This window comes from Phaethon aethereus (assembly GCF_964289735.1).
Source record: "Phaethon aethereus genome assembly, chromosome: 5".
Classification (NCBI taxonomy): domain Eukaryota; kingdom Metazoa; phylum Chordata; class Aves; order Phaethontiformes; family Phaethontidae; genus Phaethon; species Phaethon aethereus.
In genome coordinates, this window is record NC_138579.1 from 70,832,527 (window position 1) to 70,903,485 (window position 70,959).

General features: G+C 46.7%; 2 protein-coding genes across 2 annotated transcripts; both read right to left on the reverse strand.

The window, feature by feature from the left end:
* Positions 1–1,501: 1,501 nt before the first annotated feature.
* TALDO1 (transaldolase 1) lies at positions 1,502–9,073 on the reverse strand (the record flags this gene model as incomplete). The annotated part of the gene is made up of 8 exons (XM_081999886.1): positions 1,502–1,738; positions 2,423–2,568; positions 3,648–3,845; positions 3,964–4,139; positions 4,490–4,621; positions 5,281–5,388; positions 5,877–6,000; positions 8,977–9,073. The coding sequence occupies 8 exons, from the start codon at positions 9,071–9,073 to the stop codon at positions 1,706–1,708; spliced, it is 1,014 nt and encodes a 337-aa protein (XP_081856012.1). The 3' UTR covers positions 1,502–1,705.
* Positions 9,074–12,845: 3,772 nt separating this feature from the next.
* EPS8L2 (EPS8 signaling adaptor L2) lies at positions 12,846–56,979 on the reverse strand (the record flags this gene model as incomplete). The annotated part of the gene is made up of 20 exons (XM_082000416.1): positions 12,846–12,917; positions 13,271–13,403; positions 14,299–14,482; positions 17,091–17,232; positions 18,686–18,793; positions 19,870–19,981; positions 23,785–23,900; positions 24,286–24,412; positions 24,595–24,743; positions 25,764–25,838; positions 28,158–28,246; positions 28,605–28,731; positions 29,236–29,315; positions 31,495–31,634; positions 31,775–31,854; positions 31,990–32,139; positions 33,079–33,240; positions 39,512–39,576; positions 55,643–55,698; positions 56,936–56,979. 20 exons carry the CDS (start codon positions 56,977–56,979, stop codon positions 12,846–12,848), a joined length of 2,211 nt encoding a protein of 736 aa, XP_081856542.1.
* Positions 56,980–70,959: the final 13,980 nt, after the last annotated feature.

Below are 70,959 nucleotides of genomic sequence, written 5' to 3' on the forward strand. Positions count from 1 at the left end.
GGTTTGTGAGCATACAGCTGGCTGTCACTTTGGCTGAAACAATGGTTCCCAGGTTGTTAGGCCAATGTCCTGACAACAGCGCTGCTGTGTCACGCTGATGTTAGTGATCGGTTGTTCCCTTGGCATGTTTTTCTTGTATTACTGAAGCTGGATATAGCATGTGTGTTTAAGCATTGAAGCCTCAATGCTGCCTTATTTCTTTCTTTTTTTTTTTAAGGGGTTAAGTTCAGGCAACTTTAACAGGAACCTCTTAGAATCATAAAATCATTTAGGTGAAAAGGACCTTTAAGATTGAGTCCAACCGTTAATCTAGCACTGCCAAGTCCACTAAACCATGGCCCCAAGTGTCACAACTGCACATCTTTTAAATACCTCCACTTCTCTGGGCAGCCTGTTCCAATGCTTGACAACCCTTTCAGTGGAGAAATTTTTCCTAACATCCAATCTAAACCTCCCCTGGTGCAGCTTGAGGCTGTTTCCTCTTGTCCTATCACTTGTTCTTGTCTACTCTTGATAGGACTGGAACTATGTAAACTAATAAGAGATATATTTAATTAGTCTTAGTGAAATACAGTATGAAATGTAATCACATGCATCCCAACTTAATAGAAAGCCCAGTAATTGCTAAGTGTCTAATCAGGATTAGGTCATTTCTGAGGAAGGCTGCCACATAGCTCTTCCTCTTTTGCAAAAGCAGCAGCTTAAGAACAAAGAGGAAGGGAGAGGGTGATAAAACTTAAAAAAAAAAAAACAAAACCCAAACAAAACCACACACACAAAAACCCCCTCATTTGTGGGGTAGCATTGGCAGCAATTCCATGACTATTGCATAAAGAAAAGCAGTAGCTCCTCCAACAATCAATCTTGAGTTGTATCCACATGTTCACTGTCAGCTCAGATTAACCAATTGTCAAGTTATTTATTAACTGCTTGAGAGACTAGTTACTTGATTTTGAAAGTATAGCCTTCAGTAACAGCGTGGTACGTGTAGCTTATGCCTGTGTTGTAACTGCAGTGGCATTTTCAGCTTCAATCAATTCCTTGTTCTTGCTGTTGTTGTGCTTTGGGCTCTTAGGCAAGTGGTAAACAAAACTGCTATTTGACAAAATTCATAAAAATTGCTTGTGATGCAGCTTTTTCCCCCTGTTAAAAAGCCTTGAACTACTACTTATGATGGTGTTCACCAGGTTTCCCAACCAGTAAATCACCACTGCTGCCAGCTTGGCTGTAGAAAGAGGCAAGGAAGGGAGCAGAGCCTGTTTGGATTAGTGTGTGTGTGTGTGTATATATATGTCTCGTAAGATTATTGTGGGCTTTGTATCACAGAGGGCTTTTGAAACCTGTGTCTTCTCTTTAGTGCCAGTAAAATAGCATGAAAGAACTGCTTTCTTAATGTGTTAGGACTGTAGACTTAATTAGGAATTTAATACAAAAAGTTAAAAAATTAAAATACTATGTCAGTTATCTCCTACAGCAGTGAAATGAACACGTTACAAGGAAAGTCTGTGTTAATTTGCATGTATTGACAAAAGTGCCACAAAAATTTGAAATTCTATTTGTCCCTTTGCAAATTGATAAAAAAGCATGATACAGAAATCTATTCATACATAGCGTAAGACTTTTACACGTAAGACATTTGTACATCCATTTAACCTCAGGTGATCCACTCATTCAGCCTTGACCACTCAGGAAAACTCTGGCTTTTCTACTTTCCATTTTCAGCGCTGAACATTCGCTCCTAGAAAGAGAGAAGTCAACAAACAGCAGCTGAGTAAGAATTTGGGAATGGCACTTTAGCAATGCAGGCTTAAGTCACTGTTAAGTAGTTGTCAGTCAACAAGAACAAGTGCCTAGATCAGGTATACTTGGTGAGTATTCCCCCCTTATCACCCCAAAACACACAGTTACAATTAATCCCATTTGGAAGACTCTCCATAATCTGATAGAAGACTTTCATGTGGCCTGGCTATACTCTGTGTATCTGTTCTTAGTGCCTCCTAGTGCCAGGCACAAACATGACTCGCTTCCAGCTTGCTATCAGAAGATTATTTACATGTCTTGTACCACTGCTGACAGCTAACAAGTTTAGAATTAGACTTAAGGGACTTTTCACTTTGACAGTAGTGTTATCTTGATTAGCTGCCAGTCTGAACACTGCCTTGGGCCTCACACAGCAGGTGTGGCTGTATACATCTGGCATGAATTCTTTCTTGAGATGCGGTGAAGTTTACCAAGTTCACTTAATTTAGGGGGCCAGTCTGCTAGCTGGCTGTCCTACGTAACACGTACTGCCTATATAAAGACCTGATCGGACTTGCTTACAGGTTCCTAATCCTTAGCCATACCACAAGGAACTGTGGGTTAGCTGCAGTACTTGAAGGAACATGAGAGGTGACAAGAGGCAGCATGATGTAACATCTACCTTTAACATCCTCTCCAGTTTAATTGCATCTGCAGCAAATTTTCTGATCCCATCAGATAATTTCTCCACAGCCATTTGGTCTTCGTTATGATGCCAGCGGAATGCCTTCTCATCCAGGTGGATCTTTTCAAGCGCACATGCCTGAGCTACCCAAGGGAAATTGAAAGAGAAACAAACCATGTTACCAGGTGGTTGTTATCAAAACCCACAGGCTTCCTAAAACAGTCTCAAGATTCTGACCATCTCCAGCTGTGAAAATGTGAAAAATTTCAAACCCCACTTTCAACATGACTTGCTACATGCACACACTTGCGGATTCAAGACTGAAAATGCTCCTGGATCTGGTTTGGCAGGGGGGAAGGTAGCCTAGATAATCGGTTTCTCTTAAAATACAATGTTTACATGTATGTCATTATCTTGTATCAGCTTCTGAATGGTACCATACTTTCAGGCCTATTATAAAGAATTATGCAACAGTCCTACTGAAGTGAGACATTTTAAACAAATATGTTGAACAATTAGGTCTTTGATTATTTGGCAAGTACCTAACAAAAGCTCAATTGATAACATGCCTACAAGCCAGATAGCACCCTGTAAGCAGCTACCCATGACTACAGCTCTGCAAATCTCATTTTCTGAGTTGCAAAGTAGCATTTTAATAAGGCACAGAAAAGAAGGAGCAGTGCAATGGGAACTTAGGTTCAGAGCCATTGCGGCACAGTATCAGTAGATCAAATCACGTGGTCTTGCATACAGTTAATTTCCAGAGTTTCTGGAGGGAAAACACACCTTTTGGCATGTCTAGAGCCAATTGCATCACTGGTGCAATATTAACGTAAGATTAAACCAGGTTTGGCATCTTTGCTAATATTTAGTAAAATTTCATCCCAAGCATAGGCAGTGTAATGTTCCTTCTCCTGCTCTCCCTGTCCTCCCAGGAGAGGGTGCACAGTATTTAAGCACGCTCAAACCCCTCTGTAATTCTAGTTAGTGTACTCAGTGGGACCCAAGACCTAAAGAAGAGGCTATGTATGTAAGCAACCGTCACAGTACTGTGGTAATGAGGCTACAGTATTTCCTTGAGAGAGGCATCAAGACTTAATCTTTAAAGTAGAGTGGAAGCAAGCACCACATAGCTGAGTGGAACCACATACTCTTAACATTCAAGAAGAAAGGGAGACTGGCCAAGCTCACATTACATAGAAGTGGACTTCTGTGGACTTACCCTCTTTGACGCTGAGTGTGGGAGTTAACTTGACATACTCTTTGCTGAGCTCTGCCAAAAGCTTGGGTGAAATGGTGAGATAGTCACAGCCTGTAAGCGCTTTTATTTCTCCAGTATTTCGAAATGAAGCACCCATCACGATAGTTTTGTAGCCAAACTTTTTGTAGTAGTTATAGATCTTGGTGACACTCTTCACTCCTAAAAATTTAGAACATGCTCAAAAACATTTTTTCATAAGAGGATTTGTACGAGTGAGTTGCAGTTTGATTGAGTAGCTATTGTATTTTTAAAATATACGTTTAAAAGGAAAGCTCACCTGGATCCTCTGAAGGCTCATAGGTTTTCTTATCTCCATTTGCAACGTACCAATCCAGGATACGTCCTACAAATGGGGAAATCAGAGTAACACCAGCTTCAGCACAGGCAACCGCCTGAGCAAAGGAGAACAGCAAGGTCATGTTGCAATGAATCCCATACTCTGCTTCCAGAACCCTGCAGACATAGGAATGTGGTACAGTTTATAAGCTTTAAAGTTTTAAGCTAACAGCAAACGTTTTGCCCTGCCAGACTCTGCTTTATTTAATGTTGTTCCTTGAACCAAATACTTAGCATGATATTTCAGGAAACTCTCTTTGTGGTCTGGCCCTTGTATGAACAAACTTTTCCTATTTCAACAGAAAGCTGTTGTAGAGCACCTTGCTTGCTAGCTGTAGCCCTAGTAACAGACTTCCTGGGGCAGTGCTTTCAAAACAATTCTTTAAGTGCAGAATAAGTTTGTCACGTGCCTGTGAACAGGCAGAAGCATGCTATGAATCAGCATTATCAGGTACAGTAATACTTACTTGCCAGCCTGGATTCCTTCCCATGTTGAAGAGAGCTTTATGAGAATACGATCTTTACCAATTCCTGCTTCCTTATAAAGGTCAATGAGGCGCCTGGCCCTTTGAATCATTCCTTCCTTATCAAAGGACAACCTTTGAAACAAGAGCAAGACTGCTTAAAACTGACTGGTTTTTGTTGGTTTTTTTTTTTTTTAATGCCCCCCCCCCGCATTGAAAAACATTGTCCCGTTTTATCAGCATTTATATGTTTTTGTTGTCAGAGATATTTCTGGGATTGTGAGCCCATCAAGTAGGTGCCATCCTTTGATTCAGAGCTCACAATAGCTTTCCTTGAGAAAGTTACAGACTAAAGCTTTCCTCAAGGTTTTCATAATGAATGCAAAAGCTCAGCATTGGAAGTGAATCGGCAGGGAGCATTAACAGACAAATCCTATGCAAGTCTTGAAAGAAACCATTAAAACAGATCTCTTAGTAAATTGAGAAGACATTATCACACAGAAGAGAATGAGCAGAAGTCTAAGTATACTGGAAACATGAGGTTTTCCTTGCTTAAAAACCAGGAAGATTACAAAAATCCAAGCTCTGTATTACTTATTTCCATAAAGTTTTGTTATCAAGTTATAATCAAGCAACTAAAGAAAAACCATTCTCTAAACAAATATTAACAATATAAACTCTCACTAGTCTTATAACAGTGAGCTGTCTAGTCAAGAACATCTTTCTCCAACTCACATCATGTCTCTTTTTGTATGTACAAATATCCAGGGTAACCCAGAGGAAAAAGAGCCAACCTTGCATCTACTTCTGTGGACACACGGCCAGGTATCCTCTTCAATATTTCAGCTCCAAATAGTACAAAAAGTTTGTCACAAGCATTTTTGATCTGCTCCTCTTCTGACCTGAGAACCACAAAGAGCAAAATCATTTCTATTTTGAGGGGGGAGGGGGGGTACCAGGGAGTGCATCCACACCTTGCCATGGATTTGAAGATCAAATTTCACAGCCCATTTAACATTACATTCCAGAGTTCAAATAGCCACTTCTGCTCTACTCCATGTTTATGTTCTACCCTCTCTGTACCACCATCAGTATTACTCTTTGGACACTATTTCCGGTAATGCTCTCAACTCAAGAGTGGTTTCCTGAGCAGTCCTAGAAGGCCACATGTGAACTGGTAAATGGACATGTACTTCTTCAAAGCACATCTGAAACCAGCATCAGAAATTCTTCTTTTAAGGGTTGAGGATTTTGGGGGCAGGAGATACACCTAGAAGTACATGAGGGGAAAACTGCAGTAGATTGCTGGTAGTACTGAACACTGTTTGTATAAATAAGGCATCTTAAATATATATCTACTGAGATAAAAAAAAAAACCCTCTTTACTTGCCCGCCAAGTTTTCTCCCATAGGCAACAGCATCATCCACAAGTTCCTGGTATGCTGGCATCTGAGCAGCAGCTAGTATCAGAGATGGGTTTGTGGTGGCATCCAGGGGCTTGTACTCATCAATTGCTAGGGAAATAAAAATATCCTGTTTAAAGCAATCAGCAAAGCCTGAGCAATTAAAAGGATTTTTCTCAAATATGTGAGAATGTAAACACTTACGCCTGTAGGATAGTAGCATTCATGATGGAGCAGACTAGTGCGCAATGATATTTAAATACCACTGACTGAAAGCTGGCTTGTGCCACAAGTACCAGAATAGGTTAACAGAGGTACAGTAATAACTACAGCACTACAGCAAAGTTTACTCGCTACTATAGACATTGCCCAAAAGAAATAAACTTGTAGAAGTGACAGATGAAGTGATACTAATCTTCAACTTCTCCCATCTATCCATATCATATTCACCAGCATAGCTGAGTTCCAGGAATCACAGGGGGAAACTAAAGACAAGGGGATCTTTCTTCCCTTCTATCAGTTAGGCATTTGGGGTTTTTTTTGTCTACAAATGTTAGACCTAGAACAGGAGAAACACTCATCTCTTAGGCTCTAGCAACTTTTCTTACTGCATTTTAAAACTTTTTCAAATAGTTGTAGACCAGTTCTTAGTATCCATTCTTGTAATTTCCTTGTACTACGAGGGTTCCTTCCTTACAGAAGATACTTGAACCTTTGGCTTACCTTGAGGCCTGGACTACACCTATTTCAGGTGAGACTAGTTGTTTACCAGCGTAGGCTGTGACCATGCATTGTCTGGCCCTAATCAGAGCTGAGCTGCCTGGCATGCAGAGCCTGACTCAGCAAATGGGCGAGAGCCTCTGCAGGCCCTTCAGTGATTTCTGCTTACAAGCACCCTTGTTAACAGCACTAAATGTCAAAAAAACCCAAAATATTTATTACCAGCTCATTTTCCTCAGCATTTCTGCACAGAGATGAAAATGCAGGTTAGAGAATGCAGCTTTATTTTTTCAGTCATAGAAGAAAATAAATAGTTATTCCATAGCCCCCTCCTAGGCAATGATCACAATCCTGGAGAAAGCACTCCATACAAGCAGGTCCTTCAAAACACACTTCAATTTACATAGATACTGCTTAAAATAAAGCAGTACACCGATGAAACTCAATTCTGAAGCCTACGCACATTTTTAGAGAACTGTATTTTGACAAAGTTTATTACTTCTCTCCAGCCTTGCAGCATTTGAAGACTCTATGGGTCTCTGGCAACATGCATAAATTAATCTTATTAAGTCTGTCTCCCAGTTTTGCTTCAGGTCTCTCCAAAAGCAGTTAGAAGCTTGTCTTTCAGCTGTGCAGTACAAGCTTTCAGTGGGCAGTCCGTGGCTGTTGTGCCACCTTTCCTTGTTGTGAGCACAAAGAAATCTGGGCAAAAGAGTAAGCATATACTGGTCTGGCTTAATTAAAAAGCAAAACAAGTGCAGCTACTAGAGAAGGCACTGCCACTTACTGCAGGTACTTGCTTCAGGAGCTGTTCAAACCAGCATCCTTTCCTGCACAGCACCATACTGACATGTTTATCTATAAATAAAACTGACAACTGCTGTTGGCAACAACGGCACCTTAACCAGCATCAGTGTTTAACTGCAGCAGGGAAGGAGTCGGATGCTGACTGTAACTTTGTTTGGACCGTAAGAAGGATCCGCAGGTGGCAACAGGTGGCCAGAAATCCACTGCAAAACTGTTTCAAGGAGCTTGTTAGAACTTTCCAGTGGGCAGCACCCAGCCTCCTTACAGCCACCCGTACAAGAACACCCTTCGGCCATCCCAAGGAATGACCTTTTTTCATTATGCTTTTTTAAAACTAGGGTAGACAGCGTAACGATTTAAATTCACACAGTTTCAGCACACACTGGGCTTTAGCCAGGCTTGTTCCTGCTCAAAGGTACACAAATCTGACAAGGCTCGAGTTACCTAGTCATCGGTGTTTCCAACTCTCCCAATGCACTGCTCGATAAAGCTGCATCAGCGCTCCATATCTGTCATGGTACGGTGGTTGTCTGTCATGTCAGACTGACTTTTAAAGGCAAGTAACAGTTTCTCCCTGTTTCACGTGCCTGACACTTGGAACCAAGCAATCCAACGCACTTAACAGATACGTGTTACCTAGAGCCAGCGCGAGTACGTAACACGCAGACAGCGTTACGAGGCAGACGTCTGAGCTGTTGCTACCTCTCTGCAGTCTTAACCTTACATTTACTGATCTAAGACGTTTGACAGTCACTATTTAGGATTGTTTATTCATCATCTGTAGGATTAGGTAATCAGGAGAGAGATTACTGCAGGCCTCAGGATTCAAGCGTTGCTCTACGTGACCCAGAAACATTCAGGAGAGGGATTTTTCAGTTCTGATGTACTGAGAAAGGTGCATGCCTGTGCAGGCGCTCGGGCAGTGACAGCTTCAGAACAAGAGCGGAACGCCAACCTCTCTTCCTCAGAAATGAGCGAGCTTGCTCATTGTCATGAGATCAGGAGAACAAAAGCACTCTTGCATTATTTTCTTTGCTTCACAACTGCTTTGCTTCCGCCATTTGGGAAAAAAACAAACAAACAAAAAACCACCACCACCAAAAACCCAAACAAAAAACAAATCTACACTGGTTATTGGGAAAAACCCACGTCGTTAGCCCCACGGAGCTTATCTCGTCGAGTCTGGCACTTGGGAGTAACACACGTGGAGCTGCACCTCGGGGTTTGCGCGCATCGCGGGTCAAACTGCGCCAAAATCACAATCACCGGGGGCTCCCACAAACCTGCTCCGCGGCCGGGCCGGCCCTGCCAGCCGCAGAGGCCCGTCTTCGAAGGAGGCAGTAATCGGCAGACTAGGCCTTTCCCGCACCGCCCCGCGTTCGGTAACGGCGCCTTTCCCAACGCCGGCCTTGCGCAACGCGGCCCCGCCGCCCCCTGGGCGCACGGCGACACACCCCGGGTGGTTCGCTCCCCCTCGGGCGCTCGCCTCTTCGGCCGGGCGCGCCCACTATCCGCGGGGGAGGAAGTGCAGTGACAGGGGTCTCCCCCGCCCCCGCTCACCGTTAAAGTCCCCGGTGTCGGCCACCACGGTGGTGTGGTGCTTGAGCTGGTCCAGCACCGACTCCATCTTCTGCCGCTTCACGGGGGACACCGACATACTCCGTGGGGGAGGGTCTCGCGCCGCCTATAAAGAACCTTGCGTGCCCGGAGGGGAACCGGCCTACGCGCGCACCCGCCGCTCGCTCGCTCCCGACACCGGCCGCCCGCGGGGAGGGGCGCGTCGTCTGCCCGCAGCCAATCCCATCCCAGCAGGGAAGTGGCGAGCCAATCAGGAGCACGGGGGTATGATGGACGCGTCCGGGAGGAGTCGAGGTAGGGCGGGGGGAGGAAGGAAGTTTCTGATTGGGTGGTTTGGCGGCTGGGGGGGCGGCCTTGGTTGAGGGGGTTGCCGTTCTGTTTGGGATTGATGTGACGGGGAGGGCAGCGCGGCTCTCGGGGTAGCCGCTGTCCCGGACGGCTGGGGGTGAGGGGCTCTTCTGTGTCCAGGCGCTCCAACGGGGTCTCCTCACGGCTGGGCATGGCGCCCTAGCCGCCCCTTAGGCACCCATCCCTCTTGGGCCCATGGGGCCTCTTCGGAACAGGGCTCTGCTGGTGACACAAGATGGCGGCTGGAGGGTTGGTGAGGGTGAGGCTTTGAGGAAAGACTAGCAGCCGTGCCTCGCCTGTGTTAACCCGTTGCAGGAGCCAAGTGGAGTGTTTCCTTCCTTGCTGTTGTGGAAAGGCTCAACATAGCTTGTTAGCCAGGGCCTCAGCCTGTCCTGCCATGCCAGAGGGAGCCCCCCCTAACCCAGTGAGGCTCGCGTTCTTGGGCACCTATGGCTGGTCGTTTGCCTAAGCTTCTTTTGAGCTCTAGAGAACGTGACCTGTTCACATGGTTGTGCTTCTGAAATGGGGAATGGGACTTGGCTGGAAATGTTGCAGAATCCATCACTTGGCCTTTCAAGAGGCTCTTTGGATCATGCTGTTCCCCTCATTTTGTCTTGTTTCAGTTGTGGAAGCTGCCACAGTAACTTCCCTTCCTGATGTACAAGAATATGCTTTTGTACAACCTTCTCATGCTTTGTCCAACTCAAAGAGAAGGTAATGGAAAGATGTGTTGGCTTTAAGTCCTGTTTGAATTCCATAACTATGTAGGAAATGTGTTCTCATTGTCTCCAGAGTCCTTTGCCAAGGAATAAGGGAGCCTCCCTTGTATATCCCTTCCCTCCTCTTTGTTCTCAGCCCTGCATTAGCTGGCATTGACCAGGGTTGGGTGTTTTTAGCGTTGCCAGTGCACAATGTAGTCTTAGGCAGTATCTGTGTGTGTAAATGCTGGTGTGTTGATTCACTTGCATGTTCCAGAGGAAAGAGAAATTTGTTCTTCAAGATGACGAGGAAGGGGATATTTTGGATTCGATTTTCACCTACCCCTGTTTTTAGACACGAATGATTATCAAGCCATAGTATCCTTTCTCTTGAATGGTAGTCCCCATCATGTTTCAGATACTCTGCTGTGTATCTCAGCAGACTTACAGTGACAAGTAATTATGAAAAGCCAGCCCTTAGCAACTGTTTTTGTGTCCTGTTGCTTTAATTTATATCCACATGAAAGAGACAGATGGAGTTATAAGTATAACTTAACTATTTTAATAAATCTTATACAGTGCATGGTTATATCATTTTATCCTTCGTTCAATTACATTAATGTACAATACATTATAGCACTATCTGCAGGCAGTACAAATAGATGCACAGCTCAGTCATATGGAAATTTTTAAAAGTGACTTCTGCAATAAGGTCTACCAATATATTTATTTTATGAAATGCTCCTGTGGCTCCCAGCTTTACAGAACTGTCATGTATGCTTCTATTGCAATCCCAAGTAACTATAATTGTGTGATTTGTTTTCCTCTATACCCAAAGATGAGAATGGTGTCATATTCCCTAGCTCACCTTTTGTTTTTATTTTCATTTTAGAAACTATTTAGCCTCCTGTGCTTGTAACACCACTGGTTTGCAAGTGTTCACACCTGCTTCCTCTCTCCACCCTAATCCAGAGCCAGGGCTTCTCAGGAGGATTGTCCTCTTCATCCCTCCCTGACAAGGTGAGTGCCCTTTGCAAACTCTGTGCAAGCCAGCAGGGTTCTGACTAAATCATGATCCTCCTCTGTAAGTTCCTTGCCTGCACCCTAATTCTGCTGGTGCTAACAATGTCCTGTTTCAAGATTAAGAAAATATATCATCCATGAGAAATGCTTTTGGAAGAACAAAGCCAAAATTGAGAGGTGCATCAATATTCTCAGATATAGACACATGTTCCCCAGCTACTGCTTTACAGTTGCACATGCAAGGACAGGCCCAAATTGTGCAAAGACTTAGGCATGTGCTTAACCTTTAAAGGAGGTGGGACCATTCTCAGCACGTAATGGAAAGCACATGTGTAAGTATTTGTGGAGTCTCGGCCTGAATTCCCATTCAACCAAAGTTAAGTGTGAATGGGAGAGAGTCTTCCTGGTCTGTGAGCAGTTCCTGTAGATGTGTTTGCTTTACTGCATTCCTATCAAGTTGGTCTGTAAGTAATATATAGATACAAATACAGCGTGTGGCAAACTTGCTGTGGACAGGAAGTCTACTATATGCTTGCTTGAGCTTTTAAAACTTTGACTAAATTATTGATGCGTAATCACTTAATTATGTCTCTAGAGAAAGGGATTTTTTCCTCATCCCTATTTATAGATGTAAGAGCGAGGGGGTATTTCACTAGATAGATATATACATATGCACATAATGTTACTAAGAAAAACAGGAAGTAAAGAACAACAGCCTCTACTAAATTAGAGATTCTTTTTTTTCTTGTGGCCATCTATTTTGTATTAAAACAGCCTTTCCAAGTGTGTTCTTGCTTCTTAGATATTTAGGAAGCATTTCAGATTGCTCTTTGCAATGAAAATGTGAAGGTGGGGACAAGTGGCAAACACCTTGGGAAGGGCTTTGGGTGTGACTGGATTGTGAGCAAATGGTAGGGGCTTAGTCTCCTTGTTTGAGGCCTGGCTTTGGCAATACTGCAACTTTCTGATGCAGGATCAGTGCTGAGGTGAAGGGCTGCACAGCTGCCCTGAGCCCCAGCCTCTGCGTAAGCAGGGATGATCAGGCTGAGCTCACCTATTTGCAGATTCAAATCACTTCGGTTGTCACTTGGATCCAGCTCGTTATTACGCAATGAAAGCCCATTTCCACGGTTCAAAGAGAGCACTAACTGGTACATGTGTTTAAGGAAGCAGCCAATCTTAGGTAAGGTGTGTTGCAATTCTAGCCTCGTCCTAGGGGGCATAGGGCGACAGAAGGAGGACAGTGAATTGTCACAGGGCCTTTGCTAGTGGGCTGCAGGGGATGTCTGCCACAGAGCAGGAAATTAAAAGTGGGGCAAAAGACTTATTTCTGTGGTCCAGACTCTAAATACTCAGGCTGGCTTGTTCTGTGCTGTGTGCTGTGTGCCGTGCCCTCTCTTCCCGAGCCAGGCCGGCAAGGGGGTTTTGGAAGCGGGTATAGCCCCTTGAGAAAAGCTTTGCGGGGTCTTTTTTGCTTGAATCCAGCCATTGTCATATATTCAGACACGTGTGAATTCTTATCGCATGCACATAAAATTTCAGTATAAAATACATAGTTATAAAAAAAAAAATACTTCATGCAATATTAAAACACCTTTCCCAATGGGACATGATCTTATTGTCTACCTTTAACAACAGTGTTCAAGAAGTTGTCACTTTGATGGAAATTACACTGCTAAGTGTGGAGCACTGCTGTCTCTTGTCTGGACTGGGATTATTGCTTTCATTCCCTTTTTCTGCGCTACTATGACTAATAGCTGAAATAAAGCAGATGATAGATTTTTAATTAGCGGAATCAATCCTTTCCTGGCGACGCTTCATGATTTCTTGGAGCTCTGACTCCCCTCTGCTTTTCTAGAATGGAAACAAAAGACAAAGTTTGAATTTTAACTTCAAGCTGTAGTTAAATTATAATATTTGACTAATGCTGTAAGAGTAGAGCTAGTTTCAAAGGGATGAGTGATACCAGTAAGAAGGCAGATTCATTAGTCGAGACAGGGTGAATTGCCTTACAGATTTGGGGCCTTTTTCCTTAAAAGACTTCTCAGCATTTTTAGAGGGTATGTTTTTTTGGTTGTGTGGGTTTTGGATGTTTTGTTATTTGGGTTTTTTTTAATCATGTTTCTTAAAGTGTCTGTTTAATGGGATATCTGACACTGCTGGTACAGGTACCCATTCAGGTCAGAATTGTCCAGAAAGCTACTTACCTCCAGTTGGTTTTTCTCCACTGTGATTTTACTGTATACTCTGTTTCCTTCATCACCACATACTTTCTTCAGCTCCTCTCTGTTGAGGGAGAAGAGCTGAGCTCCAGTAAGTATGCCAAGGTGTTCCACTGTCCTGAGAAGACACAAAGTGAGGAGATGATAATTGTGCTACACGTGGCCTCTTGCCAAAGGTGAGGAGTCGGAGATAAAGGGGCTAGGAGCAGCCGACCTGCAGTCCCTGCACCAGGACCATATCACATGCAAGGCCCTGGGTCTGTGCCAAGGTGGCAGCAGTTGGGTAACCCAGGCTCTTGGCGGGGATGACAGCAAGCCATGAGGAGTGAGTGAAGCCAGCTTCACCCTGGCATCCACTGTGTACCCAGACACATGGGTATTGCAGTGATTTCACTCCAGTTGCGTTGCACTTGGGAGCAATCCTGGAGCTCCTCTTAGCTCGCTGTGCAGCGTGTGAGTTGTAACTCATAACCTTGGACCACGTGCAGCTTTTTGGTCCTTCCCTGGTGGCTGGGAAGATTTGCTAGCCCCAGCTGAGGGTCTGGCTCTTCCTCAGAGATACTTTAGGACAGCTTCTCCAGAGACAGGCAGTCATCTGGAATTTGCATTTCAGGCCACGGGTTTAGTTAGTTACTTTTCTCTTAAGTTCATCACTCCGAACTGGCTAACCGGGGCCAGACAAGCGCCAGTGGTAGGACATTGTGCAGTGTTTGGATGTGAGTTGTGTGAATAAGCAAGACCATTCCTTTATTTGCAGCTACTCATTAGGTCTTTTGTGGCACTGTAAGATAAGGTTTATTTGATAGTATATAAGAAAGAAAGGGAGTAGGTATGGGCTCTGAATGTACTGGTTATATAGGCTGGATTTAATATGATTGAAATCTAATTTATAACACAGGATCTGTAAGTAAATACAAGTGACTTGTAATCCAGTTGAAATGTTGCAAGCTGCCTCCCCCACTCCTTTTTAAATGAAGGACCAGCATTTCATATGGTAATAAAGCAGATCTTACTCTTTACTGAATGACTTTGCCTCCAGCCAAGCTTTGACTTCTTCAGTGCTGGATTCGAAGGTGAGGGGCACAAAAACTTGCTGAGGCTTCTCCACTTTGAAATTCCTCTGGGGAGGCTGAATTTTATTGTTTGTGATCTTCTTTAGCAACTCATCATTCAGCTCGTCCATTTGATGAATAAGTTCTGGGGAAACAAGGCACAAGGTAGAGAGTAGGGAATGAAATCAAGTCTTCAGTCACAAATCCTATTAAATTAATGTGCAGGGAAAATGTGAGGAAGATCAAAATGTGTCTCAGCATTTTTATTAACTCTGTAAATACACCAAAGGAGGAAAGTGCTTACTTTTGTATTTCAGTTTTAAAGAACAAGCTCAAGTGCCTTTAGAGCAATAGGTTGAGCAATGACATTTTGACCTTCAATATTCCATCAGGAACAAAGGTTTAAAAAGACTGCCACAGTTTTGGAGGCTGACAGACTGCTGGAGCAGACTGTGGGAATCTCCTCATTCCTCCCAAGCCAATACTCTCCTCTTCCTTCAGCTTTTGAAACCTCACTTGCTCTTTGGGAGAAACTGAGATTTTTGCAGTTCCTCTCCAGAATGATGGAGAGGAGGAATCACAAAAAAAGGCTAAATGCTCATCATCCACACAGCGATCACTGAATCTAAAAAGTTGCTTAAGGGTTTCTTGCAGTGTGACTGTCCCCCAGGACAAAGGGCACTGTTTGCTGCAAGCACTGCATGTCTGAGAGTTTGGCCTCATTGCTTCAGCAACGTCCATTAGGCTAATTGGGGAGTTTTGGAACAACTGCTGCTGTTCCTGGGAGAAAGGAAATTTCTGGTTCTGATGTTGACCAGCATTGACATAGCTGTATAATTTCTAGAGAAAAGTATATTCTCCATCATGGTATATACCAGCAGGCTCTGAGCTGTCTCATTTAATAAGCACATATTCCCCAGTCCATGTTTAAATGGCGTGATAAAGGAGAGCACACATCAGCTTTTAGCCAAAACTACCCATCAAACTGCCTGGAAAATTCTTGTTCAGAAGCACTTACTGGGGGAAAAATTGTGTCCTATTTGTCAAAATAACAGGAGAACTATTTGATAAGAACACATTCATTCTGTGTGACTGGCGTCTGCAGCAGGTGCTTGGTGAGGACCTATATTTTCACCTATTTTATATACAAATTTATATTGGGATCGATCTTGTTTCTTGTGTTGCAAACCTACCCTGTTCATCACACCTTGTTCAAAGTACGTTAAACCCTGCAACACTGACTAGCAGAAGTTTGCTCAAGGGTGTAAAACCCGATCTGGCAGTGTCTTTGCTTGCACTGGTGCTGTCAAGTGGTGACAACGGGCATGGTCCCTTTTCCCTGCTGTTGTGTTTTTGCTTTAGTTTGTCATCTTCCTGTTTTTGAGTTACTTAGCTCCCACTGGGCTACTGAAATAAGGAAATTGCCCTGCAAACTTAGCAGCCGGGAGGGGAAAAAAAGCTAGACCACATGGGACAGCAGAGGTCAGGGAGGCCTGACTATCTGTTTCTGAGAATGAGGGTCCTGTTTTTCTGTGCCCCTGTGTTGCCATTTATTTTCTTCCGATTACCCCTTTGCTGTCGCCTGAGGTGGACGGCCAATTGTGTACCTACAATTAGATTCTTGTTTTTGAGCTGTAGCCCTGTTCTCTCTGCTTTTCAGTCCTCTCTGCTACTTCTAGTAAGTAATTCGCTGATCCCAGTCCTCAGAGCTCCAGCTTTTCCTGTGCAGCTAAATAGAAGTGGCAGGAAGCATGAACTGGGAGTGAGCAGCACGTTCATAAAACTCCAGTGACACATCATCTAGTATCACTTTTTCCGTGAACCTCCTGGAGACTGTGGAGAATAACTCAGTGTGATTAATAGGTGCCTGTCTGTGATGCTCGTATTATGGGGCTTTCCGTCATCCCAAAAGGGCTCCTGCTTCTAGGAGTCCACAGTAGCTGAACAGGGGATGAACCTTGGTTGTGGCCTTCAGGAGACAGCTTGCTACAGGTGTATGCAGGGTGTGGTAAGGGGGTGAGGTGAGCAGGGCTCTGGGTCTTTCTGGTGGTTCATGACCCCGCATAGCACACGCAGGGTGAGAAAGTGATGTGACTCTTGTGTTTGGCAGATCTGCTGGCTAGGATTTCTCTGAAACCACTTGAAGGAACAGGCCAGATGGACACTGCATGTATGGCAGGAGGCAAGAGCAAAGGAAGCGAGAGAAAGGGATTGACCTGAATGTGGGTGGTTACTTAGACTTAAATGTATTGGCGTGGAAAGGAAACTTCCTTCTTGGGAGGAGGAGGGAGGTCAAGCTGGAAGGAGGGTTAGGGGTCACCTTTTTGCCCTTCTTGTCCCAGGCTGCCTGACAGCAGTGGGTCAGTGAGCTCCTGAGAGCTGCTCTGTTGGCTGTTGTACTACCTGGAACCTCCTCTGTGCATCTCTGCCAAAACCACTGTTGGTCTATTGCGTATCACTAAAAGATGCAATAAGTCCTTGTGCAGAGCCTTATGAGAGGGAACATACAATTGGGTAGGACTAGTTACATGCACACAGCAACCAAAATAGTGGACAGACCATTATGGTGAAAGTAAAGAAAGAGGAAGAAAGAAAACCACCAGGACAGAGAGCAAACAAAAGCACGTGCTCACAAACTTTTCAATTAAGTCCTGAAATGCAAAGCTGCAGTGCCAAGCTCTCTGGCTGCCTGAGGCTGCTATATATGGTGTAAAAGGTGCCCGGACGCTGGGAGTGCGATGTGGGACACATACGTTCTTTGGCATCCTGGGGAGAATTGCGTGATAACATTTCACTTCCCCATTTATCCCCAGCGTAGCTGGCAGGTAGCTTGTGAGTTGGGCTGGATGGTCCATATCCCCTGGGGCTTGGGTCTCCTTTGTACCTCTGGTTAGACTGGGTGATAAGAAAGAAAAAAAAAAAAGTGTAAGATTATTTTTTTGCCATTTTTCATTTTCTAAAACATTTGCCTTCCACCCACAGTAGCAAATTGAGGGACAAATTGCCATGTTCTCCCTGTGCTGATCTGCAGCCACCCAGCTGAGGCTGATGTGACCTCAGGTGGAGCTGCATGGAAGAAGTTAATTCTTGGGGTCTCACAGGAAGGAACAGAACCTAAGCCAAAGGCTGAAGACTATGTGAAGGCATTTACACCCCTGGAAAACACATCACACTCCCCAGCAGGAGAGGAGTGGTATTTTATGCTTGCTTACTACTGCTGTGGATGACTGCTCTCACATGCGTGACTCGGCCCCTTAGCCTCTTGCTATGCAGAAATTACTGCTCATACAACTTCCTTGGAGGTGGAGAGCACAGGAAGCAAAAGGATTTTTATATGAAGAAAAAACAGACAGAAATCTCATTTGAAGCTAAAGCATCACTGCTCTAGTAACTTGCTGTTAAGTGGGACCGCTGTTAAGTGGGACCACTGCCAAGTGCCCAGAGCAGTCTGGAAAGTTTTTTGGCATTTTGATTAAACTAACAGGGCTTTTGTCCAGAGGCCTGCTGGGGCACCTTATGCTTTGCCCAAGCTGTGAAATATCAAAGTGGGGAAGCAATTCCATGCTTCCTTAGGGCATTTAGAGCTCTTCAGCTCCACATTTTTGCAATGCAAGGTGCTCGAGAGCAGTATTCACTTAATACTTACTTAGATGACATTTCCACCTTCCTCCGCTCCGGTAACTTGTTCCTGCTGCTGAACTGAACTGGATGAGGAAGCTGTCTGTCTTTGATTTAAACCCCAACATTTGTTGGCAAAATTTGGCTGCCTTAGCTCTTTTGTCATGTTCGCAGCACAGCCCTGAAAGCAGCAGGGTTTTGCAACAGAGGGGGTGGTAAACCATAGGCTGAGGAGTACATGGGTTTTGGGGGGAAGGCAAAAGGTGGAACTCTTTCAAGCCACTGCAGCCAGCACCTCGGACCTTTTCTGTTGGGATGACAAGTCATGGTGCTAGGCTCGGGATGGGTGTCTCTTGGAGCTAGGGTCTCACTTTGTAGCAGGCTGCTGCCTATAGCACAGGACTCAGCCTTCACCTGTCCTATAACCCTGCCTGCCAGGCACTGTTGGCAGCAGGCAATGTGCTTGGCATCTTGGAGCAGGGGGAAAGCATGAGGCTGCTGCATGGATGGGAAGGATAGGTCTCATTTAGGGAGGGTGAAGGTAAACAGTGGCAAAATGTGGGAGTTTTATCATAGGAGACTCAGGAATCTCCAAGATCCTGGTTTGTCTGCTTGTGAGGGTTCGTGCCAACTTGTGCACAGCATCCTGAGAAATCCAGGGAGGTCTAATTACAAGATCATTCTCAGAGGCTGATTATGCCCTGCAGTTACATGTCACCTGACTACAGACCTGTTCGAGCTCTTCCAGTTTTACCACATCCAGGATGTTATAAGGGACATAACCAGCCTGCCCACTCCGGTTGAGCAACTTCCACCACTGCTTATTATCTTCCAACACCTGAGAGAGGGAAAAAAAAAAAAAATTTGCTAGTGAGAACATCAGATTTCTGGCACACATAAATGGCATATAGTAATAATAAACCACACAGTAATGTGAAGTTGTCAGAATAACATCACTGAGGACAGGAGCTGGCGAACAAATTTATTGCACTCATTTGCAATTCAAGACTGAAGCCTTTCCTGAAAGACATCAGAACTTATCCAGTGATGAACAGGAGAGCACCTCTGGGGGAAAATAGACCTGGGGTGCGGAAGAACTCATAGTTCCTACTTAATTTATCAGTTTCTCCATCTTCTTTTTTTTTTCTTCAGTGACTGAGTTTGTGTTGGCTTTTTGCATTAAGAAAAAACATAAATCAAAGTGACTCCTGCCAAAGATGCCAGAGTGTTATCATATAACTTGATCATGTGTCACATCATAACACAATCACATCATAACCATGATGTGGCAAGGAGATTGCCTGTTGCTGAGATATCTCCTATTGTACCTGCCTCCCTGTGCCTTTCAGCAGGCTTCTTACCCAGAACTGTGATTTAAAAAAAAAATTTCTTTTTAAAGTAACCTTCCTATAATGGATGAGCTTTGTGGGTAAGACCCACCCACGTTTCTCATTCTAGCTGCATTTTTGAACCAATGTCTTTTTCTCAAGTCATAGATCTGTTAGTGTGTAGACCAAGTCATGTCCTGCATTCTCCAGCTGCCAACAGTATTGTGATAAGAGAAAGGTTATGAAAAAGGATGTTTTCAGAGAAAATAATTCCTTTCAGGGGGGAGTGGTAATAATGAATATAGGCTCAGAAAGTGGGTGAGCTGTGTGCTACAGTGACTTGTTTTCCGTCCTCCTCATTGCTAATTAAGATGTGACTGATGGGTTTCAGCTGAGCAAACGACCCAATGCATACAGTACCCTGCTCCGGCTCAGATGTAAAACTTTAGATTTGAGCAAAGCTTTGTGTGACTGCTCAGAAAACACCAAGCGAAAGTGAGTTGGCACTTGCCAGTATCTTGAAATCTTTCTCCTGTTCCTGGAAAGGGGAGGAGGGCACACCTTTTCCCCAAGCATGTTCACGTACCTCCAGGATTTCATCCTTAAGCACTGAGAGTTCATTGGCATTTCGCGCAGTGAAATCGTAGCGGATTTTGGCATATCTCTTCAGCAGAGCCATTCCCTGTGCCTCAAAATTCCTGCAGGAGAAAAAAAATTTAGTTTTAATGGAGGCCCATCTAATAACTAGGGAAATCTAGGTCCACTAGGAAAAACTAGGGCTCACTGGCAAAAGAGAAGAGTTGAAGGTTGAGTACCAGTGCAGGTATAGAGACAAATGTGTTTGTGTTAGGAAGGGGAAGTGCCTCTTTGCTACTCTATTTTGAGGAAGATTTTTCAGCTCTCATTTTGGTGAAACACCCTGTGTTTGAGGGGAAAAAAAAAGAAGCTGTAGGGCTGTTTGGGTAGTGGCCTTATTGGGGGACTGTGAGTCTGTTGCTTTCAAGGTGGGAGCCATTTCACTTTACCAAGCAAAGGCTTCTTCCCCATCAGTCACAGCTTTGCTGCAGCAAAGACTGGCGAGACTGACAAAGCACAAACAGAATGCTCTGATTGCATGTCCTGTGAAAAATAAGAGTGAAACCCTCATGTCCTGGTAAGTGGAAACAACTACCCTGCTAGAGCAGGGGAGCAGCAGGCACCAGTGCTGGGGGAAAGGGTCTTGAAAATGAGTGTAGGTAGACCTGACTGGAAATCTGTGGTTCTTTTCATCAGGCAATGAATGCTGAGCTACTGAAACAGAATTCTGTGGGTTCTCAGGAAAAGTAAGTTTGAATGTTTCTTTTTTAAGTTACATTTGGGGGAAAGAGGAATGTGTTTAAGTATTTTGCTTGGGAATTTCTGATGCAAGAATATATGGCTTTCAATGATGAACTGGCTTTTCATTTAGAGAGAGAGACAAAATAAATGTGGTAGGTTGTAAAAAATGGAAAATGGTGAAAAAGTGGAATGAAAGATTTCCTTTGACCCAAACTGAAATGGTTTATTTTTCATAGTATTTTTGCCTGGCTTAGGAAAATTTTGCAGATCTCATCTTTTTCTTCTCCAGTTAAGATGGGTGTAGTGTTATTTCCAAAAATGTTTGCAGTATGGAAAAACTGTCTTGCATTGTTGTGTAAGGGCAGGTGGGAACTATTTTAATGCACCTTGTATGGATCTTTCTGCTTGTGACTTGCAACTGGCACAGCTACACGATGCAGAAGACTCCCAGGTACCGTATTCACAGTGGGCATGCCAACAGGCGTCAGGTTCTTCTCCAGTTTATGTCAAGTTGTGTAACTCGGTGAAGCCAGTGCTTCCAGCACTGCTAACAACTATGGTTTTTAGCCTGATATTTTTCCATTGCTGAGTTCTTGGGTTTGGTCAGTGATTTTAAATCTATAATCTGTGGAAACTCATGTCTTGTGGACTGTTCCTGAGGTATCTGTAAAATCTGACTTTGAAAAGCAAGCCATTACGCTTAGTTTCGGTTCACTTTACTGTTTTCATTAGATAGCCTTTGGTGGTCTGAAAAAGGTTGAAACCACTGAGTCAGTAGTTTGATATCATGCCTATGGCTGTAGTGTTGTCTTTAGTTCCCTTGGTTCGGGACAACTCTTGGTCTAGTTACAGCCATGTGCAATATATAAGTTGTAAGTCTGCAGCGGGGGAGAGCTTGGAGCAGACTCTCAGATTGAATCCACCTGTCAAGAAAGGGAGTGGTGGCCTTACCCAGCAGTGCCCTGAAGGCAAGGAGGGGGAGGAAAGCCTGAGTTAAGTGGAAATTACTTCTTTTGTAGCATTCCAGAAGGTAAATGAATCATGAGGGAAGAGGTGATGGCTGGAGGAGTTTGAGGCTAATGTGTATTTTGCATGCACCTAGATTTTACACAGCTGACCTTTGCTGATTATTATAATATTGCTTGGGGCTTTTCATGACACTTCTTTGCAGCCAAAAGCCCTGGTGTAAATAATAATACTGATGCATGGGTATTTTTGTTAATATAGAGTCTCTTGGTTAGAAAACTAGTTCAAACTACCCTGAAAAAAGCATGAGTGTAGTAGGAAGTATGTCTGTCCCAGGACTGTGATCTTGGCAAACATCTGGGCAGACTCGGCTGAAGTCTGCTCTGGGCTGAAGAAGGCATATAAGCACGTTCTCAATTTTAGCTTCGGTGCTGTTAACGCTGATTTTTTTTTTTTCTTAAATGTTATGCATGAGGAAAACTTGCTGTTGGTAGTCTGAAAGGTAGGTAAAAAGGCACACCACCTATCCCAGGAGAAAACAGATCCTCCATGTACTCTTCTATGAGCCCACACTGTAGTTAGGCTGGGTGGTGTCTCAGGGAAACAAGGTGAAGAGGCATACTGTTAATTTGTATTCCAGGACTCAATACTACTATTTATCGTTTGCATGTGCTGAGACTAACAGATGAAAATGTTTCCTTACGTGTCTTATCTACCATTAAAGATGGACTTAAATGTTCTCATATAAACTAAGTTCTCCTTATTTTTCATAACCTCACTGAGAAAAATGGAATTGGAGAAGAGAATTTGTCATCGTAATTCATTCCCTACTCGACACTGCATCTGTACCATTTTATGGTCCCACCAGGACCTTTGATGGGGTGAACGGGAAGAATAAGTTATTTTGTGGTTATAATTGGATTTAAGGTATTTTGCTGTGAATTTGAACTTTTTTGTAGTAGTAGTAGAGCTTATAAATCTTCTAGACTAGAATATAAAACCATGAAAAAAGAGTCTGGCTTGAAGGTTTTTTCCCAGTCTAGAGCTGGCTGCAGAAAAGTGCATGGTTAAGTGCTTTGCTGGGTCTGGACTTCCAGTCTTGAAAGATTTGAAGTTGATAACTTCATGTGAAATCACTTCAGAGCGGAGTATGGTAGAGAATTCATTTGCAATTTGGGAAGAGCTTGTTGAAACTCAAGAGAGCTCAAGAAAATTTCAAAGGCGTAAGCCCATGTAAACAAGCAAGCAGATGAAAATCCTCTAAACTTTGAACCAAAAGTACTTTCATAAAGGTTTTATACCACTGAGTAACATGATAGAAAACTAGCAACAGGGAAGGGTGTTTGGTTAAATTGTGGGAGACCCATCTTTCCCTTGGAAAAAAACCTGAGACAGAGGGGTGGCCGGGTTGGTTCTGGGTTGGGAATTGAACTTTCCAAGACTCCTGAGGAAAGGGGAGGAGGTTTTTCCCCATTTTCCGCATTTGTCTCATTAAGAAGAGTTGTCTGAACTTAAACCCGTGTCGCTTTCCTGATGGAGCGATGGGCAAGATGGGAAACATGCTCATTTTATTCAGCCTCTAATAAACGTTTTTCTCTTTGGTTGTGTCTAAAAGCACAGAGGAGTGGCTGCCTCCAGTGAAACAAAATGGCGCTGCCTCAGTTAAAATGTTTTCCATGCAGTGCTGCTCAGGTTGCTCTTTCCCAGCACTACGATTTTCAACAGCAGAAGGTCTACACATGCTCATGCTTTAGTACAGATTCCTCCTATAGCAGGTTCTTGCTAGGCAAGCTGTTGTGGCTTTAGGATGAATGGAGAGATACTAGCTCCTTTAACCGTACGGAGATCAAAAGTGCAGTGTAGTATCTTTGGCACATGATCCTTAATATCACTTTGGTGGGCTGATGTTATGAAACAAGACCTACTGATTGACTAATGAAGTTAGCCAATATTTTTGCCTCTTGTGGTGGAAAACACATGTAACCTATTTCCTTGTAAACCTGATGGTGATTAAAAGCTGACAGTGTTTACATGAATAATCCCTCGTCTGATCTGTGAGTTCTCTCGATCTTGTTAACAAGTCTGAATTAATAACAGCAGAGAGTTACCTACCAGGATGCCAAAACATCCTGGTGTCATGATATGTTGCAGTGGGTGTTCGTGCGGTTACAAGGTGGGAGCTGAGGCGCCGTTGTCCAGGGTGGTGCTGATACATTACCTATTTACATGCTGAGTTACGTTCTGTTTAAAGGCATCCACAGCTTGTGTCTGATCGGCGGTCTGGCCACGCTTGAGTGAGGAGTTACGGTAAGGATATCCATTAGCTGATGATAGCTGGAAAGGTAAAAACAGAGTCAGTGTTCCCAGGAAAGGAGAAAGCTCTATCAAAGAAAAGGAGAGTGATAGTAGTAGGTGAATTATGGCCTGGAAGCTTTTGGTCATGATGAGGTGCATACCAAAGAAATGTTCTTCAGGCAAACCTGTATCCATGGGGCTCAGTTATGGTATAGTATCCTTTTTCCTGTTGATGAGGAGGTGAGGCTGATTATTGCTGCCCTTTTCTGGCCTTATTTCCATATTTAACTGTTGTGACCAGATCCAACTAAGTTTTGAGCCGACTACTTGTTACATAGCCCTGCAAACTCCACAGATCATCCCTCACTCTGAAAAAGGGGGAGGTAGGGGTAAAGAAGAGGATGACCAGGGGCACAAGACTAACCTCTTCTTGCAAGTGTCCGATGTCTATTTCCCAGGGAGCTCCGCGGAAGATTTCCATGGGCGGTTCCCAGCCATTGCGGAATTTGGGGATGTAGGTGGGGATGTTTGCTTCTCGGGGCCATTCAGCTCTAGGACATGAAGCAGGGAATATGTGGTGAGATTCACAAGGAACATGTCTCTGATGGCACGTTAGGAAGAAACAGGGGCATCAGGGCATCCTTGACCCTCTGACACTGCTATAAAATCAAGTATCCTGTCTGCCTTTCTCAAGAGCTTGGGTAACCTGGTGAGGTAGCAGCTCTATCCTCACCTGGATCTGGTCCATGTCTCTCCCAGGGAGTCCCAGAGATTTATCTCTTTTGGTGTCAGGTGTCCTCTGAGGAAGTCTGTGGCATCTTTAGAAAGAAGTGGGCTGATGACAGACCTGGCAAGCTCAGGGCCACCACAGCTACTGACGATCTGGATCACATACAAACACACACAAATATGAGAGATTTTGCAGGAAATGTTCAAAATAGCAAACCAGCACACACACAAAGGAACAGAAATCAAAGACAGAAAAATCAGTGGCTCTGACCCTTTGGAGTCTCTATGTCTGCCCACTCCAAAGAAAGTCAATGTACCCCTCCATGGCGTCTACCTCTAAAACCAGGCTACTTCACGTTAGACTTGCACCTCCAAAGTTGTCCTCCATGCCTTCATATGTAGGGTGAGGTTTCCCAACACAGATGAACTAAATGAATGGTTTGCTGCCACTTGAAGTACTGATAGTACTTGATTGGCAGATTTTATTAAGAAAAGGCAAATAGACAAATAAGACATATAGATCCTGACTAAGTTCTCCAAGGTATAAAATGAAAGTCAGAGGGCAAGCCTTCATGCCAAGGGATGGTCTGACTCCCGCTGGCAGCAGCTAATTCTTAGATCAGCTCAGTTCTCTCAAGAAACATCAACCTAAATCATTGAAGACTGGACAGTTCAGAGGAACATAAGAATTTTTCTGTTGGAGTCAAAGCAAGGTCTGATGTAAAAATTAGCTGTTGTTAGAGACAGGATACATCACAAGCTGGCACTTTAAAAAATGGAAAATCACTTGGTATTTCTGTGTCCCTTCTGGCTTCTTTTTCAAATTGGGATTTCTGCTTCCTATTTTCAGTGCAAATACTGAGCCATGTTTGCTTGACGATTGGGCAGATTCCCAATGGGAATCATTGCTGTCTGGCACGTTTGTTCACAGTAAGTCTTTATTAATGGGATGGAAAGATTCATATTTGCTAGGGTTTGTCTATTTACTGCAAGCTGGCTGTCAGATCAGAGGCCAGAAACACTGGCATTGTTGCTTCTAGACTTTCCTGGGAGAGCTTTAGCCAGTTGTGAGCAGCCTTCTAACTGTTCCGCGTAATCTAGCTGCCTGTAAGTGCAAAAGCAATGTTAGAAATAACAAACGAGTTCACAGTGAAACCTGTGAATAAGATTTACCAGTTCCAGCGGCCCAAATAGGAAATGCACCAACTCTGAAGCGCTGGGGTTCTGGATGTGCTTTCTCAGTTTGGCCTGAAAAGAGAAAGGAAACCCAGTTTAACCCTAACCTGATTTTTGCCTTCTCTTTTCTGTCACGTGGAGGGATTGTTGCTGACCGATACTTGCTATAGTTAAAAACACAGGGCAAGGAAACGTTCAACAGTGCACCTGAAATCAGGGAGGAAGAGTAAGTGATTGGGGAGTATGAATCATCCAGTTTTAGATAATTTTTATTTTGTGTCTGTTTCTAAGGGTGTTGAATTTCAGGAGGGGTGGAGCACCTACTCTGTTAAAATCAGTCCCTTTTGAAGCTATTTTGAGCAGAAGCAGAAAACCTTGGCTTATTTTGAAAGTCTTAGTGAGGAAGGGCCAGGCCTGTTTCTTCTGACTCTTGCAAAGTTGAAAATCCCACTAGTTCCCATGAATGAAAACAACAGAACAAGTGTTTTGCGGGGTCCTTTGGCAAATTGCTGACGGGGAAAAACCTCCACCAAGGTCTTGCCTGCAGCACCTAGAGCTGCCCTGGCCACTAAAATGCTTGGTATTTAGAATAGACTGTGGTGGAATGGAGCAGCAGATGCTTAGGATTACTTTACTGTAAGAATTGCATTTCATTAACAGCAATCAGCTAAGCTGTGGTGAGAAACCACTTCAGTTTGTGCTTCCTTTCAGCTCTTTCTTGTGTCTTGTGCTACTGGCATTGCTGCAGTGGAAAACAGCCTCCCTCCTCCCTACTGAAATGCAAAGCATTTTAAATGCTGGTGATTAAACATTAATGTGGAGTGGAAAGTGTGAAATAATTGATGCCAACAAGGTGACTAAATGAAACAGCGCTTCACAAGGACTTTGCAGCCATGTGACATGTGACAGCAGTCCTGGGGCGGGCATGGCAGTGCTCCACCACTAATTCCCCGCTTTCCTCCTTACTGGCCCCCAGCGGCTTGCCAGGAGAGCAGCTGCTCTTTGTGTGTTTGTGGATGTGCGGGCAGCAAAGTCCAGGGCCTGAGTGCAGGGAATGAATTTCCTATGTGTTCACTCCCATGCTGCTGACCGGGGAGCAGCAGCGATGCTGAGCTCGGGGGCTGTGAGCCAGAGCATTTGCACAGATCCGCAGCGGGTAATGGGCGCTTGCGGCTGCATTGCATGATTGGCAGTGGCCAGGGTAGGGCACTAACTCCAGCGCAGACCTGTGCTGTGGCTGAGGGTTTGTCTGACCGCACTGACTCCACTGTATTTATCTCAGCGGTCAGAAAGGGCTGGGATGCAACAGCCAGGCCGGGTTTTCTTTATGCTTGGAGAATCCTCAGCTGCTTCTTCAGGGAAGCTAACACCCTGCTGTGGATGTGTGGCATAGCCATAGCAGGGTGCCTGATTGGTTTATGTGAGAGCAGTGATTGCTGGCCAGAGCTGACACCTCCAAGACTCACTTCTGGTCCTAAGCAGGCAAAAATTATGCATATTTGCCTCTAAAAGAAAAGCTTGGAGCTTGGTGTCCTGCATTAATGTTGTTTACACTCTCTGTGGTTTCCTTACTAATAACTTCTCAGGAAGGATCTTGTTAGGCTGTGTTCGCTTGGCAAGTTTGGTCAGAACGGACAGAATTTCCTTCTGCCTCATTACCCTCCTGGTCTCACATGCTTCACTCAGCAGAGCTGGCAGCACTGGGAACATCTTTATGCTCCTGCTTTTCATTCCCTTCCTAAGACAGCAGCTCTTCCCAGAGAGAAGGAGAGAGGGCAGGAACCTCAGGGCAACGGGGGACATCAGTTGTTGTTAACCAAAGACTTTCCAGGCCCTTGGCTGAGGCAGCTTTACAGCTGCTTTATAAGAATTGGATGAGAACAATTTAAAGTAGATAAGACTTATTTTTCTTTTTTTATATTTGCAGTCCTCAGTTTTATGCTTTGTAGGGATAACAAGGACTACAGCTCTCACAAAACCACCCAGATTTTTAAAGGCCACAAGTAGAAGCAAATATCTGGAGTGGGGATGCCTATACAAGCCTTTGCACAGCTATTAGTAAGGTGGGCATGGCAGTTCTTGGCTCTGTAAGCTCACAGCTTCACAAATGTTTTAAGTCAGGTCTGTATCTGAAAAGACATCCAGGCATTGCAAGGCCCCTGGCTGCTCAGTCCCATCCTAGATTTTATGCTTGTAGTTTCAGTTTAACAACTTGATCCAAGAAACCTGCACAAGCCTGATGAAATGTTCTGGATTCTGAAGAATCTGGAATTCACACCTTTGTCCCTTGATAGTGTTTGCAGTTCAAATTTCACTTTAAATGCTTACTACTGTGGTATATGGGAAAAAGCCTTGTCACTGCATGGGATGAAAATACCCTCTGTGTCTTACCAAGAGGTTAAAAGCCAGTTTGGTTTTCTGGAAGCAGTCGATGAACTCGGCCTCGCTTGGGGGTCTTGCTCGAAGAGTCAGCATGCCCTCTTTTATGAGAAGGTGGAAAGAAAGACACTTTAATTAAAGCATCCCTTTTCAGGAAAGTTTCATCTTGCTGGCATGCAGAAGACACAGCAATAAAGGGTGCTGAGACTAGAACTACTAAAAATCAAGGGTTCAAGGAAACCAGAAGTCTTTCTCTGTGTTGGAGGCTTTGCTAGGCTCTGTGTGCTCTACAAGAGGTCCCCACAGACCAGTGAGACCTTCCAAACTCGTGTAGCTGCTGTTGGATCCATAGCCATGCCGCTGCATCAACCTGGCCTTTCAGGGGTGTAAGCTGAGGTGTCCTCCCAACCTTCATCTGTGCCTGTGTGTTCCCCATTTGTTCTAGCTGTTGCACTGTACCTGCTGGCCCTTTCTTCTTGTTCTTCTTCCCTTTCTTTCTTTGGTTGAGCTGTTTGAATGCCTCTGCAGCCTTCTGAAGCCTGGCGACAAACACTTCAATGTCATCCAGAGTGCAGTTCAGGATTTGCTGTGCAGACAGAAATGCAACAAACCGAGGTGAAAAAGAGCCCAAATTGCACGCAGCTGGGAAGCCCAAATCCCAGAGCATGCCGGTCAGTCCCTGCTTCATTTCCTGGAAGAATGCACAGGAGAGGGGAATCCAGGCATGAAGTTAAGCTGCATTCATCACTTCCCAAACACAAAGCTGTGCCTGGTTGTGTGCTGTACTTAATCAGTGTGACAAGTGACCCCTGCTAATGGACGTCTAGAAAATAACCCCAAGACTAGACCGTGGGCTGGGGACGAGCAGACCATCTGAAATCAGCAGAGCTACCTCAGGTCAAAGGAGATTGTAACTGACCCAGTGATGGAGCTTTGCTTTTATTCACCTTATATTTATGAATGGTAGATATTAGTTTAACAATGACTAGATTATGCCTAAAATGTCTGCTCATGGAGGAGCCCCTTGCTTCCTTCCTCTCTTCTCCCTCTCCTTCATGCCTATTGACTGTGCACCATTCTTGTTACCAACCGTTTCTTTTTCAATCTTCTGTGCTAAAATGGCTCGGGATTCCTCGTGGTCATGAGCGCTGGAGCCTCGTCGTTCATAGTCTGCAAACAAGGCAGGGAGAGAAAAATATATTTACTATCAGAGGTTGAAAATAGGCTCCATTAAATGCAGGGACCCATGGGATGGTAACTCCCACATTGGTTGGTTGTTCTGGGTTATGAGAGCACTTCAGGAGATCAGAAAGGAACAGGAGGTGATCAAAGTTGCCAATTAAATCTTCCAAGGTCACAGCACCTGCCCGCCAACGCTCTGTGTCGATACGCTGCCTGTTTTCACATACAAGCAGTGAATGAATCATGAAGAGCATACAGCTGCCAGCTGCGGGCAGAGACCTGCAAGCCCCAGTCCCCAGCTGCTGTGAGTCACTAACTCCTTTGCCTTTGCATCTAGGCTGACTTATGCCTGCAGAGGAGCTGAAGAGCCATCACGTGCATTGCAGAGCACTCCGCATGTATGTAAAGTGCAATTAGATTAACTCCTACTCTTTCTTCTAACCCCCGTCTCTCCACAGGAGCCCTGCTTGGCCCAGAGGTACCAGTTTAACTAAATAGTTAAAGAAATAAGCCCTGGAAGTGAGTGCAACTGTCACAGGCTAGAAAGCAGCGTGGCAGGAGTTCTGCGTGACTGATGTTTAGGCAGGCCCGTGCACAAATCAGCATTTTTGTACAAACTTGTGTGCGGTCTCTCAAGTGTTTTTAATGGGTATTAAAAAAAATACTTCTGCAATGAAAAAAAAACACAGGCACCTCCCAGCTTCCAGAAGACAGTCACTCAGTGAGGGGGTGATATTTTGGTGAGAACAATTGCTCAGGTGGCCTCTTGTGAAAAGAATAATGTGTCAGCTTGGTGAAATGGGGTTTGAAAGGGCTGGCTCAGCCGGTGTTTGGACAGCAGGATTTATAAAGTGGGAGAACTGGGGAGGCAGTTTTGGCAAAGGACTGTGAAAAATGTACGTCATCTTTAAGTGTTAAGATGAGGTGATTAGTTTTGACAGGTTTTGTAGAAAAAGCAATAAGGCGTGTTTCAAAGGAGAAACGTTCTCAGCAGACAGGCATCATTCAAGGCTTTCTCATGTCACCTGCTTTCATTACAGACTCTGTGTTCTCACATCCAGAAATCCTGCCTGGCTAAATGCCTGGCTCTGCTGGTGTAAGCAATGGACTTAAAGCTTTCTCCTAAGCATCCTAGGAAGAGCAGAGTTGAGGGTGGCTGTTTCCTGAAAAACTGCTGTGCATCAGAATATAGATATTTATACATGGTCCAGCTCTGAAATATAGATCTTAATTTTCATTATGCAAAGCTGGACCTGAAACAAGCTTCCAGATCAGCTGCTTGGTTTCAGGTGCCATCCCAGGGAAATGAGTGTGGTTTTTTTTCTTTTCAGCTGGTGTTTGGAGTTTCTTATTGTGTCCTGATTACTCGTTTTCCTTGAATTTAGAAATTAATCCCAAGAGATGGTGGCACAATAGGCAGTGGTTAAAAAGGCTTAAATTTTGCTCATCATTTTAGTCAGTTTGAAGTTTTGTCAGAGAAGGAGCTTATTTCTGTTACCAGGAGCTTATTTCTGTTACCTCTTTCTCCAAAGAGAAATACAAGTTTTTTCAAGCCAGCTCAAACAGGCTGAAGTCAGGATGGTTTTGGAATAAGATTTTAGATTGGTACATGAGAGCTCAGATCTGCATTTCCATGCTCAATTCTAGGAGAATTCATGTAAACTACTTGATTTCTGAGGGTGAAATCTTGGCTCCCGTGAAGTCAGCAGGGCCAGGAATTTGCCTTTCTGACCAGGTCTGTCTTGTCTGTTTAAGATCACCAGCGCCTGGTCCAAATTTCGTATGATTGCTCAGTTTCATGAGGGGCTTTTTCCTCATTTGAGCATTTCAGTGTCCCCAAAATTCAGGTGTCATTAAAAGGAGTTTCTAGGAGCCTTGATTTATTAAGCTGTCATTGAGCAGAAGGTGTCTACTGCTAGCCCAGTGTGTAGAAATGTTTGCTGTGGCACAATTTTTAGGCATTTATAAAGCACAGCCAGGGATAAACCAAAATATTGTGCCTTTGGTATGTGTCTGTGTTACATTATAACACAGTGAAAAAACACTGGGCTTCTGTGTGCCCAGCAGTATGGGGCCTGAAATGACGACAGGCCATTCCAGGAGGGTCAGCTGTCCAGGCTAACAAATCCCCTGTCCCCAGGACAGACTCGCTGAGCGCTCCCAGTACCTGGATTGTGCTGGGAAGGGGGTGCCACCCGGTTCCTATTCATCCCTGAGCCTCGCGTGTCGTGCTGGATTGGGATGGGAGCTGGCCCTTGCGGCGGTGGGAGGATGGATTGTCTTTGCTTGATCTTTTCTTGGTTTGCTCTGCAAGGGAAGCAACACAGAACAGCCCCATCAGTGGCTGCCGATCCCGTTTCTGAGAGATTGGTGTGCGAATGCACTATTGTGAATGGGGCGCTTTTTTTTTCTTTTTGTAACTCCCAGCTGTGTCCTGCAGTACTTACTTGAGTGTCTGTGGCCGTATCTTCTTCCCATGCTTGTGGTCTGCCAAGGCACTTTCTATGTCCTCGTGAACCATCTCCGCCTCAAAGATAAAACAGAGATGTTTTTAATGGCTTTCCTTTGGAAAGGATCGAGGGCTCTAAGTGGGCAACGGAAGAAGGGGCTGGCAGGGAGCTATTTTGTTCTGTTTCACACTGGCAAGGAGGGCTTTGCTCACCTCCACCTCATCACAGTTGAAGAAGTGGATGTCAGGTTTGTGCTGCTCCGAATCCTGACACACCAGGAGGAGTATGGAGGAATAGCGCATCTGATTCAGCACTGTTTGGCAGTGCTGGACTGTTGGCAGTGGGAAGTCCTCCAGCTCCTCCTGGAAGAGAAAAAGGAAGGGGTCAGGCAATGGAGAACTATTGAACTGATGGGGAATGGTCCTGTGTACAAACTCCTGGGATCCCTCTTTGAGGAGAGAGAGCTGGCAGGACTTGTGCCTCCTGGCAGTGGCTTGCTGCGCTCTTCAGAAGATACATGTCAAGGTTTGCAGAGGGGCAGTGGCTTGGGACTGCGGAATAGGAGAGAGGTGGATGGCAAACAGAGGTGAGCTCTTGTTCTCCTCCGAGTCCTGAATACGGGGCCTAGTGTGAGACCTCAATAACTTGAGCTTTGTTGCTCAGACCATTGTCTTACTGCTCTGCTTTACCTGCACCAGTACACTTATCATGCATCCCAGCAGACCACTGGGAGGAAAGATGCTTTCTGTGAGGGGCTTACCCTCCCACTGTCTCCTTGGATGACCTTGGGCTAATATTCTTTAGTTTCTCATTGCTAAAATCAGGGCAGCACCATCTCTCTCCCACTGTCTGGCTGCTCTTTTACCTCAGATTAGGTGCCTTTTGTGCGTGTACATGTATCACCTGCCAAAATGGGGCACTGTTCTTGGGCAGGGAATCCTGCATATTATTTTAATGCAAGTAAAAGGTCCTTCCCTCTCTGCTCATCCTTTATGCAGATCTCTGTGGACCTGTAAGTCTGCATCACTCCCACAGAAAGCAGTTTTACTGTTGGCCTGGAGCAGAGCTCCAGGTATCTTTCACCTGGAGTATCTGTGCTCTGGAACTGTGAATAAACCATCCCACACCTACCTGCCCTTTGAATTAGAGTCAGACAGCCCCCACACACCCAGGAGTGGATTTTGGTAGTGATTCACCCTTCTTTGGGTGCCTTAGAAATGGCCCTCCCAGGCAGAATGGGAAGGGCACGCGCTGCGCCCTGTGTGTCAATCCGTGGGTAGCTCTTGCAGAGCTCTGGGTACCTGCGACTCGCAGTCCAGCAAGCGGATGGACTTGTCATTCACTTGCAGCAGCATCTCCTGTGTCCAAATCTTCTCTTTTGAGTTGAGCAAGATGAGTTTTCGGATAGCATCATCCACTGTCACGATGGACTCGCTCTTGTCCATGATGAAGGTGGCCAGGTGCTGAAGTTGGAGGTGAAGGAGGAAAAAACAGGTTAAGAAGCTTTGATGGTGTGTGGACTATAAATCAGTCGTGAAACCAGCTCTAAAGGACTGAACTACTGTTTGTTCTTTTAGAGCACAGGCATGGAAGAGTCGCTGCAGAAGGTGTAAGTTCTGGTTGTAATATAAGCCTCTCCATAGTGGTGAAAGATTAGGGTTTCATAACACAGCAAGAGTTTTCATAACGAGTTTCACCACTTGCATATTTATCTCATCATATGTCAATTCTAGCAGCTGTGGCCCCCGTCCAGCAGTGCGTGTTTGCAAATGCTTTGTACACGTGAGTTAGTCCTCTGGTTTCTGAAACTGGCTTGGAAGTTTAAATACAGTAGTTAAGCCTCACTTGCCAAGCTAAAAGCACTTGCATTTTGCTTGTCTCATGTAGCAGATCTCCCTGTGTGGAATTTGTCCCAGGCAAAGAGCTTACACAAGCCAGGGGCAAATGTTGGTCCTCTTGTGCTGAGGTGGGATCCACCTGATGCGTTGGCTTTGGCCAGGTCCCCTGTCCCAGGTAATTCGACAGGCAGCACAGCCACAGCGGAGACCTTCTGTGCTGCAAAGCTATTCAGTCTGCCAGACAGCTCCAAACCTGGCGGCTGACTGCACCAGCCCTTCAATCCGCTCATGTTACCCCCCAAACTACCCAAATCAGCCCTCAAGGTAGTGAAAATTGGTGTCGCTAACTGTAAGAAGGGATTTTTTTTTTTTGCTACTTGCCTCTGTTCTGCACTGTGGCTTTGCTAGATTACCCTGGTTTTCCTCCCTCCACCTGTCCTATAAACCCAGCCTAGTGCTATTCCCACTACCAGCCTGGCTTCCATGCTATTCTCCCCTCCTGCGCTGCCTTGTGTGTGTGCTCAGGACAGGAGCAGCTCAGGTAGGGTGGTAGTGTCCCAGACATGACTGCACTCGTGTGCTTTCCCACCCCTGCTCTAACCTGTGTCCTGAAGCATGTGGCGATCCAAGCCTTGTGCTTGGCACTCGTATTTACAAAGAGCTTGTGTAATTGAGCTGCAGCTGCAGGCTTTGGACTGCTCCTGGGGCTCTGTGCGAGGGGAATGCTACGCAGGGCAGGGAGGCAGCTGCAGGAAGAAACGTGTTGTATCCAAATGGTGTGTGTGCCTCCCCAGCAGTGGGTGGAGGCCACTCCAGAAATCCAGGTAACTCATCTCCACTCTGATCAGCAGCCAGTGAGAGCAAGCACCGCTCTCTGTGGATGGGGAGAACATTCGTCTGCCAACAGACGGGACTGCAAGGCAGGAGAAGCTGCGAGCTTTGCCTGCTCAGAGCAGCCAGGCAGTTGTCCCTGTATGAGTGACAGCGCAGCCAGGCTGTTCAGGTGACAGCAGGGCGGGGAAAAAATCATGAAGGAAAAGGAAATGGTTCTGTTTCACTTTGTTCCCTCTGCTGCCCTACTGTCTTCCTGGTGAGGAGACGGGAAGGAGAACACGCCTGGCTGGGAAAGCAGCTGAAGCCTTTCCCTGTCATAAACAACTTCCTCCAGAGGAGAAAGCTGGGGGCGTTTCAGGTGGGCAAGTTCGAGGCCTGACCAAGGTTCCTGTGCCGCAGCTGGACCTAGGGCCTGCTTCTGGGAGGCTTATCAGGCCAGGTCCCAGCTCTTTTTCTCTTCCCTGGAGTATCTATGGCCCATCCACAAGGATGACACTCTCACCCCACTTCCCCTACTCAGTACCATTAGGGTAAAAAGCACATTGCTGCTGAATCCGCTGTGGCTCAGCTGAAGAGCAGATTAACCTTTCTGGCAGGGAGACCCAGGTACTGTGGGTAGAGGACATGCATTACACGTGTTTACTGTGGGGCTGGGGGTAACAGTATGGCAATGCCAGAAACAGTTCTGCCAGGCATTTAGTGTTTCTGTGGATGGCAGCCGTAGAAGCTCCTGCTTGGGGCCTGATTTCAAAGCAAGAGCTGGAAAAATAGGATGCGTTTAAAGCAAGACACAAATTGGAATGTGAGATTTGGAGAGGCTCTTTGCTGTCTTTAGTACAGGGATGAGTTTAGCTAGCTTTTCTCCCTCTGATTCCTTGTCTTTGTGCCTTCTCCCAGTGATCAGACATAACCTTTTTAGGGTTCAGGTAGTTTATTTCTGGTGCTTACTCTTTGTTACAGTGGTGCTGTATCAGGGGTCAGGGTCCAGACATGGCACAAAAAGACAGTCTTTGTCCCAGAAGACTAGCAAACAAGAGCTACAAAACACAAGACGAGAAGGGGAAAAGGCTGGGGGAAAATCTGTCTGTTCCCAGTAGCTGTCTCAGCTCGTGGGCTGGTTAAATAGCCCACTGGGTAGTGTCCACAATCAGCATATGCCTCAGAGGGCAATGGAGGAGGATGAGATAGTTGCTTGGGGAGGAAGTCCTTTTTTACCTGTAAAAGCCCAGGGAGATGCAAAGGGGGAAGCTGGACTAAGAGGCAGCAAAGGCTGACCCTGCTCCAGCACCAGGAGGGGAACCAGCACTGTACTGCAGTGGAAATAGGTTATGAAGGGACCTTGGAGAGGCCATGAATGTTGAGGTCTGACACAGACCAGATGGACCTGAGGAGGATCTGCGTACTGAGAACATGGAGCGTTGGATGGTTGTGTTGAAGCATGGGCAAGAAATATTGTTGCAATCTGCTCCAGACAAGCTGGGTGCAGGGGGAAAGGCTCAGATTAAAAGCACTCCCTGACAGGCAGAAAGGGCTGAGACTTTAAATGTGATGGTTGATGGTGGGAATTAGGGGTGGACAGTGGGAATTAGGGGTGGACAGGATTTGTGGTGACCAATCTGTTGTTAAGGTGGTTGTTGGATAATTCACAAAGACTTGGAAAGAGCAGAGAAGAGGATTAACGTCGCAGAGTGTGAGACCCAATCCTGTGTTCATAAAACAAAGGTATTGGGTGAGGCACTGTCTAAATAAAACTCCTGGCAGGTATTTGAGCTGAAAGCTGAGATTAGCCATGCAATCAGATATGAAAAACATGCTCAGGTATATGTTACTGTAATTGTAAAATAGTGCATGAAAAGGTATGCACAAAGTCAATATTATCTGTGTAGAGGTGACAAACTCTCTGCTTTCTGAGCAGTGAAGAGAACCAGTTTATACCTGATGACTGGCACTCTTATCTGCTCTATTATTTTAACTGCCAGGTTTACAATCTTCATAAATTCCTTTGTTGTTTACTGTTAAGTAAATTAATTTTCATGGAGGGGAAAGCTACTTGTCTAACTCAGAGTCATTAGAATATTTTTTTCATTTCCATTTTCTTTAGATACGGGTGAAGCGAGAGGGAGCGAAGCTTGCTACTGTCTTTGATTTATCTCATTAAAACCCCTTTTCATCCAGATGGATATTCAAACATACTAGCTTTGTAAGAATGGGCAATGACTCCATCCATTATTAAACTTTGATCAGCTTATAGATTACTTCAAAGGGTGTAAAATGCCTCTTGTGAGGAAACCTCTTCCTACATCACTGCCTGCATCTGAAATCCTGTTTGCCTTGGTCAAAGTTCAAGATAGAGGCTCACAAATGGGTGGCATATGGCATAATTAATGAAGAATTCATGTATGTGTCACTGTTTAAAGTTCCTTCTCTGCTGCAATGAGTGACTTTATTTGGTAGGAGTCACTGATGGGGAAGGCTGGCAGGACCACCAATGGGGCAGTTGGCCATCAGGTTAGTTTCTCTGATGGAAACCGGGGCCTCTTTCCAAACAAGCATTTTGAAAAGTCTAAACTTAGTTTTTAAGCAACTGAATGAGCTCCTTTATTTCTGTGTACTTAAGCTCTGTGCTGGACTTGGGTGTTAACCCAGCGAAGACTCAGGTGTTAACCCTACCTACTAAATATGAACCTCATAAAGTGTTTTCCTTTCTCGCCTTGCCCAGTTTTCAGTGATGAATTGTCCAGCCGGCCTCAGACAGGCACTTCTGTTGCTGTGGTGGCCTGCACTGGCATGTTGTGTCCCAGGAATCGCCAGGCTCAGGATGGCCAGGCTGGCTCCTCTTTTTTAAATGCATGTCTGTGACACTGGGAGACGAATTTGACTTTAATGCCTATCATGGTTGAAGGGTTTTGAATTACTTGAGAGGACACAGTAGCTGAGGGAGAGCTGAAAGATAATAGTCGATGTGGTCTCTGTTGTTTGGGCAGATGAGTTCCTGTAACCACCTGTCTGTCCATGCTGATCAAGAAGGGTTTGAAGCATGGGGTGACAAGAGAGACAACAGCTTCTCCATTTCTTGTTTCCTTGTACAGAATTTCCCTCGCCTTTTTAACATCTTTTTTTTTCCCCCATTCTCCTCTCCCCAATTACTCAACAGTTTAACTTACTGAATCTTGATTATTCAGAAAGGAAATATATTTTTGATAAATGATGGTTTTATATGGTAAAATTGATAAATTTAAAGTAGAAAAGAGGCCCATATGTAATCAAACCAACTTCACATTCTTTAATAATGATTTTTGTCCTCCCTTCTTGTCAACCATTTCCCATCTGCAGGCTGTAATGACAGAAAGTGTCTAGCTGAACGACTGATTAGTGCTGGCTCTACAGCAAGTCCCTGAGACAGTGACCTCCTGAGCACATGTCACACCTCATAGCAAGAGGACAGAGTTGCTGACCTCAAAATGTCCCCAGACACTGGTCCTTGATGTAGCCCAGCAAGGGTAAGGGGACAAGCCAGTAACTTCTGAGCCTTTGGTACAGGTTGGCACACTGGACATGCAGAAGCAGTGACTGGTCTCTGTTTCTCTCCCCATCCCCAAAGCAGTTTGTCTAATGTGGATGTCTCTCCCACTCTTCAATTCAAAGAAATGTGTGGGATCTAGGGGAGGGACAGGTAAATGGTCAGGGATGGCCTGCGTCATGCAATGTGGGAGAAGCCATCAAAATCTGGACCCAGCTGTGTTATGGGATTTGAGCACGATTCAGAGTTGTGCCACGGAAAGCTGTTCGTAGTCTTGTGGAAGGATCTGTGAGCTATACCAGGGTCTATTTGCTTGGACTTTCAAATAATGCCATACCATAATGCTCAGGGGGATGGAACACTTCTCGTGTGAGGACAGGCTTGAGAGAGTTGGGGTGGTTCAGCCTGGAGAAGAGAAGGCTCCGGGCAGACCTTATTGCAGCCTGCCAGTATTTAAAGGGGGCCTATAGGAAAGGTGAGGACAGACTTTTTAGCAGGGCCTGTTGCGATAGGACAAGGGGTAATGGTTTTAAACTAAGAGAGGGGAGATTTAGACTAGATAGAAGGAAGAAATTTTTCACAAGGAGGGTGGTGAAACACTGGCCCAGGTTGCCCAGAGAGGTGGTAAATGCCCCATCCCTGGAAACATTCCAGGTCAGGTTGGACGGGGCTCTGAGCAGCATGCTCTAGGTGAAGATATCCCTGCTTATGGCAGGGGGGTTGGACTAGATGGCCTTTAAAGGTCCCTTCCAACCCAAACTATTCTGTGATTCTATTATGATAACGGGACAACTTCTGCTCTCCAAAGCAAGCAGTTTGAGAGGAGCCATGGAGAAATAAAAGATGGCTGTAGAGCTGGTATTGCTTTTAGACAGAGCAGGCAATATGTGAGAGGAGAGAAAGGAGAGGGATCCAGTTCAGTGTGAAACCTCTGACTCTTAGGAAGAAGTGGGGTCAGTCTTGGCAGAGGAATTGTCTCAGGACTTGTGCTGCTCTCATAGTCCTTTAGTTTATCTCCTCCAAGTGTCTGTGGTGAAGAAATTCCTGTGCTCCACCTATGTATGCTCTTTACTTCCCTACCCTTCTGTGCTTGAAGGAATCAGATGAGAAGCCCAGTTGACCCCAACTTCAGTAGCGTGTTATATGTGATGGAGAGGACCTGTGTGGTCTCAGCCCTTGGGTCCTGGCTGGCAGGACCATGGGGACCTGCAGCTCGAAGAGGGGAATTACAGCAGATGGCTAAGTCTGAAAGTGTGTTCTGCAGTCCAGGAGCTGGATATAGTGAGTGCACCCAGCTCAGGGGGAAGCTCAAGAGGCAAGTTTATCTACAGGCATTGGCGAGCCAGAAACTGTGGTAAAGAAATACAAGGTTTCAAGCAGCTTTGCTGTTTGCCTCTCCCAGGGTGTGAAAAGCAACACTTGCTTATTTTAAGAAGGTTCCCAACTACTCTTTCAGGACAGGACAAATGAAACACATTGCATTACCAGCATCTATCACTGACGTTGGCCTTTCAGCCCCTTAACGTTTTGTTGCATACTCACCTGTACGTGGTACTGTGAAGTCTCATGCATAATGATGTTTGAGTTGGAGTATTTTTTCCTTTGTTCTGCACAAAAAAGAAGAAAACAAGCTTTCATTATAGTGGCTGTTTATCAGTATATCAGGGTTTGAGAATTATAGCGCTCATGATGGGGTGCTACAGTCTTTCTCATAATCTCTGAGCTTTCAGCTTCAATTGGTGTATTGGGAATAATAAGACATATTAACGATATTAACTTTTGTCACAAGGGTTGGCAAATTGGGTGTGTAGGGTACACAATGCTGCTGATAGTTTGATTCCTGGACATCAGCACCATTTGTGGAGGAAATTAAACCTCGCTTAAAGGAAAGCCCCAGATAACGAGTGATTAGGGAAGCTCTCGGAAGAGGGCTTGGGAGGTGAGGAGTGGGTTGAGAAGGCTGGCAGAAGGCTATGACATTCATGTGGCAAGAATAACAAAATCCAACCACAACCCACCAGTTTGGACATAACAACCCTTTTAATTGTCCTCCAAAAGAAACCCTCTGCACTACCATGATGTTTTTAGTCAGCTTTCTTGCATTTTCTAAATGCAAGAAAGATTCCTAAAAATTTCTTAGAAAACTAGAGGGCTGTAGCTACAGCAGGAAGGGCTGTAGGGATGAAGGCCAGCCAGTCAGAACCTGAGTTTCTTGTACAGTATTTTTGAGGCAACAAATCTTCATTACTTCCTGCGTTTCTTACTGGAAAGTGGCACTAAAGAGCAATTGGGAAAAAACTGCTTGGAATTTCAGGAGGCTTTTGAATATAATCCTATAAGAATTTGCCCTGCCTGCTCTTACTGTTTTGGTACTTGTCCAAGGATTCCTTATAAATACTGTGTTTGAATAGCAGAGGAATAACTATCCAGGCCAAGTGATCTGGGAGCATCCAAACTGAAAGAATCTTCCTCACCAGCAGAGGACATCCTCTGATCTCTGGTTTGCTTAGAAAATGCAACGGCAGTTTTATATGTTTTCACCCTTCTTAAAGCCTGTGTTAGAATATCCTGTCCTCTGTAGCAAGTTACAACCAAGGGGATTTCATAACACAGCAAAGGTTAGGGCTCCTTGTGTTTTAAAGAAGTATATATTAATCTTAGTTTATTTGTGGTTTACTTCAAAGCTCTCTTTAATGCCTGCTCGGGGATGTTGGCTTCTCTCTTTTTTCCCCCTTTTCTTTGAGCATGGAACATGTGGCCTCATTTAACAAATTTCACATTAAAGAGACTAGCACCTAGAAAATGAACATTCTTGTAGGAACTCATTCAGTTAGTTTCCAAATTTATTTAAAAAAAAAAAAGGGACCTTTTGGTGAAGTGGTGCAAGACCTAGGTAAAATTTTCCAAAATAGTTCCTTATTTTATATCATTAGTTGCATGTAACACTTTAATTGACAACACTCCCCAAAGACTTACAAGAAACACTGGTAGTATTTTAGATGGCTAAAAATTGAAGCTCTCCTTGTAATCAGAAGACCATGACTCTTTCTTTTTAATAAAAAAGGTGGAAAACTGAAGATAAGTCTGGTTCAAAGTGCAGACAGCGAAATGAAGTGAATATAAAGCAGAGCAAGGGCAGGGCAGTAACTGGGAGAGGCTGGAGGTGGTAAGGAGCTGGAGTAGTAGCAGCCTAATGCAGGTGCTGGTCATGTAGCTCCTCCCTAGGGACACCATGGTTTGTTTGACTTTTCCTTTTGCTGTCCTCTGAAACCGCAAGTGTTTTGCATCCTTTTAGTTTGTTCAGCAGGACAAATACCTGCCTACGCACCGAGTTCTCTCCTCGTTTGCTTCTGTGCAAATCCTTTCCTTTCTGGGTAAATGAGCACAGCTTAAGGGATTGAAGGGGCCACGTGGTAGTTCTCCCTTTACCACTGCTAGTGTCTTGCCTCTTATTTCCTCAGTCCCTTGTGTAAAACAGAGAAGTGACTATTTCTTATCTGCTGCTGCTACTATTGTACTATTGAAGTTACTCTCCCATTTCTTTCCCCCTGTGAAGTGGCCTCTTAGTGCCCAATCTGGCCAGGTATGGTCTCCCCAGCATTGCCTTCCTGCTCCTGGTTGAGAGGCACAAGTTGCTTTGCAGAGAGAGAAGCTGCCAAGCCCAAGTCCCGAGAAGTGAGTAATGTGGGCTCACTTAGAGAAGAGCACCCTGGCCACCTTCAGCAGGGACAGGAACAGGCTCCTACCTGATGGGTGTGCATTGCCATGAAAGAAGGAAGTGCGATGAGTATGGGTGATAGGAGCAGAGACAAAGGGGGAGAGGAAGGGAACAGCACCTGGTCTGCTTTTGTGGTGTTTGCACATTTGTTAACAAACTCCTTAACAGACTCTTTACCAGTGTATCTTATCGGGGTTGCTGTGGGAGTGACAGTGAGGAGACTCCCAGGCTGCTGGTCAGGGAGAGGACCCAGGGTGTGTGCAGAAGGAGAGGGAAGGCTGCCTGGTGCACACACCTGCCAGCTCCGTGGGTCTCCTGCCTTGGGTCTCTGCATGGAAAGAGGTCCAGCAAGTGGGGCACAACAGGGCACCCACAGAAGGGAAAGCTGTCATCGTCAACACAAGTAGTGGCTGAAGCAGTGCTCCTCTGACAGCCTTTTCCTTGTCTTCTGACTATATCCCAGGAAAAATGGTCTCTGAGCAGTTCACCCCAAGAAAGTGCAGTCCCCTGGTTGCTCCCAAACTATGGAGTTGTTTTCTACAAGATCTACCAAGCCTGTCCTTTACATCTTGTCCATAGCTAGCAGGAACCACTGAGACTCCTGCAAATGGGCAATATCTTCTCCAGCAGCTGCTTGGTGCTCCTGTTGCTGTTCCACACTAGTTCAAGGCCATGCATCTTGTCCATCCCTTTCCCTGAGCTCGCTTGAGTAAACTTGTCCCATAAACAGTTGGTGACAAGCAGAGGGGTCAGTGGACTGCAGCAATGGGACAGAGAAATGAGGGCCAAGTTTGGAAAGCATGGCAGTTCCTGAAGCTGGTGACGGTGATGGAGAAGATGTGACACTGAATTACAGCCTGAGTATTGACTGGGGGGTAATTTGCCAACTCTGACATGTGTTCTACTTTAAACCTTGCATCCAGGAGAGTGCTAGCAAGGAGACAATGCAGTGAACCTGCTGTGACAAGAGCAGAAAACAGACCTCAAAGCACCGATTTGGAGCTTTAGCTTAGTCTTGGGGCCCTCATTGTATTCACTTCTTACCCGAATAGGAGGTTATTTAAACCTCCTGCCAGTAGATCCTGTGCAAAGGAGGAAGCTGGCCTGAATCTGCTGCTTTCGCAGAGAGTTGACAGGAATTAAAATACCTTATAGGCACGTGCTTCCTCAGCGCTGATTGCCAGGATTTCTGCAAATGTCCTTTCTCACGAGTGTGCGTGCCATTGCATGTAACGTGCAGCTTCATGCCTCGATTTTTCCTGCCTAGAACGGGATAGGATTTTGAGCCAACCCATCCAGCCTCTGTGAATGCTCCTGTTTCACCTTACTCTGATTTAGTTCACACCTAGTGGGAATTTGGGGTTTCTTTGGCTGTCCTAAAATCAGAGAGCGGGTGGGGAAGGCAGTTAAAAACTTGTTATGGTTGAACAAGCTCAAACCTCTCATGTATGTTAGACTGCAGGTTTTTTGCAGTTTTCTTGCTACGTGTCTGTCAGGTGCTCTCACTCCCGTAACCTGCCCGAGTCTGGGGCTGCAAAATGCTGGTCAGGAACAAGGGCCTGTGGAGTTGGGATCAGGGCTTGAGTCACGCGCAAGTTTGCGGCATGCTTTTGCTTTGGGTTCTGCCTCTTTAGCGTGAACCTCTTCCCCAGATCCCCCCTTGCATCTCCATTATGCTTTTATTTCTACTTGGCTTCCGTGGAAGGAGGATAAGCGTGTCGCCGAGCTCAGCACGGGCTCCATAGGCATTGCCAGCAGGTGTCTCTCCAGAACAAGCACTGGCCTGAAGGGCTGCTTTTCTTGGGATTTAGTTTGGGCTTTTCACCTTTCTCCTTGGCCAGCAGAGAAGAGCTTTTAAATTGAGCTCCTCTTGGTACTTCTCTGAAGGCACAGGGCTGAGCACTGGTAGCAAACCTGCCTGGAGCTGTAGGAGTGTGCTGAACATACAAAGATAGCCCAGAGACAATGAATGTGAGAAGAGATGTTGCTGCTTTCATTTGGAGCCTGGCAAGGGTTGAGAGAAGCTGATTCAAGCTGCTTTCTAATGCTTTTTAACATTCTTCTAACACTCTTTAAGCCTGAGGTGTGCCATCAGCTTGGCAGGACACCCCAGTACTTTGCACCTTGTATCTCTGTGCCTGTGACTTAAAACACAGCAGTGTGCTTTGCCTCTGCAGCTAATTCTTGGTAGCCCTGAAGTGGCTGCTCTTCTCAAGTAGAAATGATTTATTGGTGGGCACACTGGCAGAGGTGTTAACGAAGAATGCAGGTTTCCGAGCTGGTGCCTTTTACACCACCAGCAGTAAGTCAGAGGCGGAGCAAGGACAGTTTGAGGGGGAAAGACCCCAGCACAGCACTCTGGCTCAGCTATTAGCTTCCAGAGTGAGCTTGAGTAAATTAGTTAATATTTCAGCATGGCCACTTCCCACCTTAGGCTGGCATTGAAGAGTCAATGGCATTTTCTGTTTGCTGTGTGTTTTAATTGCAGTCTGCCCTACTTCAAATGTGGGCCAAGGTCTGGAACAGGGCACACGGCAACACACACCGCAGGGATTCGTGTCTAATGTGAGTAACTTTTTTTCCTCTCTGTAACCTCAATTTCCTCACCAAGCATTTCTCATGTAAATAGATGACACTAATGGAAATGAGAACACTGCGTCTGTGTGGGATGGAGATAAATTTGGATTTTAAGACATCCCGTCCACTCCTTTTAAAAGGGAGTGGGAAAGGCTGAGATGGTCAGTCTGGAAACAAAGGAGTTTTACATTAGGACAGGCAAATGTCTCCAGCCCTGAAAAGAATGATGTAGAGACGTGTCAAAAGCTGTTAGGCCCTGAGGAAGGCAAGGTGTACCAGGAGGACGGGGTTTCCAGAGGGAGGCTAGCGCAGGACTGCGTTTCTGGCAGAACAGCCTACCAGACTGTAGGCTGGCTTTCTGGTAGGAGAACAGCTCATGGAGCTGTAGCAATGGTCAGGGCTGTGGCTAGTTGCCCACAGACTTTCTGGGGTCCCTTCTGATGCCTTTGTCCTATCCTCCAAGTTCAAAGAAGCTGCACGTGTCATGGTCAGGGGAGATCTCAGCATGCACCTCTGAGAAAACGTTTGGACAAGCCTTTGCAAATCTTGGGGACCTGTTGAAATCTCGGAGCTCTGCATAGCCCCGCTTCCCATCAGCTGCACTTGGGGATGAGCTCATTCAGAGGTGCCAAAGTGAGCCTCTGGTTAGCCATTTGCATCCTTTCCCAGTGACAGAAGCAAGCCCCGGGCATGGGGAAGATGCAGATGTTGTTTCCCCACCATTGATTCTCCATGGGGGCATTTCTGCATTACCTTTAAAAGTCTCAGAACTAGAACGAAGTGCCTCTATTTTGTCTCAGGATGCCATTCAAGTGACATCCCAGAAGCAGCCCAGAGTGAGGAAGGGGGTGTTCCTGCATATTCTCTTTCCTGTCCCTTTCTTTAATATGTCTGCTTGTTCTTTCTCCTGAAACCCTTTCTGTCTCATTGGCTTCTACCTGGTCACCACACCCATGGAAACTTTTATTTTTATATTTCCTCCTGGAATCTGCAAATATAACCACATGGCCTGAAAATAGCCATGCCTTCCGGGGACAGCAGGGTGCCAGAACACTGAAATCTCCCGCTTTCCTAGCATTTAGTTTTGATTTAAACACAGGAAAAAGTAAAGATGCAGGCTGCAAAACACAAAATAGTCAGTCTTAGGTCACGTCTATCCAAGAAGAGTGGGTGCTTTAAAAAAAAGAAAAGAGGGGTTTTTTTGTTTGTTTACTTCAAAGCAGTGTGGTGAAACATTGCAGACTTTTCTGTGGATGCATCATTGTTTGCCCTAGCTTAAATCTGTCTCTGGTTGTGGTGGGCAGAACAATGCCTGCAGGGAGATCTGTGTCTGTCTGGTTCTGCGGATCAAGGGGCATCCTTTACATTGGACAGGTGAACTCCCTTGGCCAGAAAAGACTTTGGAAGATAGGTTGTGTGTCCAGGGTGGCTTCCCACACTGGCCTTCTGCAGATCCCTGTCCTCTGTCTGCTTAATTTTGTATGAATGAACACTCATTTTAACAGTAGTAGCTAATTTCCTCCCAGTTTATCTGATACCTCTTCTACTAGGACACTTTGCATTTCTTGCAGTGGAGAAGACCCAAGCAGCATAACATGTTATCCAACCCATACCCTGTCCCCAGGAGGTGGAGAATTTGCATAATCCCCATGCAATAAGTAAGCATTACAGGAATATAGTGATGATTTTCCCAAAATCAGATGGCAGCTGCTGCGAGAGATTAGTCACCAATATGCACCTCTGTTTATATGAATTATCTTCTGCTGTGCCCTTTAGATGTTGTAGTGGTGGAGGACTCTTTGGATATAACATGGGATGGACTTCAAAGGGCAAGGAGAGCTCCAGGGCCGTGGCACTAGTACAGCAAACATCTGAAGGTGATAAAAGCGAGCATGAGCCCAGTGACCACCACTGTACTTAGTCCCTTCTGTCTGCCAAGAGAGCCAAAGAGAAGGAAAAACAATACAGCTTTGTCCCTTGCTTTTGGTATCTGGCAACAAAAAAACTCTCATAGCATGGGAACCCTGTCTTGTCTGGAGGAAGGTGGCTGGCGCGCTCCACTGCTGTGGCCTAAAGAGCAAGGATGGGTAATTCACGGTCGTGCTGTTGCTGAGCCCAAACACGTGTATGAATGGCATGGGTAATCCAGAAAGTTTTGAATGACCTGAGCATGGATGCCACATGGGACTTGCATGCACTCTGGTAAATTGTCTCATCTCCTGCCTCTAAGAATTCAGCCCAGTGAGCCCTAAGACAATTCTTTCAGGGAAGAAAACCCTATAAATGGTTCTTTAACTGAATTCAGTTCAGTTGTTCAGTCCTTTCCTAACCGGCTAGCTTTACTCTTACCTCATACCCAGAGGTGTGGAGAAGACTACAAAGTCATTCTCGGAAGAATGTTATCTATCGCCAATATCTTACGGATAAACAGTGCTGTGGGAATGATGTTTCTCCCTGGCACCAGTGACCACATGAGGAAATGGAAAAAGCTCAGACCACTGCAGAGGTAGCAAGGTGGATTTTACCCAAGGGCTCAAAACTGGGTGCTGGGCTGAAATCCCAGTGATGAGGCTAAAATCTTGGCTGGAAGGGAGAGTGTCCTGTTTGGCTTTATGTTAAGGAGTGGAAGGGATGAAAGAGAGTAACAAATGAGGGGGGAAAAAAAAAAAAAGCAGGATCGATACACATCCTGGAGGGATGGGGTTATCGGCTTGGTCTGGGAAGCCAAACCACATCTTTCATGCCAAGTTCCCTCCCCATTTCCATGCAACGCCCTTTTTTGCAGGGAGTTAGGACATGGTTGTGAACACTCCCTTCAGCCCGGTGGATTGTGTGCACAAGAGATTGGCTAGCGGGATATACTCTGCCCGCTGGGATCGGCTTAGAGCTGAAATAACTTGGTTAAAGTCTCTAGGGATGTAGAGCAGAGCAAGGAATGGCAGAAGCGGGCTTGTCTCTGTGCATGGCCTCTGCCAAGCCAGCAGGGTAGAGCATCTGCAGTACAATATACCTGTGGTACCAAGGTGGGGAAAAGGGTGCCTGTAGGAGTAAGACACCCAGTGGGGGGCCTGGGCTTGGGCCCTGCCTCTGCTGCCAGCTTCCAAAATGGTCTGTGAGTGTTCACAGGGGAGAACATCGGCCTAGGGAGGAGGGAAACAGGCTTCTCTGGGGTTCAGCTTTTATCTGACCCTGAAGCAGATGGCAAAAAGATGTTAGCTGAGGGGTATGCCAGAAGAACCTCTGGCTGCCAGCTGTGCTGGGGTGCAGCTGTATGACCATACATCTCCATGCAGAAGACCCTTGTGCCTCTGCATATGGGGTGTGCTCCCACCATGCTCTGCTTTCCTCAGATTGTTAGTCGGTTATAGTGTGTTTTTCTGCTCTTTTTTAGATTTTTTTATGTGTCTGTAAGAGGGCAGAATGGCCTCAGGACTGTCGTGATACTGTGTGTTCCTAGTGTTTCAGGGGAATTTGAGCCTTTTCCTGCTGCTGGCAGGGGGAGCACCTGTGGTGCTACGCTGAGCTGCACAGGGGTTACGGGCTGGTGCAGGCAGGATCCCAAAGCTCAGTCCTGAGATACCATCTCTTTCCATCCATTTACATTCTCGCTACTGCTCTAAACAAAAACTTGTGTGTGCTTTTGCTGTATGCTGGGGCCAAAGTCAGTTGTGGTGTAAGTGGGTGCCTCTGTAATGAATGCAGCCAGTTACACCAAGCTGCGAAGGCCCCAGCCTCCCCTCCATGCACATCCTTCTCTGATTAATTAGCAAGTTTTATCACACAGGATCCTCCCTGATTCTCCCCGTCTCTCCCTGTATTTGTTTTCAGCCGTTGCTGGGCAGAAGGCACAGCAGAAAATGTGGGGGATGGACAAGTCATATGTGAAGCAGTTTGTAAGGAGCAACAGATTTATCAGATTAGGTTTGTTTTCATTTGGCAGTACCAGACCAAGGACGTCTCCTTGCTTCCCTGCATCACGCTAGAGACCTCCCTAGCCTCCACATCTATTAGAACAACCTAAGGAAAGTCCTGGCTGTTGCATTCTGGAGCTTGCCAATTCTTTATATTATCTATACATTATCTAGCAATGCACATGCTGTTTATAGTAACCTGCCAGTGCAGCATGACCTAGTCTTTGTGCCAAACCAACAGGTCAGGACACAGCCCTCCAGAGGAGAAACAGCAGCAAATGCCTCAGTATGCTAATGGAAATGATGCAAATTTGCCAGGCCTGCATTATAAAGCAGCCTTATGAAATAGCATCCATTCCCAGGATCTGAGCACGGGGCCAGATCTGATCTGGCAGTCTGACTGTGCATCTGCGGTAGCGCAGCTCTGCCGATCTGACAGGTTCCTGCTTCCTCGCCGAGTGGGAGGATGCTCCAGGTTCTGCAGAGTTAGTCGAGGATCTGGTTTCAGGCACTGACCTGCTGTGCCTGAGCTCCTAACAGGGAGGCATCTGCAAGCCTGTACCTTGCTTCTGCTGTTGTGGAGTCTTCATTGCTCGGTGGTCCCTATGGCTCGCCGGCCGGCACAGGGAGAGCTCCATTTTGGAAGCATTTTTGCAGCTTATGAACCATAAAGCTCCCTGGTTTTCCTGATAGCACCACGGTACTTTCTGAACTGCCAGAGCTTGTCTGTACCAGTGGCTGTGACGCCGGGAATCTTTGCATGGGGCAGCTATCACTCATGGCTGGCACATTAGTACATGATCTGTAAGCTCCTGAAGTGAATGAGAAGGCTCTCATTGAAGTTGGGGGCAGCCAAAGGTATGAATGGTCTGTGGCAGCAGGGAGCCACTTTACTGATAGCGTGTCAGCAGCTGCTTGTAGGTGTCACAAGGCTGAATTCCTCCTCAGCACGCTTAATATTTGCCACTAGCTCAGACCCAAGTGCTCACATTCCTCTTTTATTAGCTGAAGACACAACCCACTCTAGAAGAGCAAATAAAAACCTGACCCACCTCCCGGGTTGTGCAAGGACTGAGTACATCAAGAAACACTGCGTGTTTCTGTCCAGCATGCCAGGGAAGGCAAGGCGGTGTGTACAGTAGCGTACTGTCTGCTGGGCAGGCACCCAGGGGCCGCTCAGCGGAAAATAATCACAGTATTAAGAAGCTGCAGGGAAAGCTCGTGGGTAGAGGTGTTCCTTTTTTCCTTTACAACCAGAGCTGGAAGAAATATGCCAAATTATTTTTCAACAAACAGTCCAATATGTTGTTTTCTGAACTTGGTAATGACATTTTTTGAAAGTCAGAATACATTTAGTAAGATTGGAGGAACCTTGATTTAATTAAACAAAGTGATGAATTTGCTTTACTTGAGGACCAAAAAAAGTCAGGGCTGAGCTAAGCCTACATGTTCCCTGTCTTACCCACCACTGGTTTTTGATCTGCAAGAACCGACAGGAATGCTGGCTTCCTATTTTTCTTCCAGCCCTGTTTCCAGTTGGAGTATTAAATGTCCAAGGCTTTGAATAAAAGGGTCGCCCACAAGGCAGTGTCAGAGGGGAGCTGGGGTAATCCGAAGCTGGAATCTCAGGTGGGAAAGGGGACGGGAAGAAAGAAGCTGAAATGACGTTGAGGCAGCAGTGGGGGAGGACAAGGGAGTTATTCAAGGCTGGCAGTGGAGAGGAGGAATTAATGTCTCGGCACTGCTCTGACTCGGAGCTGTGATCAGCACTGCCCAGGGCTTTCTTGTGGTGGCCTGGGGAAGCAAACAGCAACAGCATGTGGGAAAACTGCTCTGCCTTTCACCCCACCGGCTGCAGGAGCGCTTTGGGTTGCACTGGGCAAACGCATCCAGGGACGCTCCCTCCTCTGAGCCACTTTCAGTCTGTTGTGGCAAAGGGCAGGAGTGGGGGAAAGCAATGCCCGAGGGTGCAATGTGTTGGCCGTGGTCGTGCAGCTGGTTGGAGACAGACACAGCTGTGTCTCCATCTGCCCTGTACCTCTGGGGAGGTCTTGGGCAAGCAGAGAAGGTCCTTTGGGAGGACCACAGGTACAGGGAACGCTGGACCTGGGAAATCCCTGTTAGGTCGGTACTGCTGCGGTCAGCACCAGTTCCCTCAGTCCCCCTGTCATTTCCCAAACAGGAATCTGCGTGGCAGTCTGAGGGAAGTGGTTCCTCCTCTCTACGGCAAGAAGTCTTGATCTTTTCTGGGTCTCAGATGTTCTCACCTGTGGGATGATAGCTTTATAGGAAATGGCTGTTCAGTCTGTTGGGTGTGAAGGTGCTTTATCCCGAATTGCAGCCTCACTGCTCTACTGATGGCATCACTGGTCTGCTTCAGGGCACGGGCTGAGTCAGATGTGCCTAAACCCAAACACCTGGCCTTTCTGCTGAGCTATCAAACCTCAGAAATTGTCTCAATGAACACCAGTGCTTTCCATTTTTAGCTTTTGCTAAAAGACACAGAGGGTATATTTGCATCTGAGGGGCGTGATGGTGAGTGGTACCCTTCAGATGCGGCCCAGATCCCCTTGGGTTTAGGCATGTGCATGGTCCTCTTGACCCAACTGCATAGCTGAGCAAGCTCAGTTTCTAGCAACCACTCCTGTCAGGATTGTATCTTGCAGACCAGTGTGTGTTAAATCCGTGCACAAACTCTCTTCTAGAGGGCTGTGGGGAAGCAACAGCAGTTCAGCGCTCCCATTGATAACTCTGTGACTGCTACATGGCCTCCAGCTGAAATAATTGTCAAGCTCATGGTTTGGGCAGGCAGTAACTAATAGTAAATAATGACCCTTTTGTTGGTCATCATGCAGAGCCATCAATAGCAAACGCACATTTACAATGCAGCTTTAGGGAAAGCGAGACTGTCTTGAGTCAATGTTTCTGTCTTTCTGCTCTTGGGGCTGTTTGTGAGTTGGCACAACTCTTGTCTGTGACGGGTATCTCACAGCAGTGACCCCAGGGCCCTGCTTCACGCTGTGCTCGCCCAGGGTGTGGGAGAGCTAGTGGCAAGGAGTGACAGTCTGGGGGCCAAGGGTGAGTTTTATCTCAGAGATCTCCCCGTGTGAGGAGACATGGGAGGTATGTGGAGAGCCCCAGGAGCTGTTTTGTGACTGTTAAACACAATTTACTCCTTCACCATCAGGGTATCCTGCTTAGCCAGGCCCAGCGTCCTCTGCCAAGCGGCCACTGGTGACTCCTGGGTGCAGCCAGCACCGGTGGAGTCTCCTCTCCCTCAGCTCCCCAGGCAGATGATACCTGTCCAGGGCCATGCCAGGCGGGTGGGAATGGCTTTTCTCTTCTCTTTGTGTTCAGTGCTTCGTGTCCTGTTACAGCACCGAAGCCTGTCTTGGGTTACTGGGGGTGTGCAGTGTCAAATGATCGCGCCTTGCAGGCTGCCGCTGTTCAGTGCCATGTCTCTTCAGCCTAACTCATGCTACAGGCAGTTTCTCTTGCTCCAAAATCCCTTTTCCAGCTCTGTACAAGTTTTGTTTTTTCCCAGAAATTAATGTATCGAGGATGGGGTGGGCAGGTCAGAGCCAACTGTCTGGGTCTCAGAGGTTTGGATGGGAGACAAGTGCTGCCCTCCTGGTGTCTTGCACCTCTGCGGTGCACCTCCATGTCGCACCCCTCTGCTCTGCGGCCCTGCTGGGGTGCCAGCCTGGTTTTGGATCTGCTGGGCACTTCTGTGCCCCAGCACTTGAAGTGAGAGGCAAAGACACCCAAGGAGTTGGCCAGGGATGCTGGAAAGCGGCTGAGCACTGCAGGGACAGACACGGTAGCCAAACAAAAATGGGCTGCTTTGAATGCTGCCACAGAGCCATTTCCTCCTTACAGCCCCATGAGAAATCCCCTATAATCATTAAACTGCCCTCGACTCTATGCAGCTTCTCATGGTTACACTGCCTAATCTGTCACGAGAGCGCTGTCTGACCAACCATGAAAGCAGCTTAGATGAACGCCTGCCTAAGTCCACCTGGGTGTCACCACAGAAGCGGGTGGCAGAAGCCTGCTGTGGAAAGCACTATGCAGAAACACTTCCTTCCAGCCCTTCCCTTGGCTTCTGCCAGAGCCACACTGTTTTCCCCCCCACGGCCTTTCATCTAGATGCCAGTAAGCGGAGAAGCAGTTTAATTTATTTATGGTATGCATTAACATTTATTCATCTGGTTCCTGTGCATTGAGTAAGGTGGCAACTTGATAGATGCCACCCATTCCCCCTGCTGCCAGCAGAGCCAGAGCTCACACTGTGCAGGCAGCCACAGACTCTTCCAGAATGTGGAGCTCACAGCAAATGTGATGCCCTTTTGCTAAGGGGGAAGGAAAGGATGGGTATCCTGCTCCCACAACAATCAGGAAACTCCACCGAGGATAGCTGATCACCTAGAAAGCGTATCCAACTCTGATCAGCTCTGGTAGGGGTAGAGCCGGGGGAAGATATCTAAGGGCTTTAAGCCACTTTCTTTGCAGAATTCCCTGATGACTTTGGTAGTCTCTCTGCATCCCTCAGTTCTCACCACAGTGAAGAAGACATGGTGGTGTGCTGTGTACTTCATGATCAGCACAATTACAGCAGGCTAAGGGTGACACCAGAACAGCCACCTTCCCCGCCCATCACCAGCCACGAAGCTGCGTCCTGTGTGGGCCCACGTGGCCCTGTGAGTTTCACACTATGTCCTTGAACTCCCTAGAGCAGATCCCCCACCTCTGTCATCCAGTTGGCTTTCTGTGCACAGCCTGGAGCTGCTGGTCTGCTTCCCCCTCACCACGATGCTTTTAAATATCAGTCTCCAGGGTCTCACCTGAGGTGGCTTTAATACTGCCAGTAAGTCCCTGTTGATACTGGGGACACCTTGGCCCTCAGATAGCAGTTGTGTCCCTGCAGTTGGCACTCTTGTCATGTTAGGCCAATAATGAAAGCTCAGCCTGGGTTAGCATTTAGAGCCCAAGTACCCGAGCTAATGATTCAGTACATGCCCTCCTCTCCCACGCCTGCTTTGTGGTGAGAGGCACTCTGTTGTAGAAAAAACATCTTAAGAAAGCTAAAACCAAGGCCTCATTCACCTAGGAAAAACATGTAGGCATCTGTATGCACTGGAGCATCTGTGTACGTTACCTAGCGAGCTTTAAATGTGACATGTGTGCTCTGGATTTGGGAGCTGTTGCAGTCATTTCTTTGGAGGCCTGGCAGCGTGCACAGGCCGAGGGTCCAGCCTGATTACACTGGACAAGAGTGGAAATATGAAAGGTCTGGTAAGCTCCGAATGTCCCTTAGCAGCATCGTAAACACATAATCAAGGCCAGTTCGGCTTGATGTGATTTGTTTCATTATGAAATGTAATTCTCTCTGGAATTTTAGTTCTTGCCTGCCTTCCACCCCTAAATGTGCCAGCTCACAGCAGGAATTGATGTTAGGGGAAGGAGGATCCGAGTGCGAAGGGGACCCAGACATTTAAGTATTGGTTTAACACATGCCGAGTGCCCTTTGATAAAGGCATGCTGAATTAGCAGGGCAGGTTTCAAGTTCTGCCAGGCAAAAACCCTGTGGATGTACTCGTGCAGTGCTGGGCTGAGCTGGCCAACAGCCACTGATTTATGCAGTAAATTACTGCAGACCTCCTACTGCACTTTAGAGGTAGCAGCTGAAATAATGGGCAGCTGATATATTCCTCTTGATGATTTGGCCCATGGACTTATCGTCCTTATTTAATATTTGCTGGAATTTGGTCAGAGAGGTCCCATCCCTGGTGAAATTTGCTTTTGAGGTGTGTCCATGCAAAAAAATTTAAAAGATGTAACTTGGTTTACTTACTTGGTAAGGCAGTTTGTCAGCCTTTCCCTTTGCTAGCATCTGCGGTGGAGGCATTGCAGGGTGGTCCCTGCTCGCCATGCCAAGGCACCGAGTCAGCCTTGTGCTTGGAGTTAGATCCCCCCCGAAACCCTGACAATCCGAAGCCCTGGGCTGCCTCCACCCATGGGTGCTAACCCAAACATGTGCCGTGTTTCCAATGCAGTTGTCAGCTCTTGGTTTCGTTTTTACACATCTCTGCATGGCGCTCTGTTTACCTTGCAGCTATAATCTTTCTGCCCCTGATCAGATCTGCAGGAGCTTTCAGTGAACAGCAAAAGAAATGATGCCGTTAGAGGTAGGAGGAGCTCGTCTAAACTAGCAGTCCTGTGTGCAAAGTGGAGCAGCACCCAAACATTTCCACGCCTCATCCTCTTGCTTTTTTCTAGGCTTATCATGTGTTCTTTCATCTCCAGACAAGTGACTGACACAGTTCAAACCCCCACTTGGCACCTGTCCATCATGCAGCATCCAGGCCACAGATTGCCCCGGCCAGTAACACCAAATTTCTGTTCTGCCTTTATTCCCATGTTTCACTTCTTTGGAGCTAAGTTAACAATGACTTTGTTTAACACTTCATCCACTAAGTACAGCCCCAGCCTTCCCATCAGTGCCCACTTCTCCCCAGGCAAGATAGGTCACTTGTGGGACAGTGCTTCAGGCCATTCCACACTGATAAACCTCCAGGGAAAACTGTCCAGCAACCAAAATCACTTCCCAGGTACAAATACAGCCACCCTCACCTCGTAGCTGCACAGGGAGATTTCTGATCAAATACAAGCTCTCCAACAAGGGGCACACACAACGTGTTCACACCCAATGAAAGCATCAACCAGGCAAATCCATATCTCTCAAATGGGAGAGTTTGCAGGCTTGCACTCCTGGAAAGCTCCTAGTGTTCCCCTAGACAAACCCCCACCTTCTTATGCAGGGAGTGACTGAGGGAGGTGATTTCTCACACAACTTTCTGCTTGTTCTGCCTAGCCCACAGGCCAAGTCTTCATCTAGGATATGTTAAGAGAGCTGCTAAGATCAGGAATAACTGTTATTGATACCTAAATGTTCTCTACTGCTCTTCACCCAGTGACTCGCTGGCTCCTCTGGAGCTGGGGTCGTTTATAAACAAGCTACAGATCAGGCTCCACATAAGCACCCATCCTGCCGATTCCCTCTGCTTCCAAAGAGCCAAAGGGCACTGGAGTTTTCATGGTTCACTGAGTAGTTAAAAGAGGATAATCATTAATCTGCTGAGGACAGTCTTTCTTTTGTTAGGCCCTTTATCAGGTTATCTTGCTAACATAACTGGAGAGGATCTGGGTGATGGGTGGGGGTGAAGGGAAGCAATGTTCTGTGTAGCTTGTCTGTTCTCACAAAATCACAGCTGTGCCCACCATGGGAGGTGGTGGCATGGAGGTAAGGTGTATTTTTGCTGCCATGTCAGGCCAGCCTGTTGCATAGCTCTGGATTCACGTGGCTTTGATTGAGTCACAGCCTAAAACTCCCCAACAGCCACGTCCAGCTCTCCAGAGGTGCCTTTGCTATTGGAAACCTTAGATGTGTTTGTGGCTGTGACTTACCATACAGGTCCTTTGCGCTCAGCTTGGAGGCTCCGTCCGCTCTGCCCATGCTGCCACTGTAAAAGAAAGAAGGTACAAATAAACCATCAGCTCCCAGATCTTTTTAATATCTGCTTTCACGCTGCAGCTCACACAATAATCAGCACAGCAGCCCTGCAGCTGTCCCGAGAGGTACCGGCCCTACCCTCCTCATCACGTCTGTCAAATGTGGTACAACTCCAAATTACCAGGCAAAGCATTTGTTTGTCCAACAGTGCCGGCGGCTCCCTCAGCAACCCTAGCTGTTATCCACGCTGCAGGCACATGTCACTAAACCCAGCAGCTGGAAACAGGAGATGGAGGAGCCCATCTAGGCCTGTCCCCACTAGAGTTACCTTCATGTGCAATGTCTCCTGGAAGGCCGTTGCTTCTGGAGGGACTGTTTTAAGGACAGCTGCTCCCAGTGAGCAATAAGGGGGTTGTTACAGGGAGCAGCACAGGTAAATGGAGACCCCTCCATGTTATACCTGAGTCCATCTGAACCTGAGGCAGTGTAAGTGCCAAGATTAAGATCCTTTATTAATGGACCCTTTTGAGATGTACTCCTTGAAGGCAGGTGCTCAGGTGTAGAAAGTGTCCTGTATAAAAATGTGGAAGGACTTAATTGTGTGTAAACGCTTGATTTTTGGGGTGTCAGGTCTCTAAGCATGCGTTACATCCCTTGTAGGGCCACTCCCACGCCTGGGTTGTGCATAGGAGTGTGCAGCCAGGAGATAATAGTGTTTTCTCCAGCTCAGGCCTGGCAGGGGAGGATCAAAGCAGGACCTCAGGGTTTCAGGCACTGTGGTCGGGCTGTCCTGCACAGTGCAGTGAGATAGTGGGTGGCTGGTGGCTCCTTTCTGCTCTGTCGCCATGTCCCCCTGGGGGTAGGTAGTGGTTCAAGGTGCTCATACATCTACACCCTGCTCTCCAGCGATCAGGAGCATGCAGGAGGGAGAGAGCTGGTGGCTCTGGCTCCATCAGGAAGCTGCCACGGGCTGCCGTAGCCCCCAAGCCACAGGTGAAGAGGCTCCTGGTGTCCCTCTCCTCTCTCTGTGCCTAACACAGCACTAGCAAGCCACAGTGTGCAGGGCATGTGAGGTGTGAGGCAGCAATGTTGGCTATGGCCACAGCTTGTGAGGAGCCCAGAAAGGGTGAAACAAACACCAGGGATTTGGGGGGCAAGTGGAACCGCTAGGAGCATTCCCCTGGGTGGCAGGAAGGAGTGGTGGTGCCAGCCACGAGATGGAGGAAGCCCACCACAGAGATCCTTACTTTGATGAGCCAGGGTTGCTGCTGAGGGATCCCTTGAGACTCATGTCGCTTCACAGGACAGGCAACTGCAGCAGAAGAGACAGGGTTAGTGATTAGAAAACATGCTATCAGATGATTTAGCTGTGGGCGTGCTGCCCTCCCTGCCTCTGATTTGGTGTCTCCAAGTAGCACGGTGGGTGGATGACATCAGTCAGGTGAGCACGAAGGGGTCTTCTGGCTGTTCTCTGCCCTGTGGCTCAGATACCTCTCACAGCTCTGACCTGGGCTGAAGGTGACACATCCCAGGATGCTCTTCTGAAACCTATTTCCACCTCTCTCGTCTTGCCCGCCCCTTTGAGGCACACCCTGACTTTGTGGTACTTCAGCACATCTTTTTCTAGCAAAGCAGCCCTGCCTACACTTTTTCACAGGGACTGATGTGGCCTTTGCCTTTATGGTCTGTCAGAGGCCATTAACAAACTAACAGATCCCTGTGGCCATATGCTTATGACTGTAAGTGTCCTGAGTAATTTTTCATGCCCATAGTGCCATTATCTTTTGTTATGTGGCAATTTTAAGCTCTATACCGGCTGTCAAAGTATCCTTACCAGGGTATTGCCCACCTAGAGAAAAGTGAGATTATTGTGAATGCTGCTTCACTGGCAGCATAAGAATGGCGAAAAATTTAATGTGATGGCTGAGTGCTTGGTGAGAGACAGGCAGACTCAGTTCACAGGTTTTTTCCCTCCTCTTTCATATGAGAATTACAAATAACGTGAGAGAAGATGTGAGAGAGATCCAAGCACTGCTCTGAGAGCAGAAGTGCGGGGCGGGGGGGGGAGGAAGGGAAAGCAAGGTATAATAAAACCTCAGGGGATGCTTTGTATTGGCATTCAAGCTATTTACCTCTGCTCCAGTGCGTAAGTTGAAGGAAAGCCAAGACAAAGTCTTCAAGGTTTTTTTAATTCACTTTTGAAAAGCTCAGGGGGCACCCACCTGTGGGCTGGGCACTCAGTGCCTCTTTTTTACTTTGCCTGGGTCAGACCCTGCTCACCTCATTATAAGGCTGTTAGAATTCAAAGGTATGGCTTTCAAACCCTCGTCGTCGGCCTGAAGGAAGAAATTAATCAGTGTCTTCAGTGGGACTTCCTGCGAGGGGACCTTTGAACGTGCTTGGCATGTGCCGTGGGGCTGCCGTGACAGCCAGCCCTGGCAGGCAGAGGAGCTACCTCGCTAAGGTTTTTCTTAGCTGAGCTTAGGCTAAATTGTTTGTAATCCCTGAGGAATACTTTGGAATCATCCCTGGCAACACTGGGATTTCCCCTCTTGAGGCTGACTATCTCTGCTGCAGGGCTTGTTGCATCGTCAGCACAGCTGTCCTAGATTCCTTATGTATCCATTTTTATTCCTAGTGTTGGAAACGCTCATTTCTGGTATTTTGCTCTGTGTGTTTCACCCTGAGGTGAGGGCAGATACAGAGTTTTCTCACTGATCTTAACAAAACTGCCCGTCTGTCAGGGATATATTTTGCGGAGATGCAGCTCTCCAGATGAAGCACACGGCTTGTGTGCATGCTGCATGGCTGCATACTGCTAACAGCATGGCGCAGCCACATGCACATACTTCTTAGCTGAGTTTAGGCTAAATTGTTTGTAATCCCTGGGGAATACCTTGGAGTGCACATACAGACTGTATGGAGGACCCTGGCATGTTTTGGGCTCAGCCTTAAGACTTTCAGCCTGCTTTGTGTCACAGTAATATTCCTCAGCACTGAGACACTGTTAGAAATTACTTTGAAGTGCATTTTGTAGCTAGTGTATTAAGTTCTCCCTTTTTTGCCTCTCTTGTGGTTGATACTAAAGTCCACGCAGACACACACATGCAGATACAAATTCATACACATGTTAGAATAGAAACTTGGTGTTCTGCCAACGGCTCTCAGTGTAATAAAACCTGTCCCTGTGCCCAGGCTTGGGTACCTGTGAATTTTTCCTCTGTTAATAGCTGTCTGCTGGTTTCCTTTTACAGTCCTCAAACTGTTCCTATCTCCCAGATCTCTGTGTGCATTAGCATAAGATACTTAGAAAAGGGAACGTGCTCTAATAAACCCAGCTCTGGTCTGTTTACTTTACACCATCCAATCACTTTAGTCCTGTGGCTGATGATCATAGCTGGGAATGTTTCTGCATATTAATGAAATATGTTTGGCTCCCTTTCACTTACTGTCCCAGTGCCATGTACTTAATGAACTAAAATCCAGCTTACTGCAGCGGGTAAGTGGCACCACGTTTGGCCCGTGGAGTTCAGAGCTTGCTCCCAGGCTGCTGCCATGAAACAGCAGGAGGAACCAGGGGTGCAGCCAAGGTCACCTTAGTTTTTCTCCTTCACAAGCTCAGTCCGAAAGGCAAACTCGGGGGGATCTGCACCTGCTTTTAGAGGAACCCATCTCATGAAACCCTACATGGCTGCCAAAGCAGCAGACCCTGTGACAATGGCAGAGGTCGCTGCTCAGCTTTGTGGGTGAAACGGGACCAGCCACAAGATAACCCAATTCTTTATCTGGTGGTAGTTATTAAGAAAGTACTGACGGGATAAGCTGGGCTCCCTAGAGCAAGGCAGGGTAACGTATCGTGTACCTTGGCTAGTGTAAATGCCACTGGACCTCCACAGGTGTCAGAATGACCTGCCAACGCGCTGCTTGAAGTGTGCGGTGGGAACACCCGCCACTCGTGAAACAGCAGAAAGGTTTTGTGCTGCTTGCAGTCCCATTTATACCCTGACGCTCCAGAAGTCTTCCACCCGGCCAGCAGAAGCTGTAATGCATTAGCACTGCTGACATTTCAGCGAAGGCCTGATTATGTATTGCTCCTTTCAACATGTCTGATCAAGTGATCCCTGGCCCGTCTTGGTGTTTGTAATGCAGTAAACCCCAGCATCCCCCCTCGCTTTGCCCAGCACCGCTGTAAGGTTGTCCTCGCTTCCAGAGTGCCTGCATCCGAAAGAGGATGTGAAACTGGAAGCAATGTGAGTGCCTGCCAAGTCAGCAGGTCCTTATCCTTCTAGGCTGCCTTCTTTTTATTTATTCATGCTATTTTCATTATTTAACCTTTGCCTAGTTCTTACTGCTGCTTTAAGGGCCATGTCTGTGTTCAGACTTGTGTTAATCGAAATGAGGGTGTGGTGTGATGCTGGCCAAATTAAACCAGGACAGCCTTGTGCCAGAGCTTTTAATTCAGTTTAAATTGCCTGATATTAATTAAATCCTAGCTGTCAGACTGGGGGGGCACGTTTCTGAGAGGTTAGAGACTTTATGATTTTGCTAAATCGAGAGACAACTGGCCTTTAATAAGATGAAGAAAGGGCTGGGAGTACTTCAACTTTAAACGTGGAGAGAGCCAACGATGAGACTCGAGAGACAAGATGCGGTTATGGCCGAGCGGCTGGCTTTCCCCAGGTTTCCCCCTCCCCGCGGGGACAATCCGTAAGAGGTCTGACACTCTGCAACCTCTGACGCACATGTTGTCTTCTCCCGCTGTCATTTCAGCTGTGGCTCAGGCTTCCCTGACTAGAGGGTTCCTGATCTCCCTCTTATCTCCCTGCAGGGTGTGGCTGCGTTCTCCTCCTTCCCCAGTGGGGCGAGCATGCACAGGAAGGGAAGTGAGAGGCAAATTTAGCAGTGTGGTGTGTGGCTGTGCAGGGGTTGCCTTTGACTCAGCCTTATCAAATCCAGTTTTGAGACCATGCATCTACTCTTTCGATGGCGCAGGGCAGTGTTTCTCTGTGGGTCACCAAGAAAGCCAGTTAATCCTTGCATGTGAGCACAGTGTTTAACGGGATAGGGGCTCCAGCAGCTAAGTCAGGCTCAAATTCTGGCTGCGAGGACAGACGGCAGCACTATGCTTCAGCTGGGGGGACTTACAGGGGAAGCTTAACTGCTTGGCTAAAGCCTGGCACTGTCACCTGTCCCAGGCCAGGAGATCTCCTGTGCTGAAACAGAGGGCCTTAGAGAGGCCAGCAGAAGTCAATGCTAAAAGACATCGAGGTGGGTGAAGTGATATTGTACTTTAAAGCAAAGGAAATCTCACTCCCTGACTTTCCGGACAGTCTTATCCTTGGAGGTCAAATATCCTCCCAAAGACACACGGAGTCATGATAGGAGACTGGCATTGTTGTCTGTGCTCCATTTCTGTACTTTTATAGCAAATGGAAGCAGGCCATACATTGTTTTGACTTTCTTTGAGTCTCTTTGAAGAGGGAGCTGCAACGTTGCAAGGGTGGAGAAGCTCTATGGGAATGGAAAAAATAATAGCTCTCTTCTCTGTGGGCCGATCACTACTATTGTTGTACATTATTTTTATTAAGAATACTTCTCCCTTGTCTGCTGTGGTCACACATTTTTGTTCTTACAGCAAATTGAAAGGGATTGTGAAAACTTCTGGACTTCAGGTGAAGATTGGACAACTTGAAGATGTGAAATACTAGCGTCTTTTTTAGGGCTATTATTATTATGATCACTGTTAACAACAATAGCAGCATCTAGTGTTCGTGAGTGTTTTTCATCATGGGTCTAGGACTACCTTTAGGAGTGCGATCAGGTAGAGCAAGCTGCAGAAGGTTTGTTGGTATCAGAGGCTGTTAGAATATATGATTGGAGCGGCAGAGAAGTGCTGGGCAAAATGCAACAGCTTTTACTGGAACAACAGTAGAAAAATATGGCAAAACCCCCTCAACCGACAAGCTACCTAGGTGTAACAGTAAGTTTTTTCCTAGCGAGCTCTAACCCATTTCTAACAGACCTTGCCCTTGTTTCCATCAGTTATCCCACTGAAATCTGCCTGGTGTGACAGGGCTTCCGAAATGCCCACAAGCTGGTATTGAAACATGTTTTCCTGCTGGGAGCCATGTTAGTGGTACTGATGGTTTAACTGGTGTGTCACAGAAAGGGGTCAAATAAGGTTTGATGTCTGTAGCCTAAAGTGTTTCTTGACCAGGTGGGACCCCTGGAATGAAGCCAACATGCAAAGTGGTCCCTTATGCCCTGTCAAGTCAACCCAAAGGTGGTGGTGGGGAATGGCTTCATTCCGCAGTGCATGTGAAGTGCTCGAGGATGCGGTGAGGGAAGTCTCTGCGCCAAGCAGATTACAGGGCTTGGGCACTGGTGAAATATATGTGATGGAAACGCTGCCCAGGGGTCCTGCCTGGAGTGGGAGGGGGCAGATACAATGAGGGTGCTGCTGTCTGTGCATGTAGCCCGTGCCAGCTGGATGGGTCAGGCAGAAATGGTAGATTAGCAAAAGCTGCAGCAAGTAACATAAAGCGTTGGTTAGAAACATTAGCTGGTGACCACATGATGTTATCTTTTAAACTTCCTAGGACAACAAAGCGCTGTCTGTTAGGGTTGCTGAGTGTTTTCATAAGGGAATGTCACGCTGGCGAAAGCTGTTTGACGGGCTGTCCTACAAAACTAAGTCTGCTTGTACCCATACAAGAGCAAAGGGAGCACAGTCATCATGATGTATGTCCTGCACTTATTCGTGCTCCAGCCAGCCTTCCCCGGCCCCTGAGAGTATCCTGCCGACTCCCATGATCTGTCCTGCCCACTGTGATCGTATTGGAGGACTTGGCAGATAGGCAAGGCTACAATCCCACATCAGTCCACTAACAAAACAGCTTTCGGATGTTGGTGAGGCACTGGGATCTGTGTGCTTAGTGCTCCTCATGCGGCACCAAGAGATCTAAATTCACACGATCTGGTTTAGATCTCTAAAAGTGCTTGTGAGATGGACCCTGAGAGCCTGCATCAGACCTGAGAACTTAACCTGGGTCTCTTGTGTCCTGGTCCAGCCTCCTAATGATGAAATCACCCTTCTCCTGCTTTTAGTTGTTTTTCTGAACCTGACAGTAAGGATGCCTGTCAGGGCTTACCAAAAGAAATTCGGACCTGCTCGATAGGGTCTCTCCCAAGAACATGCACTCATAAAGAAGATAGTCTTTGGGTTAGTCAGAAAGCATCAGGGGACACCCAAATCCAGAGCAAAGAGGCTGACAGCCAAACAAGTGAACATGTTGTTGTTGCTGCTCCTTTGTAAAAGTAAGCAAACGAGGATCTTGTCCCATCTGAAATTTCCAAACCCTGTCTTTGCAAATCAGGCCTTGCAAATCATGGTGGTTCAGTGGAACCAAGTTGGAACTTCATGACTCTATTTTATCCTATTGCTGGTGATTCCTGCTTTGAAAAGGGGAACACATCCAACCAATGTTTCTTAGTCTGGTGACTCTAGGAATCTCCATTTATATCTGCTTTGTTTGAGATGTTTTTACAGTGCCACAAGTTTTGGAAAGTGGTGAGTCCTGTTGTTCTTTCCTTCCTCCCTCCCACCCATGGCACCCTTTCAAGCTATCTTTACAGTGACAGAGCCACTCGAGGTCACAGGTCACTTTGCCCCTGTGGAAGAAGGGAGCATGAATACATGTGTAGTTTCAGGGTGTGTGTGGCATGTACCAGGTTAGAGTAGTTAGTCACAGGTGGTGGGTACAACCTGCTAGGTGTCTAGAAGAAACACTCCCTGCTTTGTACAGGGGATTTTTCACATTGTGGAGATGGTCCAGAAGACAAGCACCTGGATAAATATAAGCCAGCCCAACAGGTCAGCGTAGGTCTGCGCGAAGAAGAACCAAGTGTTCTTCAGCCTCTATGGGAGAAGCAGCAGCAGGTCTTTTAGACTGAGGCAACTCAGATCTACAGCCACCCCTTTTCCAGCTTTGATAGACCCTGATTGCCACTTTTTTGTTTAAGGGTCCCTCCTTCCCTATGTGCTGTGCCCTTCCATGCTGTGTCCTGCAGAGCACCAGGATAAGACTTCTACTGATTGCTGAGGATCACACCCAAGTAGGCCATACCTTGTTCACCCTGCTCCTCAGAAACAGTAATTTGTGCATAAAAAGTATTTCCTGGGAAAATGTTTAGGCAGACTTCCCAGTGTTAAGAGGGGAACACCCACACGTGTGTCCAGCAGCTGGGTTTGGCATGAGCGGTCCCTGGGAGACTACACAGCCCTGCTAGACTGCGCTGGTGATTTGGAGGCAATGCATCTGCTGGCTTTACTACTGATCCCCCAAGGGGCTGAAATGGAGGCTTGGGAGTTAATGCTCAGAAACATAAACTGACACCACTGAGCAAAAGTGACAATATTTACAAATTCCTGATGTGAGATTCACAAACTACATAGAGAGAGCATCTGAAGTTGCCCCCTGTGTCCCCCCAGACACACACATAGGCACCTATGCATGGCTCTTTCCAGTCTGTATGTGATACACAAACGGATCTTAATTTAAGTCCAGGTCAGGAGTCCAGGCAGCGCTGGAGGCTCTTGGTGCCCACAGAGGTCGGTGCAGAAGAAGGAAGGCTCTGCAGGCTAGTCGAACCAAACTAGGAGCTTTTATATTTTTGCCAGAAGGTAAAACCTTCCTTCAAGAAACGCAACCAAAAGCAAGTCTAGACAGTGACTTGCTCTATAAATACACGGGGAAAATGCACAAATAGCCACAATCCCCATGATCTTGGGAAAAAACTGGAAGCTGACTCCACTACCCCTCTGAAAGATGTATTTGCAGAGTCCCCATGCTGAGTCACAGCTCCTGAATTTACACGTTTCTTCTCTGTTGGAGGAATCCCGCAGAAGCCGAGTGGGGGAAAAACATGGAGCAGGTTGGGGCTTGCTGTGTGTCTGCCGAGCCTGTCTCCTGCCAGGGGTACCGAGCTGAGCATTGTCTATGCTTGGGCTGCAGTCTGGCAAGCTTGAGAACCAGCCCCAGAAATAGCGTGCCAAATATTAATAGATGCTTTTGGAAAGATGGAAGGAGATGGATGAGTGCACCTTGTATAAAAGCTCATTAAATGGTTTAAAGTAAAAGACCCCAGTTCAAAACTACCGGAATGGGAGAAAGTGTTATGTGAGTCACTTGCACTCCCCAGGAACAAAAAAACAATATGATGTGTTCCCTAGGCTTCCTGGGAAGGGAAGAGTGTTGTGGGGAATTTTGTAGGTTTTTCCTCTGTCCTGTTTTAATTTGTGCCCACACCCTCTGTGAGCAAAGCCTGTCCAGTTGCAGGGTGAGAGGAGAAAGGAGCTGTGGGAGGCTGGTGCTGGCTGTGGGACTGTCTGGGCAGGATGCAAGGGGAAGGCTGGAGGGCTCCAGCCATCACATGCCGGTGCTGGCAGGACCTGTGGGCGTAGCATGTCTGGTACCCAAAAAGTTTGCTGAAGAAATGCACTGGTAGTTGTCATGCTGAAGGTTTCTCTGCCCTGCGTCCTTATTCAATCCCCCACCCCAAAAAAGATCCCTTTTTCCTACCCTGGTGCTAGATTCTGGGTGCTGGATCACCAGCAGCAAGGGGGTTAATAGCTGTGATTTTTAGAAGGGGGGAAGGATTTGACACTGTGACTCTATTGATGAAAGGGATCCTTTTTATTTTCTCTGTGTAGAAAGCAGGACTCAGACATCAGGCCAGTAAAAATAGGGAGTGACTGTGTGTGTGTGTCATAGTCCAGAGCAGGACGGATAACGGCCCAAGGCGCTGCCCTGTTCTGCTCCAGCCCAGCATGAAGGAGGTCACTGAATCGCCTCTGTGTTCAAGCAAAACACCAAAACCCTCTGCATAACTGGCAGCGTGCTCGTGTCTCCTGGCTGCAAGCGCTGACTCCCAGAGCTGTTCCTCACGTGCACCTCGCTGTGTAGCGAGACCCTCTCTCATTTCTCTTACGGCTTTTCCAGGCTTGAAGGCATTTGTGAAACAGCTGGGAAGCTCAGCAAAAGGCTGGCACCAGTGGGGAGGAATGGGCTAGCAGCCGGGGATGGAGAAGGTATAAGGGTTCCTGCTGTGTCCCTGCTCCTTCACACCATGGTGTTAAGGCTCTGACTGAGGGCACAGCAAAGTATTCTCCTTTATGGTTGGACTTCAAGGAAAAAAAGCTGATTTGCCCAGGGCTGTCACATCTGTGCTTGAAAGATGGTGGTGTGTTTATGCAAAGCACTCATAGCAAAACTGCTTCTTCCAGAAGCTTTAAAGCTGTCTGGTCCAACCATCAGCTTCCATGTCTACACTGACAGCACACTAATAATACCTGGGTGGTCCTTGTTAATCCCCGATGGGTATCAGTCATTTATTGCTGCTGTGGCCACATAAGTAGGTAAGAGATTGGCCTTTGCTATCACCATGGCTTTAAGATAATCACTCAAGTGTCTTAATTGTTCATTAAACGATTGCTTTAATGTGTAAGTACACTGTGACCTCACCTCATATTAATACTGTGCAATCCTTACAAGCTAGCCTCAACAGTCCTAGTTTGTTACTGCTTTTACAGGAGAGCTGTAAAAATAAATAAACAATAAAACCCCCTTAAACCTGAACATCATTTGCCTGGCTAGTGCCAGCCCAAACAGGGTTGAAATGGTTCAAGGAAAGATGACTGGGTGGTATGTCTGGTCTCTCACCAACCCCAGGAAGGGCGGAAGGAGTTTTTTTGTAAATTAACCCCTCCATGCCGATCGGTTCATGAGCAAGAGAGAGGCATTGAGTTTGATGGGACATTTCCACCACCTTCTCCTGAAGGAAAGGCATTTTTGGTCACTCCCTGAAACGCTGATTCACTTGCCTGGCAGAAATTCAGGCATGCGGCAGGACAGTCAGTGTGCCAAGAGCTTTTTTTCCATCAGAGGAAAGCTTGTTACTGGGCTGAGACCCACTTTGGGGGCCACGTTTAGCTTCAGTTTGTCTCCAGCATGGTCATCGTGAAGTGTTTGAAGCTGCAGCGAGATTGATAAATCTGAACCAAGAAATACTTATCTCCCTGTGTCGGAAGTTCACACCACGGTATCTTTCCAAAGAGAAAGAGAAAGGGCTGCAACCTGTCTCCCTCTCTCTCTGCCTATACCAGTGAGTAGCTATTTCACTGTGCTCCCTACTCCCTTTCGAAACATCTGCCCACAGCAGTTGAGGCTTGGAGAAGCTAATGCATCAATAATTTTCATTTCCTGCTGTGAAACTTGCCCTGGGGTTTTTGCTGGGAGGGTGGGGCAAAAGATTTGAGGGAGGAGATTAATCTCTTGAAAATCACATTTGATGTTTAAGGCTTTTCCAGCCTTCTTTGGGCTAATCACGACAACATTCGTTGCCATCTCTTCCCACCCCATTTTGTGCTTCCTACTCATATCCTGTCTGTGTATTTTTGGCCACTTGGTAACAATGCATTTGAGCTAAAATTTGGCACATGGGAGCTTGGCTCTGAGTGTCGCTGCAGGAAAACAAACTACATCAGTTTAACCAGCTCAGTGACCTGGTGGCAGCCATGCTCCCAGGGACGTGGCAGGGTTCAGGTCAGCTTTTGGTGTGGCAGGGGATGGGAGTGTTTCTTACTGGGTGTACTCAGCCCCTCGAAAAGCACCTGGGGCTGAGTACAGGCATCTTTCCTTTGATGCAGGCGACAGCCACATCTCCCAAGCACTGCGAGCGCAGAGAGTGAGCGGGGTCTTGCTTAGGGGCTGCTGCTGGTTCCTCAAACCCTCTTATCCCAGGGTGCCCTGAGGTGCCAGCTTGCGTGGTGGGAGCCGGAGCAGCAGCACAGGCAGCCAGAATTGGGCCCAGCCCATGCGACAGAAACAAACATCCATCCTGGCAGACCACAGCTCACCTCTGGGGAGATATGCTGACATGCCACTAAGCTCCTGTCTCAGGGCACTGGCACCAGCTGTGGATGCAGCTTGGATCAATAAGGGTGTATCATCTACCTGGCTCAGGGTAGCAGGCTGTGCTGCTGCGAGTGGGAATAAGCAAAAAATGTCCATGCAGCAGCACTTGAATGTTATTTAGTAGTAGTCTCATCTAGGTTTTTTTTCTTTCTGTTGTTGGTATTTTTATATATATGTCACAGTAGATAAAATTCTATATGTAAAATTGTGATTTATCACTTCCCAGTCATCTCTGAAAGGCAGAAATGGGAGTTCATCAAAAAGTGCTTTTGCTGTCAGTCATTTACTTGTTTTACCTGCAAAATGCTGAGATTTTTGGATTTCCATGGAGAGTCCCCATAGGAACCGTAATATTGATTGCTGATGCAAAACACGTTCTGTTGCAAAATACTTAACCAAACTTTCACACCCAGCTGAGGATAGCCCTGCTCTTGTCTTTGGATTCAGAAGACAAGATGCATAGTCACAGGAAACAGCTAAGGGAAGAGAGCCAGGCATTATTCTCAAAAACCCTATGCAGGAAACTTGCTCCTTTCTTAAGACACAAACTGCACATCAGAGATGAGAATTCAGCTCACTGGTCTGACAGAGGTCTCCCATGTCTCCTTCAGTGCATCCTTTAGACTCAGCAGAGCTCTGCTCCCATCAGTGAAAGAGCACTAGAAAAATTTACAACCTCACGAAGAGGAATACATGAACAACTACAAGGGGATGAGCTACCGTGGCTTGGAGGAGAGGTACAATGCAGGTGCCTAAGCTGGACAGAGCAGTGGACTGTCCATCAGGGGAAGAGCTGCACTCAGTGCCTGGCATTCCCACAGTGGATGGACACAAGGGCAGCTGATCCAAGTGGGCTCATTCATTGCCTCCTTGCTTTAACTTTTTTTTAAGCAACTCGTCTTGCTGTCCTGTGTGTGGGCCTCTTGACTGAGCTGTAGCATTTGGAACCTTCTGTCAGCAAAGTCTGCTAGAGAGATTCCTTGTTTTAAGCCTTGAGGATGCCATTATATACAGCAATCTTACTCTGGTAGTTCCTCTCTCCTGCCTTTAAACTCCTGCTTGATTTTCACTCTGAAACCTGGGCTAAAGATGAGAAAATAGTCCTGATTCTCTTTTAGCAACTTGCACCATACCGTGACAAGTTACCGTCTTGGTTCCAGGACCAGCTTCAGCACTTCCCACCCTCCTGCTGTCCCTGGCCACCACCTCATCCCCAGCAACTGTGTGTGCAGCAGCAGCACTGTGACCCCAAGCAGGATGATCATCTGTCATCTGGGTTGATTTCTGATGTCTGGGCTTTCAGTAAAGCTACCAAGCTCTGTGGATGAGGCCAGCAGGAGGGGTTTTTGCAGCATGGGCAGCCAGTAACACAGTAACCAGAACAGTCCCATGAGAGATCTTTCCAAAAACAAACAAAAAAATATGTTCCCTTTGCCCTTTGTTTCATTAGAATAGAAGGATGTGCGAGGCTGGGTTTATCAAAAGAATTTAAATGGCAGTTTCTAATCTTACAGTGCAGAAATGTTTTAACAACCTTGCAGCAAAAAAATAAACTCCTGTAAGGGCAAGGAGGCAAAAGCACAATCGGTCCCTGCAGCAGAGGCCTGGGATGACAGTCTGTGAGGACAGTCTGTTAGCTGGGCCAGGAGAAACCAGGAGTGATTACAGGGCTGGGAGGGGGAGAGAAGAGTTTCCTGCAATGTCTTAAAGAGGAAAGGTTTCACTAACTGCTCCCACGTGCCCACAGGGGCTTGGCACAGGGATTTCCAGTCCCAAAAAGCTAAAGCTCTGCAGGGGAGCACAAAGAAGATGCTTTCTGCATGGGAACTTCATCACTGGGGAGCCAGTTGCCCAGATAGGTTGTGCTGTCTCCGTTCTTGGAGATTTTCAAGAACAGGCTGAGTAAAGCCCTGTGCAACCTGTTCTGATATTTCAGAGCTGACCCTGCTTTGGGCTGGACTAGAGACCTCCTGAGGTCCCTTCTGGCCTGAATCACCCTGTGATTGTCAAAGAGGAGAGCGGGAAAGAGCAAGAAAGCCCTTTTACGCCAGGTGGGCAAGCTGTGTTTGCAAGGGTTGGGGCTGTTGGAGGATGGCACACAGTCGTGCCAACACAGGCCACATGGATTCTCCTGCAGCCAAAGGAGGAGGCAAGGGTGGTGTTTACCACAACCTGTGGTTTAAAACCAGTGAGCTCTCCTCACTGGACTGACTGTCTTTAGGGTATGCTGATCCTTAAATGAGCTGCAGGTTTATGGGATTATGGGTTAAGGAAAGGTTTGCAGAAGCAAGGCTGTTGTCTAAACATGCACATTGAAGAATGTGGCATATTCTGGGAAGGTCATTTTGAAGGAAGGAGCAGGTGGCCCCGAGAGCACAGGAATACCCATGGTTTTGTGAGGGACAGGGAGCCTCTGACTGAACGGAGAAACCAAAGGCATTTATCCTCCACCTTAGCAAATACCAGCTTTCCTGACAGCAGAGATGCAACCCTGGTAGCCAGCTCTCCTGCACAGTTCTCCTTCAACTGTAGATAAATATATATACATGTCATTTTTAGCCGTTTCATTAATCCCCCTTCCTGGCCTGGCTTTGGTGGGGACGCAGCACTCTTGCCCACAGCTGTCTGTGAGAGGATGTTGCCAACCTTTCATGAAGATGCTCTTTCAGCGTATGCAGCCCTGGTGCATCTTGGTGGGGCTCACTTGGACTGCAACAAAGTGCTATTCCTGGTGCTCCCCAGCCAGGTCCTCCTTAGTCCTGCCCTGTGGGACTACCTGCTAGCAAGAGATTAGCATGGGCCTACTGCTAAGCTGATTGTCATGAGCTAACCAAGTCCTCTTTTAGCTCGAGTTGTCGGGGGACAGGATTCTGAGTCAAGAGGACCTGAGTGCCAGTCACCCATGCAGCACTGCAGCGGAGCATGGCCTCTGCGAGCAGCATCTTGGCAGTTACATGCACTTGCCTTGGCAAGGACAGATCACGTTGGAGTAAGCATCACACGCTGCGCTCTAGGGAAAATACTAAGGACTGCCGAGGGTGGTGACAGCCCAGATCTCTCCTGCAGCCTTCTCCAGTGCTTTAGATCGTTCTTCTAACCTTTGACCGTTCACTCACAAGCTCTTGGCAGGCAGGGAGCAGAGAGGAGGAGTGTCTCTGGGCTTGTGCCAGGTGTGGAGCAGATGTTCTGGGGACCTGTCTGATCTAGTTTGCATGTGACTGTGGCAAACAGGGTTTGACCGCTCAGCTTGTTTCTTCCAGTCACCCTCAGTCCTCACTTCCTAGGCTGTGATTAAA